This window comes from Euphorbia lathyris, chromosome 1 (assembly GCF_963576675.1).
Source record: "Euphorbia lathyris chromosome 1, ddEupLath1.1, whole genome shotgun sequence".
Lineage (NCBI taxonomy): Eukaryota > Viridiplantae > Streptophyta > Magnoliopsida > Malpighiales > Euphorbiaceae > Euphorbia > Euphorbia lathyris.
In genome coordinates, this window is record NC_088910.1 from 41,375,632 (window position 1) to 41,447,720 (window position 72,089).

The window sequence follows — 72,089 nt, forward strand, 5'->3', positions numbered from 1 at the left end:
TTGGTGAAATGGTCTACTGCCACTATTACGTACCTCTTTTGCCGGCGAGTTGGGGGAAATGGGCCAACGATGTCTATTCCCCAGAGGGCGAATGGACGTCCCTCAATGATTGGCTTTTGGATATGTTTGATAGTATGTGACTCATTTGCGTGAATCTGACAATTGTGACAAGATTCTACCAAACTCTGGGCATCTAATTCAGCTGTGGGCCAGTAGAAACCTGCTAACCTGGATTTCTTCAAGATCGTGGCGGAAGCTTCATGTGACCCACAGGATCCCTCGTGTAGCTCCTTGAGGATATGCTGCCCTTCTTCTGGTAGAATGCATTTCAGCCAAGGATGACTAAAGGATTTTCTGTAAAGACCATCATTGATCAAGGAGAAATAGGCTGATCTCCTAACTATCCTCCATGCCTCTTCCTTGTCTTCAGGTAATGATCCATTCAGCAGATATTGGCGGATGACCGATCTCCAATCACCCTCCACCGTTGTGAGTAGGGACACTTCTTTAGAGGCAAATGCTGGAGCCATTTTTACTTCAAAGGGACAATCCGGGTCCGCCCATTTTTCCTCACAGGAAGCCATTTTGGCCAATTGATCAGCCTCTGTATTGGATTCCCTTGGTATGTGAATCAATTCCCACTTAGTTTCTTTAACTTCAAGGTGATCCAGCAACTTTTTGACTTCTGCTACATATTTGGCCAGAACTTCGTCTTTCACCTCGTAATTCTTGATTACTTGGTTGACCATTAGTTTTGAATCGCTATATATCACGATCCGCTCTGGGGTGATTTCTTAAAGTAGACGTTTTCCCAGTATCAGAGCTTCGTACTCAGCAGCATTATTAGTGGCATGGAAATTTAATTTTGCTGCATATCGCAATCTTATGTAGTGGGGACCTTTGATCACAACTCCCACACCTGCTCCATCCGCCGAGGAAGCTCCATCAGTGTACATCGACCATTCTTCTAACGGAGGCTTGGGATGAGATATCCCTTCGTCAGTGAATTCATTCACGAAGTCCGCCAGGACCTGACTTTTCAAAGATGATCTGCTTTCATATCTTACATCAAATTCGCCCAGGCGAATCGCCCATTCCATCAACCTTCCTGAAGTGTCCGCAAATATCTTGTTCATCATCCTCTGATAGGTAGCACCTGCGTTCTTAAGCCCGAAGGGCATGACTTTAAAACAATAAGTAGCTTGATGCGTCACGGACGAGGTCTTAATTCTATCTGAGGGCTCCATGGGGATTTGATGATAGCTTGACTTCACGTCAGTAAAGGATAATTATCCTTGGGGCAAGCTTTATTGAGATCTGTAAAGTCAATGCACATGCGGTAAGATCCGCCAGCTTTCTTGACTAGCACGACGTTCGCCAACCACTGTGTGTAGAGTACCTCCTCAATGGCATCCGTCTTCTGGAGCTTGGCGATCTCTTCCTCTATCACCTTTTGCCTTTCCGGACCATGGTTTCTCCGCTTCTGAGCCACAGGAACTGCATCTTTATCGATGTTGAGCTTATGGGTGATCACATCTGGGCTAATTCCTGGGAGAACTTCGTCCTTCCATGCAAAGACATCTTCAGCTTCACAAAGTACTTTGGTGATTGCATCTCTGATCTTGCCCCGTAGCCCCTTAGCTATTCGTACCTGCTTCTCCTCTGCCATAAAGTACATTTCGGTTTCGCCTAAGGCCATTGTGACACGCTCCTCTTCATCTTCTTCCTTAGATTGAGGGAGAATCATTAAGGATGCCGAATATGTTTCTTGGGCCACCTTTTGACAACCTTTGACCATCACACCTCCCTTGACCGTGGGAATGTAAAGTGTCAAATGGCGAATAGAGATAAGAGCTGCAACTTCGGAGATAAAAGGTCGTCCGAGGATAATGTTATAAGCTAATTGTCCATCCAAGATCGAGAACTCCAAATCTCCTCTCCAAACTTGATCATTATCAACAAGCTCACAATCCAAAGTAACTTGGCCTTTCGTCTGAATGGTATGACCTGTCACTCCCAAAATGTCAACCACCGTCGGCTCCACCTGGACGGGATCAATCCGGAGTCTGGCGAATGCTCCTCGGGTAATGACATTACATGAACTTCCCGTATCAATCATTACCCTCTTCATTTCCCAACCTTCAACCATCATGGTGACGACCAGTGCATCCGCATGGGGTGGAATCTCAGGACCTGCGTCTGAGAAAGGGCGATTTAATGATGTCCTATCAAGGGCGGTCGTCTTCGCCTTTTTCGATGCTGGCTGATAACCAGGTCCTCCTGCTATGACATTGATGGTACCCTTTCCTTTCTTCTTTGGGTCCTCCTTGGATCTATCCTCTTCTTTTCCTTCAGCTTGGATGAACCGATCCAATTTACCTCTTTCAATGAGTCGTTCAATTTCTCGAGCTAACTCCCAGCAAGCATCCGTATCATGGCCATTTTTCCTGTGAAACTTACAATAATTTTTAGGATTTTTACCTTTATTGGTGTACTCCCCCCCCTTTTGGCTCGGGGTATGAAATGCTCCGCTTGTGCTGGCTGTTCTCAATCCACATAAGAACTTCACTTTTAGAGGCATTGAGAGGTGTGAAGGAGGTGACAAACGTTGATTTATTCCGAGAATCCCTTCGTTTGTTCCGAGAAGAAGAATCCTGACGTTTGTCCTTGTCCCGGTCCTGAGGACGAGATTCGCCTCTGTCCTTTTTTGGTGATGATGGCGAACCTCGACGAATGTCATCCACTTCTATAAAGTCTTTACAACGCTCCATTAACTCTGCCATGCTGGTGGGCTTTTTACGAATGCGATCCTCTTGCAAACTTTTACAAGTAGTGTTTCTCACAAAACACTCCACAGCTACGGAGATATCTACATCAACGATTTGTATACACAATTGGTTGAAAGTGTCCACATAGTCTCGGAGGGGTTCATTCGCCTTCTGCTTTAATTCAAAAAGCTTTCCAGATTTCACCACTGCAGGAATACAACCAGCAAATTTAGCACAAAATTCCCTGCTTAATTGATCAAAGCTGTTTATGGATCCTGGAGGTAGAGATTGAAACCACAAATAAACTGGACCTCCCAGCGTGGTGACAAACATTTTGCAGAGCACGGGTTCGGTGGCTCGATTGAGCCTGGACAAGATTCGATACTTTCGAACATGAGCTTCCGGATTATCTTTGCCTGTGTATATTGCAAGATTAGGAATCTTGAAAGCTCTGTCGGTTTCCTCTGCCTCGATCCAGGCTGCAAAAGGCGAATCCCTATTGGCGAATGGATTGTGCCTAGCATTTTCTTCGTTCATTTGGAGTACTAGGGCCCTCACTCTATCATCAAAATTCTCTGGATCCGCCCTGGGGCGACCCCTTCGTGGCGATCTACTTGGAGAAGAAGAAGAAGAAGAACTTGAATCAGACGATGGATCTGATGGCGAATGTCTTCCTGCATTACCACGTCCGCTCCCTCCTCTTCCTCCACCATCTCCTCCACCACTTCCTCTGCCTGGGGGAGTTGGACCATTTCCTCCTTGCTGGCCTCCAGACGAGGTGCGTCCAACAGTTCCTGAAGATGGATGTGGCGGTGGTCCACCTATATGAGATGTTTTTTCTGGCCTTTTACTTCTTCTACGACCAGTAGATGGAGGTGATCTGCCACGGCGTGAGGATCCTGCTTGCTTATTTTTATCCTTTTTATGCTTTTTACGAATGGGCTCCTTAAATCCGCCAAGAGACGAATTTGTCCGCGGGCGCCTAGGTACATTTGGTCCATCAAGATTAAACCTTGGAATCTCCGATCCGCCAGGAGGGACCGTATCATTCCTTCGACTTCCCTCGCCAGGAAATAACTCCCTGATAACCGGTCATCCGCCACCCGATGCCGTAGTAGTTATCATGGAATCAATGTTGTGAGCTTGAAGGAATGAAGAGCTATGGGCACCTGGTCCCAGACCAAAGTTTATTGGAGGTAAAGATGAGACAACTGACGTAGATACCATACTCCAACGAGGAGGAAGAGTCATGAACGCCCGGAGGCAGTTCCCAATTTCAAGCTCATATCGTGCCTCGATATCCCGAGCACACATATCGATGAAAGAAGCAGTGGGCATGTTTCCATCGATATTTGTTACAGGAGCAGTTGTGTTAGTGCGATCAGCACTAGATGGTGTAATTATCGGTGATTCAATCCCAGAGGAGGGATTTTGTCCTCCATCGGTCATGATGTTTCAGTGTGAACGAAAAACCCTTTATTTGATCAAGGATTCCACCTTCACCGCACCAATTGATAACAAGGGAGAAACTTCTGATCGGAGCTCATCACTCTGGGGGGCGTCGTTGGGTTCGACGGGGGAAACTCCGATGCCAAAGTCAGTAGAGAATATGAAGAATAAACTGTATTGATAAAGCTTAGAGAATATAGAAAAGTCTGAGTACCTTGATAGCCTAGAATGGTAGGCTATATATAGTTGAGAAGTTCGTAACCTCTAGGTAACTAGAAAGTCCCCATTAATGCTCATTTAATGGCGGTTACAAGTTACTCTTAACCTGGCGGGTAAGACAGTTAATGGTCCATTTAATGATCCTTTATGGCCGAGCCGGCGGCCAGCCATTACCAAGGTGAATGGAGAGATTCGCCTTAGAGATCCGCCAGCGGATCTCCTAGAGCTAGTCCAGGGAGATCCGCCAGCTGACTTCCTTTGCTACGTGGCATACTTAAAGGCAGATATCTCTTTTGGTCCTCATGATAATATCTCGATGTTATCAGGGGGGGTATTTATATTCTCTTGTATCTAAACCCTAGTTAGATAGAATTAGGTTACTGAATAAGAATTTAATTCGGAATATAATTCTTATTTATTATCTATAATTATATCTTAAATATAAAGATAATAATAGTAACCTTATAGGATAATAATAGGAGCAATTTAATCTAATTAAAACTCCTAACTTATTTATCCTTTAATTAATTTAATTCACAATTATAATCTAATTAGAATTGTTTAAGAATCAAATTAATTATTCATGTATTTTCTTACATGAAAATCACCCCTATATATTGGGCCTTAGTGGACTCGGTTGGGCTTCCATTAATTAATTAACATCTGTTTCTCTTTTGGGCTCCAAGTCTTATGTGTGACCCATTAGGTTCTTATTGCTTCTAGCCGTATGCAACTATTAAATTAATTTTCACAGAATTATATTTAATCTTTGCATAACGGAATGAGTACGCGAAATGTGATTAGCAAATCCGAAACATTCTCCCAGAGCTATAAGAAGACAGGTTGATTCTGTCGTTGACCTTTTCGTATTAGTTACAGTATAATTCGATCATTTATCAACTACATCCTTGAACTGAATCTTATGACTATGGATAATGTCAAGTCACATATAGCGATACGTTCGTTTTACTTGTACATGCCGAGTCAACTCCAATTAGATAGGTTAAGTGAAATCTGTATTTCAAGTCTTAAGCTATCACCTTGCAAGGATTTAGAGTCGAGTCTTCCACAAGCGATCCATGGACGTATCTCCCATTTATCGGGAGTGACAAATGCTCAATCCAATGTATAATTATCCTGCAATTACTTTCTGTGATACCCAACGTCTGCTGTTCACACCCTAGAGTCATCTCTGTTATGGATCGTGTTACAACAAGATCAAAGCATCACATTCCGTAATCTAGAATCACCAATTAACATTCCTTTGAGTCTGAGGATTACTTATACCTATTAATACCAATGAGATGAACATGTGACAAGGATGAATCTACCCATCCTGTTATCTCAAGTCGGGTCCCCAATCCTAATGAACTTCTTTTCATTGGATCCATGTAACTGCCCAGATATCTGTATATATGAAACTTGTGAGATCAGCTTTCTGTCTCGATAGAAGACATTGTTACATGCAAGTCTCAGCAGTGATATGTCAATCCTAAACATATTACTTGACTTGGGGTGGTTTTAAGTTTATTAGTTTATCGTAAAGGCGAAAAGGTCATCCAAAGGAGACCAGCTAATCAAGTTCTACTTATCTGTGTTTACCATTGGTAACCTTATACTTTAAAGTAAGAACAGAGGGGCATTCTCTTTCTGTTTCAGAAAGAACGTCTCACTTCATGCTTGTATGAACACTTTATAATCACTTTAAACAAACTTATGGATTTCCTTTTATTAGACTTTATTTAGTTCTTAAAAAGGGATTGCCTTTATACAGTTATGAAACGATATCTCATTAAAACAAACGGTATAAAGAACCCTTCATTTACATTAAGTTTGTATCCTAGAACAATTGTCTATAGGACAGTAAACCCCAACATACTCCCACTTGGACTAAAGCCACTTGTTTCTACAACTTATCCCAGTAGAACTAAGATGACGATCATGTACTTTCTGGGTTAAGGGCTTTGTCAACGGATCTGCAACATTGTCCTCAGTAGGTACTCTTTCTATTCTCACATCTCCTCTTGCCACAATTTCTCTTACAATGTGGTATCGCTTCAGGTAATGCTTGGATGCATTATGAGACCATGGTTCATTTGCTTGCGCAATGGCTCCATTGTTATCATAGTATAGTGTAATGGGATTTACAATGTCAGGCACCACACCAAGTTCAGTAATGAACTTCTTAATCCAAACCACTTCCTTTGCTGCTTCCGCAGCAGCGATATACTCTGACTCGGTCGTAGAGAAAGCTACGCTTCCTTCCTTGGAACTCTTCCAGCTGACCGCGCCCCCATTCAAGATAAACAGGTATCCTGATTGGGATTTAAAATCATTCTCATCTGTGAGATGAATGACATCTGAAAATCCTTCTATTTTCAGATCCCCTTCTCCGTACACTAGGAACATGTCTTTAGTCCTTCTCAAGTACTTAAGAATGTTCTTGACGGCATTCTAGTGCTCGTCTCCCGGATTACCTTGGTAACGACTCGTTATACTTAACGCGAATGCTACGTCAGGTCTAGTGCAAAGCATAGCATACATAATCGAACTGATTGCGCTGGCGTACGGGATTACAGCCATGCACTTCTTATCATCTTCGATTTTAGGACATTGATGATTGTTTAACTTTACTCCATGTACCATGGGTAAGTTACCTCGTTTCGATTCAAGCATGCTAAACCGCTTTAGCACCTTTTCGATGTATGTAGCCTGTGAAAGACCAAACAGTCTTCTTGATCTATCTCTGTAGATCTTTATACCAAGTATATAAGCTGCTTCACCAAGGTCTTTCATGGAGAAGTTACCAGATAACCATACTTTTACCGACTGTAGTAGAGCTATGTCATTTCCCATTAATAATATGTCGTCCACATATAATATCAGAAATGCAACTGAGCTCCCACTTGCTTTCTTGTAAATGCAAGCTTCTTCGCAATTTTGTTCGAAACCAAATTGTTTTATGGTTTCGTCAAAACACTTGTTCCAGCTTCTTGATGCTTGCTTGAGTCCATAAATGGATCTCTGAAGTTTGCAAACCTTGTTTGCATCCTTTGATGTGAAACCTTCAGGTTGCATCATATATACATCCTCAAGCAGGTTTCCGTTTAGGAAAGTTGTTTTCACATCCATTTGCCAAATCTCATAATCGTAGTGAGCGACAATTGCGAGCATTATTCTGATTGATTTGGACATAGCCACAGGAGAGAAAGTTTCGTCGTAATCAATTCCTTGTTTCTAACGATATCCTTTCGCTACTAACCTAGCTTTGTAGGTGCTAACCTTTCCATCCATGTCAGTCTTCTTTTTGAAGATCCACCTGCACCCAATGGGTTTTATCCCTTCGGGTGGATCAACCAAAGTCCACACTTGGTTGGTGTACATGGAATCCATCTCAGAATCTATGGCTTCGAGCCATGCTTTAGAATCTGGACTGTTAAGAGCCTCTTCGTAGTTTTCGGGTTCGTCGTCTAACACGGGAACCTCATCATCATCTCCCACTAGAAAACCATATCTAATTGGGAGTTCATGAACTCTTTGTGATCTACGAATGAGTGGCACTTGAGTCTCATCTAATGGGACTGCTTCGGGTTCCTCAACCGCCTCTGTTGTTTCAGCCGGTGTTTCTTGTTCTTGAACTTCATCAAGTTCAATCATGCTTCCCTTTTCTGTTTCTTCGAGAAACTCTTTCTCCAAGAAGGTTGCGTGCTTGGATACTATTACTTTCTGATCATCTGGATGATAGAAGTAATACCCCACAGTTTCCTTAGGGTATCCAATGAAGAAACACTTATCAGATTTAGAATCTAGTTTGTCTGATGCTATGCGTTTGACAAATGCTGAACAACCCCATACTCTCATGAATGAGAATGTGGGTTTCCTACCAACGAACAATTCATATGGTGTGGAACTAGCGGATTTAGTTGGTACTCGATTTAGGGTGAAGAGGGCAGTTTCTAAGGCATAGCCCCAGAATGTCTTTGGAAGTAATGCCATGCTCATCATGGATCGTACCATATCTAGTAAGGTACGGTTCCTCCTCTCGGATACACCATTGTGTTGTGGTGTATAGGAAGGTGTCCATTGTGAGCATATCCCACATTCAGTTAGATAATTCAGAAAATCATCTGAAAGATATTCGCCACCTCGATTGGATCGAAGTATCTTTATTTTCTTTCCTAATTGATTTTCTACTTCATTTTTGAAGCATTTGAATTTCTCAAAAGCTTCGGACTTGTGCTTCATCAAGTAGATATAACCATATCGGGTATGGTCGTCTATGAAGCTTATGAAGTATCTGAATCCTCCTCTTGCTTGGACTGACATAGGACCGCATACATCGGAATGTATTAATCCTAGAGTATTTTCTTTCCTAATTGGACTTGTGCTTCATCAAGTAGATATAAACCATATCGGGTATGGTCGTCTATGAAGCTTATGAAGTATCTGAATCCTCAACTTGCTTGGACTGACATAGGACCGCATACATCGGAATGTATTATTTTCTTTCCTAATTGATTTTCTACTTCATTTTTGAAGCATTTAAATTTCTCAAAAGCTTCGGACTTGTGCTTCATCAAGTAGATATAACCATATCGGGTATGGTCGTCTATGAAGCTTATGAAGTATCTGAATCCTCCTCTTGCTTGGACTGACATAGGACCGCATACATCGGAATGTATTAATTCTAGAGTGTCTGATACACGCTCACCTTTATTGCTAAAGGGTGTCTTTGTCATTTTACCTTTTAAACATGCTTCGCATGTTTCCAATGATTTAGGATCAATTGAATTTATAAGCCCATCTTGATGTAGCTTAAGCATGCGTCTTTTGTTTATATGGCCTAAACGACAATGCCACAAGTAAGTTGAATTATCTAGCTTATGTCTTTTGGTATCAATTGCGAAAACAGAAATTTTGTCATCTAGCACATAAATCCCATTTTGTGATATTCCTGAAAAATAGAAAATCTCATCTCTATAAAAATCGCAATGTTTGTCTTTTATTGAAATATGAAAACCGTCGTCAACAAGACGACTAATAGAAATAATGTTACGAGACATTTCTGGAACATACAAACAGTTCCCTAATTCTATTACAAGCCCAGAGGGCAAGCTCAAAGCATAATCTCCAATGGCGAGGGCGGCAACTCTTGCTCCATTTCCTACTCGCAAGTTTATGCTTCCTTTCTTCAATTCCCTAGTCCGATTTAGTTCCTGCATATTTGTACAAATATGAGATCCACATCCGGTATCAAGTACCCAAGATTCAGACTGTGAAACTGTATTTATTTCAATATAAAACATACCAGATATTGAAGTCCCGGCTTCTCCCTTTTTGAGGGTAGCTAGGTACACCAAACAGTTTCTTTTCCAATGCCCTTCTTCACCACAAAAGTGGCACTCTCCTTTGGGCTTCTTCACTTCCTTTCCCTTTGTTTCGGTGAGCATAGCCCCATTGCCCTTCTTAGGATGGTTTGGATTGGGAGAGTTCCCTTTCCTCTTCTTTGATCCTTCAATAGCAAGGGCCGGTATCCCCTCGTTTTCTTTCATATTGGGCTCGACTGTCTCGAGCATATTTGCAAGCTCTTCAAGAGAGGTTTGCAAGCCACTCACTTGGTAGTTCATGATGAACTGTGAGTAACTCTCGGGGAGGGACTAAAGAAGTAAGTTTACACTTAGTTCATGATCCATCGCATCTCCAATTCTAGAAAACTTGGTGATAAGGCTAATCATCTTGACACAATGTGCCATTACAGATGTGCCCACCTGCATCTTGCATCTATATAACTGCTTTGTTATCTCGTAGCATTCGCACCGAGTTTGATTCACAAACAACTCTTTCAAGTGCTCGACCATGGAATAGGCATCCATTTCTACATGTTGCCTTTTCAATTCCGGTATCATTGATGCAAGTATGATGTCTCTCGCATGATCATCATCAGCCTTATGCTTCAAGTAAGCATAAAATTCTTGGTAGGGAGCACCATCCACCGGGTAAGGGGGTATCGGTGTATCAAGTACATACCCTTTCTTCTCGAACTTCAAAACGATTTTGAGGTTGCGATACCAGTCGGTGAAGTTTGAACCGTTCAACTTGTTATCGGTAAGTATATTTTGCAGATTGGTGTTAGTCATGATTTTAAGAGTGTTTTAATATAACCTGAGAGTGAGAAAGAGTAAACGTACGTTATTCATTTGCTTTAAAATACATCAATCTAAAATTATAGGCCTTTTGTTTATTTTAGATTGCTCCCACTATTTTACCAAATTAATAGCCTTCCATATTAATTCGAAGAATTTCGCAAATCCTTTAGTGAGCTAGGATCCTAACTCTTGAGATTTCACCTTGAGTTTGCTCAACAAGCTAGTCTCATTTGTTAGGTAGATTCTTGTAATCAATCACATCTTTGATGTGATTCCTAGGTTATTGGGTTACTAACCACATTAGTAACTAATATGCTATTCATATTAATCCCAACTATATTGCCCATTAGTTTATGACAACATGAGTTTGCTTATCCAATTATCATAATCTAATTTAAGTATTACCCCATATTCATGAAAGAACGATTTTCGATAATTCAGGTGTTACCATAAGACCCCGATCTTGAGTTTGCTCAATAATCCAAAGGCCCCCAGTACTGCCGGCTGAATTATAATATTAGGGAGGGGCAACCGATTTTAATAACTTGCTTATTTACTTAACTTTTAATTAGTGAGGGATTTTTATTTTAAGTCTCATAATCTAACTTAGTCTTGATTTGCTTTAGCATACATCAGACACATACATTGGCGTTATGGACATATCATCTAAATTATTCCATCGAGCCAGAGACGGAATAAAGGGCCAAACCTAGGGAAATACTAACTATTACATATTTCTCTTTAGGTCCTCCGTCTTCTCCATGGCGCCTTGAAATTACATATTAATTTCTTTTCTACTAAAGAAAACTTCAATTAACTTGAAGGGAATTAGATGAGAGGAGAAATTACAATAGATAGTAGAAAGGCAGGACTCGCAGGCCCTATTTCAAAAATACCAAAAGACTAAAAGAGGGTCCAAATATGTCCATAACTCCAAACATGCACAGACTCAATTAAATAAATTTAATTGGTTGATTACATAAATACTTTATGTAATATTTAGGTTAATCATATTAACACATCAAATTAACTTTCATCCAATTTTAATTCTAACAGTTTCGTATCTTTTATATTAACCTTTTAGATTAATACAACTATACAAAACTTTAATTATGCATGTCCCAATTATTTTGATTTCAATTCATTTAATACTTTTGATTTACAAATAGGTAAAACAAACTTTTAAATAAACTTTTCATTCGATAATCAAAACATAAAACTATTAATTTCGGAAACATATATATATATATATATATATAATATATATATATACACAAATATATTTAAAACTCAGTTTTATTTAAAAACAATTTTTAAAAATAAATAGAGGTCCTCTCGTGTCGGGCCCGTAAAGGGGGCCCGAGACTCACGGTGCCGCCGCCGTTTGGCAGCAGCGCCGCGGCTGGCCGCCGCTGCCTTACGGCAGCGGTGCCCAGCCGCCCACGGTTGCTGCCGCGAGGCAGCAACCGTGGGCGGCAGTTTGGGTTGATGCCTCGCGACGCAACCCGGACTGCTGTCCGTTTTTTTTTACAATTATATATATATATCAGTTCTAAAACGATTTTCAGAAAATAAGAAAACCTATTTTAGATTTTCCATTTTATCTTTAGAATCAATAAAATTAACTTTTATCAATCTAACTATAAAACTAATAGATTTTGTTATAATGATTATCAACCGACATAATTAGGAACATATGCATAAACTATTTTAATTAACAATTAATTAAAACTTATTTATCTTTAGAACTAATTAATCAAAATATATTTGTTAATTAACCTAACTATAAATATTTATTCAATCTGACTGAAAAACTTCTAAATTTTCATATATGAAATAACGGATTTAACGCAGTCTCTGATACCACTGATGGAAAATAAGGCTAACGTACGGCAGCGGAAATATAAATTTTTTAACCTATTTCCATTAACCCAAGATTCGTTAATCGTTATTTCATATAAAGAGGGATAGAAGGAAATACCTTTATAAAGTTCTATCTACCGTTGCAATCGAAGTGCCCACAACTCTTACTCCGAGTTTCCGAGCATAAGACAAAACACAACCCAAATCAAGTTAGATATCAACCGTATTAAAACAATCAAGAATAGATTGTCTCTAATAAATCAACACAAGATCAAGGATAAAGAGAAAGAGATGAAATCAATTGAATCGGTAGGAAGCGGTGGATTATTTCTTCCTCGACTAGGGGGGTCGAAATTCTTTCTCTCAGTTGCACTGTGTGTTTCAAAAATCACAGGTAGGGGGGTATTTATATTCTCTTGTATCTAAACCCTAGTTAGATAGAATTAGGTTACTGAATAAGAATTTAATTCGAAATATAATTCTTATTTATTATCTATAATTATATCTTAAATATAAAGATAATAATAGTAACCTTGTAGGATAATAATAGGAGCAATTTAATCTAATTAAAACTCCTAACTTATTTATCCTTTAATTAATTTAATTCACAATTATAATCTAATTAGAATTGTTTAAGAATCAAATTAATTATTCATGTATTTTCTTACATGAAAATCGCCCCCTATATACTGGGCCTTAGTGGACTCAGTTGTGCTTCCATTAATTAATTAACATCTGTTTCTCTTTTGGGCTCCAAGTCTTATGTGTGACCCATTAGGTTCTTATTGCTTCTAGCCGTATGCAACTATTAAATTAATTTTCACAAAAGTATATTTAATCTTTGCATAACGGAATGAGTACGCAAAATGTGATTAGCAAATCCGAAACATTCCCCCAGAGCTATAAGAAGACAGGTTGATTCTGTCGTTGACCTTTTCGTATTAGTTACAGTATAATTCGATCCTTTATCAACTACATCCTTTGAACTGAATCTTATGACTATGGATAATGTCAAGTCACATATAGCGAGACGTTCGTTTTACTTGTACAGGTCGAGTCAACTCCAATTAGATAGGTTAAGTGAAATCTGTATTTCAAGTCTTAAGCTATCACCTTGCAAGGATTTAGAGTCGAGTCTTCCACAAGCGATCCATCGACGTATCTCCCATTTATCGGGAGTGACAAATGCTCAATCCAATGTATAATTATCCTGTAATTACTTTCTGTGATACCCAACGTCTGCCGTTCACACCCCAGAGTCATCTCTGTTATGGATCGTGTTACAACAAGATCAAAGCATCACATTCCGTAATCCAGAATCACCAATTAACATTCCTTTGAGTCTGAGGATTACTTATACCTATTAATACCAATGAGATGAACAGATGATAAGGATGAATCTACCCATCCTGTTATCTCAAGTCGGGTCCCCAATCCTAATGAACTTCTTTTCATTGGATCCATGTAACTGTCCAGATATCTGTATATATGAAGCTTGTGAGATCAGCTTTCTGTCTCGACAGAAGACATTGTTACATGCAAGTCTTAGCAGTGATATGTCAATCCTAAACATATTACTTGACTTGGGGTGGTTTTAAGTTTATTAGTTTATCATAAAGTTTCGTCTCACTTCATGCTTGTATGAACACTTTATAATCACTTTAAACAAACTTATGGATTTCCTTTTATTAGACTTTATTTAGTTCTTAAAAAGGGATTGCCTTTATACAGTTATGAAACCATATCTCATTAAAACAAATGGTATAAAGAACACTTCATTTACATTAAGTTTGTATCCTAGAACAATTGTCTATAGGACACTAAACCCCAACAACCCAACGTCTGCCGTTCACACCCCAGAGTCATCTCTGTTATGGACCGTGTTACAACATGATCAAAGCATCACATTCCATAATCCAGAATCACTAATTAACATTCCTTTGAGTCTGAGGATTATTTATACCTATTAATACCAATGAGATGAACAAGTGACAAGGATAAATCTACCCATCCTGTTATCTCAAGTCGGGTCCCCAATCCTAATGAACTCCCTTTCATTGGATCCATGTAACTGTCCAGATATCTGCATATCTGAAGCTTGTGAGATCAGCTCTCTAAGACATTGTTACATGCAAGTCTCAACAGTGATATGTCAATCTTATTTCTAAACATATTACTTGACTTGGGGTGGTTTTAAGTTTATTAGTTTATTATGAAGTTTCGTCTCACTTCATGCTTGTATGAACACTTTATAATCACTTTAAACAAACTTAGGGATTTCCTTTTATTAGACTTATTTAGTTCTTAAAAGAGGTTGCCTTTATATAGTTATGAAACCATATCTTATTAAAACAAATGATGTAAAGAACACTTCATTTACTTTAAGTTTATATCCTAGAACAATTGTCTATAGGACACTGAACCCCAACAGCTCTTAGTTATTCTTATTTTTCTAGCAGCACCAATGCCACTTCAATGACCATTTGGGGCATCAAACGGATGAAATTTTTCACGAGGACGGAAGTTTCAAAAACTAAAATTAGACATCTCAAAAAATTTGGAGTATGTTTATGGGCCCGATTCGATTTCGTATGGATGGAGAAACAGTTTTTGAAAGTTAAAACACATGTTTAAAATATTTACAATTTTTAGTTAAGTTAGTTCTACTCTAACTCTAACTAACTTAACTCACATTATTTTAGCAACTATAACCTGAAATTAAGCGAAGTTGCAGTTAGTTTAGTGAAATTTAGAGTTAGTTGCAACTAATTATTTGTCCAACAAGCTCCTTCAACTATAAATAATGGTCATTTCTCCTCATTTTAAAAATATAACACATCAAACACATTCTACATTTAACAATTTCTTGAGGTTTTTTCTTTGGTTTCTTGTCTTGTATTTTCGAGTTCTCAAATCTAAGTGAGTAGTTTTTAGCTTTTTTTTCATTAGTTTATCCATTACGAGTCCGATTTTTAGAGTTTTCATTGCTCAAAGTTTCTGTATTTTGTTCCTCTTTGATACATTCTGTCTAGCCGTATTCATGGCCCCATTTCGACCTTATAGAGTTTGTTTTAGTCCAAAAATTTTCTTTATTATTGTTCTCAATATCCTAAATTTAATTATAGGCTTTGGTTTTGCTCAATTTCGTGTCCGGAAACTCATTTATAGCCCTTTTTATCTCGATTTTCTCTGTTTTCAACAAACCGAAAGTTTGATTGCTTTGGGATATTTTACCAAGCTAATCAATCTCAAGATGTTTTTCTTGCCTCCCTAAACGTTGCTTCAAACTTTTTAACCTCGTTATTAAACTCGAAATTAATCGTTGTGAATTGTTCCTAATTTCAAGTTTTAATTCTCCAAATATTTAATTCGCTCAAGTTCATTCATCATCAAATTGCTATTGAAATTTCACACTCAAATTGTTTATACCTTCGATCATTCGTTCAAGTCGCTCTCGCGCTCGTGGAACCCAGGTCGATTTCAGCCCAAGACTCGTCAAAGCTAGCCATTTATTTGCTTCATGTTTGTCATTTCAATTTCTTCCAATTCTATTATTAGCATTTCAATTTCGTTGTTTCAATTCTGCATTGCAGTTTCCATTTTGTTTCCATTTTTTGTTTTAGATTCAATCCACACTTGATTTTGCTACTTTTGTGATAGATGTAAGTTTGATTGTAATTGCTCAAATTTCATCAACACCTATGTAATTAACACATTATATATATGTTAAAAATAGACTTTTCACAAATTGTCGTATCAATATTTTTTTTATTTAACTTGCGATAGCTATTAATTATTTAGTAAAACTTTTATAACGACATTAAAAACCCAGGATAGTTTTTCAATCAGTGTGTCGACCACCAATTGTTTCGTTTAGAATTTAAGTTTTTCGCGTGTATTTTTCATCACTTTAACCATATATATTAATTGAAATTAATTTCTCTGACATGTCTGCACTCAATCCACATGTAAAAAAGTTGAAATTAGTATGTTGTGAAAATATCGCTAACACATGTGAATACAATTAAAGTTACATTAAAAAAAATAGATTTAATACATTAAGGGACCTTTATACTTATCAATCTGATTATTCTCCGAATGGTAAAAAAATCTCTAAAATTTATACTAACTTTTAACTAATGCTTTTTCAATTGTATAAACCCTGAACTAAAAATATAGAGAGATGAACAGAAACCCACGATATACGCGATTAGCGATAACCGCACCTGTGACCTCCGTTAACCGCACCACCGCCGACGCGTCTGTTTGACCTCCGACGTCGAAGCCGCCCTTCTCTCCGCCGCCGCCGGTGTCGTGGGAGCTTGCATGTCCCTCCGGCGCCATTGAGTGTCTTGTGAGCGGTTGATTTCGCATCTCTTGTGCGAGTTTGGGTCTTTCTTGCTGCGAGTCGGCCTCTGCTTCCCTTTTCCGATGCCGACTGTAATCGGACCTCTGCTGTTCTCTGCCGTCGGGGCCCGGGCTGCTTGGCTAGCGACTTGGACTGTCGTCGTTTTTCTCCTTCGCGGACTCAACGCTACCATTACGGTAGTTGGTTAGTAATCCCTATCTCCCTTTCTTTGTTTCCCTGTTTTGGCTTGCCTGTCTTCTTGTTTTGCCTTGGTAGCATTGGCTGTGTGGATTGTTTTGGTTTGGAGTTGTGTGTTGTTTTGGCTATTTGTGTGAATTGGCTCTGATATTGAGTACTGCATTGCTCTCTTGATCTTCTCTGCTTCTGGCTTGGCATTCTTCTTGTTTTTCTTGGGCTCCACTATTATCTGGGGTTTGGAGTTTCGGGTTGGGTGCTTTGGATCTTTGCTAGGGAGATTGTGGTTGAATTGGCTGTGTGTGGCTTTTGTTGGCCGTTGTCTTAACTGTCTGATATAATCTGTTTCTTGGTTTCTATGGCTGGAGTGGAGAATGCCATAAGCAATCTGTCCCTATTGGACGGAGAGGAGGAAGCTTTAGACCTTAGTGGACCATCCTCTAACCCTGTTGCTAAAAATGGAGGCCTAACCCTGATTGGTCGCTTCCTCACAGAGCGCACCATCAATACTGTAGCCATGAAGGCTAGGATGGCCACGATTTGGAGGCCTGGTAGGGGAGTGGCTATATCAGAGCTTTCAAACAATAAATATGTTTTTGAATTCTACCATGCTATTGATCTGGCCCGATTAGTGGAAGGGGGCCCTTGGTCCTTTGACAATCACTTGCTCATGGTTTCTCTCTGGAAAGATGAACCGTCACCTGACTTGGTTGATCTGTTTATTGCTGATTTTTGGGTTCAGATTTATGACTTGCCTATTGGGTCTATGTCGGAGGGGGTGGGTAGACAGATTGGGGACTTTATTGGTAAATTCCAGGCTTACGATATCAACAATAACACTGGTTTATGTAGACAATTTATGAGGCTAAGAGTCTCCATTGATGTGAGGAAACCGCTGAAAAGGATGAAGAAAATCCGAAAGGGGAAGGAAGAATGGGCTTATATCTCGTTCAAATATGAGAGATTGGGATCGTTCTGCTATATATGTGGGTTGTTGGGGCATACTGACAGATTTTGTGACAAAATCTTTACCTTGAAACCTGAGGAGATCACTAGGGAGTGGGGGGATTGGCTGAAGGCCCCTGTACGTAGGGGTGGGGATGTGTTGAGTGTGAAGTGGCTGAGAGAGCCAGGTAGTCAGGCTATGACTTTTAATTCTGGGGGTGGGCCTACTTTGGAGAACACTGGTAAAGCCCTAAAAGTAGGGCAGTCGAGTGGTGGTAAGGAAGCCGGGAAGGAGAATGTTCCTAGGGGACAGGAGGGGGCAAAGCTGAATGGTAAAATGGTAGTAGGAAAAGGGAACCCAATTATACAGCCAGTGCAGGAGGGGGAGATAGTGAATATGGCTGTGGATAGTGATGATGAGGGTCTTGAATTGGCGGATGATCGCAAGCGTAGGCGTGGAGGCCCGGATTCGATATTAGTCCAGGCTATTATGAATAAGCTGCAGGGGAATGGGTCTGATCAGGTTCTTAATACTCCGAAGGGGACAGTTTCTACGAGCCAAGTAGATTCTTCTTCTTCTAATGATACAGAAACGACGCGGTCTGCGGAGCAGGCCCGCCGAGGATTATGAATTGCCTAAGCTGGAACTACCGGGGGTTGGGGAACGCCCGGGCAGTTCGATCTCTCGGTGAGCTTGTTAAGATAAGTAAGCCGGATTTGGTCTTCCTGATTGAAACTTTGGTTACTAATTCCTGTATTGATGGGTTGAGGAGGAAGTTTGGCTTTGAAGGTTCGTTTGCAGTTGATTGTAGAGGTGGGAGTGGGGGTGTTGCCCTACTTTAGAGGAAGTCTGATATGGCTTCGGTAGTTTCTTTCTCTGATCGCCATATTGAAGTTCAGATGCATGACGCTGAGAAGGGGGATTGGAGGTTGGTAGGCTTCTATGGACATTCTAACCGAGCCAATCATGTGTGGTCCTGGAGTCTCTTGACTCAATTGTGTTCCTGCTCGATTCTCCCTTTACTGGTTATTGGGGATTTTAACTTCATTCTTTCTGATTCAGAAAAGGTTGGGGGCCCAGGCTACCCTCAAGGGTTGATGCACCGGTTCCAGGAGGCGGTGGAAGAGAATCTTTTAATTGATCTCCCTATACAGGGCAGTTAATTTACGTGGGAGAGGAGTCGGGGTTCTAGACTGTGGGTCAGGGAGAGGTTAGATAGTGCTATGGTCACTAGTGCCTGGGCGGACAGATTCCCAACACATCGGCTCCGTACTCTGATCTCAGCTTATTCTGATCATGCACCCATCTTTTTAGAGTTCGATAACCCGGTTAGTAATGTGAGGCGCAGTCATTTTCGCTTTGAACAATAGTGGCTTTTAGATCCTGAGTTTAAGGTGTTGGTGAGGACTTGTTGGCTAAGTAGTAGTTATCATAACCTTGCTGCAAAGCTGGCTGCCTGTGCCAGCAGCATAAAACAATGGGGAAAGAAGTATCGGCTGAGGTTTAGAAAGCAAATTGAGGGATGCAAGAAGAAGTTGGATAGGCTTGTGGATAGCAGTGCTCCGGCTGATGTGGTCAGTTTCCTGCAGGCCAAGAGTGAGCTGAATTCCCTACTTGATTCTGAAGCTATACATTGGCAACAAAGGGCTAAGAATTTCTGGCTACAGGAGGGGGACCAAAATACTAAGTTTTTCCATGCCTGTGTCAACGCTAGAAAGCAGAGAAACACCATTCGCCACCTTAAGGATAGGAACGGTCTGATAGTAGAAGGAGTATATGATATGGGGGATTATTGTCAATGCTTATTTCTCTGATCTGTTTGCTGGTCCTACTAGCCCATGCTATGATGCTGTGGATACCCTTGTCCCTCTTGTTACGCCTGAAATGTAGGCTGACCTGTGCGCCCTTTTTACTTTTGAAGAATTCAAAACTACCATGTTTTCAAATGCACCCTGATAAATCCTCTGGTCCTGATGGGTTAAATCCGGGTTTCTTTCAACATTTTTGGGATCTCATTGGTCCCGAGATTGTTAATGCATGTAAGGGTTATTTGGCCCGCAAGGAATTTCCTCCACACCTAAATGACACAATAATTGTCCTTATCCCCAAAATTGATAGGCCTGAATGTATGAAGGATTTTCGCCCTATTTCCCTGTGCAATGTGCTTTATAAATTGATAGCCAAGGTCCTAGCCAATAGGCTCAAGATTGTGTTACCTTTCTTGGTATCAGAGTCTCAATCAGCTTTTGTCCCTGGTAGGTCTATCTCTGACAGCATTATGGTGGCCTTTGAGTCTTTACACTTTATGAAGAGAAAGAATAGGGGTAGAATTGGTGAGGTGTCTTTAAAATTGGATATTAGCAAGGCCTATGATAGGGTTGATTGGACCTTCCTGAGACTTGTTATGCAAAAATTAGGCTTTCCTGGGCTGTGGATTGATTGGATCATGTTATGCATTTCTACCGTGGAGTACTCTGTATCGATTAATGGTACATTTGTGGGCCCGATTAAACCTGGCAGGGGCCTGAGACAAGGCGATCCCCTGTCGTCGTACCTATTTATACTGTGTGCCGAAGTCTTATCTAGCCTAATTACAAGGGCGGCGAATGAGGGTTCCCTCCATAGGTGCCTCATTGCTAGGGGTGCGCCAATTATTACACACTTGTTTTTTGCAGATGACAACTTCTTGTTCTTCAGGGCTTCTATGGATGAGTGTAACAAAATTGGGATGATTCTATCTAAGTATGAGGCAGCTTCTGGTCAGGCTATCAACCTGCAAAAATCTGGAATTTTCTTTAGTCCGAATGTTGGTCTGGAACTGCGAAATGAGGTATGTAACTCTCTTCAGGTCTTTCATCCTCTGGATACTGGTCGCTACTTGGGTCTCCCTTCACTAATTGGGAAGTCCAAAGTGGCAATTTTTAGTTTCCTCAAAGATAGACTCAGGAAGAGGTTGAGTGTGTGGTCTTTTAGATTCCTTTCTGCTGCGGGTAAGGAAGTGCTAATTAAGGCAGTTGCTCAGGCTCTGCCAACTTTTTGTATGAGTGTCTTTAAACTGCCTAAATCCCTTTGCCTGGATTTGGAGAAGATAATGAATTCATTTTGGTAGGGTATGAAACTAGGGGGTAGGAGATCGATTCATTGGCAGAGTTGGGACAGGCTTAGCAGGGATAAGAAAGAGGGAGGTTTGGGTTTTAGGAGCCTCCAAAAATTCAATCTTGCCTTATTAGGCAAATAGGCCTGGAAGTTGATGGTTACTCCAAATTCTTTAGTGGGTAAAATGTTCAAAGCTAAATATTTCCCTAGAGACCCTTTTCTTTCCTCCAAATTGGGCAATAATCCTAGTTTTGTTTGGGGGAGTGTTTGGAGAGCCATTGAGGTATTGAGACTGGGAGTTAGATGGAGAATTGGGGATGGGAAGTCAATTTATGTGTGGAAAGACCCATGAGTGAATACTGTGGCACCTTTTAGGACCCAGGGTGATGCTGTTATGCAGTAGGATGATACAAAAGTGGCTGACCTGTTTGTTCATGGTAGGAAAATCTGGGATAGAGGGAAGGTGGAAGAGTTGTTGACCGAGGCAGATGCCAGAATTGTTTGTAGGATGGTATTACCAACCAGAGAAGTAGAAGATGGACCAATGTGGAATTTTACCAAAAATGGCATGTACACAAGTAAATCTGGGTATAGAGCGCTTTGTGATGGATATGGTGGTGAGAATCAGGATGATGGGTGGAGTAGAATTTGGAAGATGCATGTCCCTCCAAAAGTTAGAATGTTTGTTTGGAAGTTGGCATCGGGTTGTGTGGCCACTAGACATAGATTGGCAGGGAGGGGGTTGTCAATCCCAACGCAGTGTCCCTTCTGTCATTCTGATACTGAGCACGACCATCACCTCTTTGTGGATTGTGTTTATGCCCAAGAATGTTGGAACCTATCCGGGATCAATACGGATGTATTCCAACCTGATTATCTAACGGGTTCTATTTTGCAGGTACTTTTGTCCAATGATCAGAAAACCATAACCAAGATGGCAATGACGCTTTGGGTCATCTGGAATCAAAGGAATCAGATAGTCTGGGAGAGCAAAATCCAATTACCAGAAATGGCAATCTCTCTAGCGGGTAACTACCTTGCTGCCTGGCGCCAGTCCCAACTGAAGAACCTCCCCGTGGCTGTCTGTCATCTTTCCACGCCCTCAGTGGTCTAAGCCGAGGCAGGCATCGCACAGAATCGTCCAAGTCCAGCACCTCAGGCGGGCCTACCAGTCCCCATCCGCCCTGCTGCGCATCGAAGGCCGCCCACGTCCATCACCGTCGACACCAACGCCAATGTTAACACTGTTGCCCATCATCTTGAGTATACATCGCGGGCGACAATGATACAGGTACGACATATTAGCTGGTCTCGCCCCCCTTCTGGCTTTGTCAAATGCAATTGTGATGCGGCTACCTTTAAAGCTGAGTCTCGAAGTGGGGTGGGAGCTTTACTTAGATCCTCTGATGGATCCTTCATGGCTTGTCGTAGTCGCTTAATCCCAATTGTTGATGATATTAGGGAAGCTGAAGCATTAGGTCTACGTGAGGCATTGCATTGGTGTGTTTATCTTAATTGTATTAATGTCTTATTTGAAAGTGACTCGTTGATTGTGGTTAATAGTGTCAAATCGTCTGATCCAAACTTGTCTGTTTATGGGTCAATTATTCAGGATTGTAAGTCTTTGTTAAATTATCGACACGATTATAAAGTGTCTTTCTCTCCACTCCTAGCGAACAGGGGAACCCATGTTGTTGCACGACATGCCATGTCCAATGCTAGCGAGTTTGTGTCTTTTTCTGCCCCGGTTTGGTTGCAGGAGACTATTGTTGCTGATTCGGTTTAAGGAATGAATATCATCTTTGTTTCAAAAAAAAAATCTGATTATTCTCCTAAATTTTAAAAATTTCTCATCAGTATTCTTTGCTTTATCATCTAGAACTTACGAATTAATCATCTTAAAAAAATTGGAAAATTCGATATCATAATCTAAGTGGTTACTTTAAGCTTTAAAAATGTCACATTAACCTCATGAACCTACTTATTAAATAATACGTGTTTAAACTTATCCAAATCTCTACTTTGCTCTATCATCTAAAAGCTAGGAATTAATCATATCATATTAAAAAAGAAAATACAAAAACTAATGAGTTCAGATATCAATTGAATTATTTAGCCAATTACAATAACTCTTAACATATTAAGAGTTCGTTTGGTTTATATGTTTCTATTTGTTATTATTGTTGATATTAGTTGTTTGCAATCGTTAGTTGTTTACTGATATGTAGATATTAGTTGATTTTTCTAATAAAAGCAGTTGTTTCGAAATTTTATTAAGCACTTATTATTTTCTATTTAGAATTAAAAGGCAAAAGTCAGTTCCAAACAATTTCCAAAAATGGAAACAAAGTGACTTCATTTTGCCTTTTATTTCTAAACAGAGAATAAAAAATGTTTGGTAAAATTTCGAAACAACTGTTTTTAATTTCGAGTCTGAACCTATTTTAAACTAGTCTAAACCAAAAGAGTCTAACTCTAGTTTAAACTAGAAGTTCAATTTGACTCAGTCTGTAAGCGCAATTATTGTGTACCCACCACTTACCAAAGGGAAAGTGAGATGAAAGGCTTAAATCTCAATTTGGGTCGGGACCTATTATTTGATCATATTTAGTACTTGGTTGCTTTTTTTATGTAGCAAAGAAACTTTAAAACGCGTCACATGTCAATTTTATATATTAAAATATCACTATATATCAAGAGGATAACGGGTTTGTCAAATCCTTATTCAAATTGGATGAAATTTCAGCAATTAGAATGGTTTAAAGTCTAAATATAACTAAATAAACGATAAAATTTTCGATAAGTTAAGGGCTTAAAATATTAATTCTGAAATGAAACAATCAAATCCTAATATTTTCATCTCCCTTCTAACGGTTAGAATTGTCAACAGCTGTTCTCACAGGGAATCAATCTAGACCGCATAAAATAAAATAAAATAAAAAATTCCTATTTAACAAAAATTAAAATGTTTTTACTTAAAATTGAGGATGGAAAATGCATTCCAGGAATCCTTTTCTCCATCCTGAGAAGATCCTCGAAATAATTAATAATATTATATATATTTTTTCAATATTAATAATAATTTTAACATTTAACAAATTTAACTTAACACTAATTAATTAAAAAAAAGTTATGAATATTATTTGTGTTTAATTATTATAACTATCATTTTACTGATTCAATATTTTATTTATATAAATTTCATAATGTTTAAAATAAATAAATCTCTATATATTATTTGTCTGTAATTATTATAATTATTTTTTTCTTGATTCATATTTTATTTTATATAATTTTAATTTTATTATAATATTTAAAATATGAGGACAAGCAAATCTATATATTATATAATATAAAACAGTAATGATGGAGCTGAGATGTCACTTCCTCCTTTTTTACTGATAAAAAATATAATATAAAATATAATATATTAACTTTAGTTATATTATTATATTTATTTATAAAAAGATTATTTTATCCGTACTATATATAAGAGTTCTATAAAATTTAAATTAATCCCTAAAATCTCTCTGATTCTCTGCATATCTATATATTCTATATATAATATAAAACAGTAACGAATGAGCTGAGGTGTCACTTCTTCTTTTTTACTGATAAAAATATAATATAAAATATAGTATATTAACTTTAGTTATATTATTATATTTATTTATAAAAAGATTATTTTATTCGTACTATATCTAAGAGTTCTATAGAATTTAAATAAATCTCTAAAATCTCTCTAATTCTCTATATATCTATATCTAAAAGTTCTACATAATTTAAATTAATCCCTAAAATCTTTCTAATTCTCTGCATATCTATATATAATATAAAACAGTAACGATGGAGCTGGGGTGTCACTTCCTCCTTTTTTACTGATAAAAAACATAATATAATATATAATATATTAATTTTAATTTTAATTATTATTATATTTATTTATAAAAATGTTATTTTATCCCTACTATATCTAAAAGTTCTACAGAATTTAAATTAATCCCTAAAATCTCTCTAATTCTCTGCATATCTATATCTAAAATTTCTAAATAATTTAAATTAATCCCTAAAATCTCTCTAATTCTCTGCATATCTATATATTATATTTATATAATATAAAACAGTAACGATGGAGCTGAGGTGTCACTTCCTCCTTTTTTACTGATAAAAAACATAATATAATATATAATATATTAATTTTAATTATATTATTATATTTATTTATAAAAAGATTATTTTATCCGTACTATATCTAAGAGTTCTACAGAATTTAAATTAATCCCTAAAATCTCTCTCATTCTCTGCATATATCTAAAAGTTCTACATAATTTAAATTAATCCTTAAAATCTCTCTAATTCTCTACATATCTATATATAATATATAATATAAAACAGTAACGATGGAGCTGAGATGTCACTTCCTCCTTTTTTACTGATAAAAAAATATAATACAAAATATAATATATTAACTTTAGTTATATTATTATATTTATTTATAAAAAGATTATTTTATCCGTACTATATATATCTATGAGTTCTACAGAATTTAAATTAATCCCTAAAATCTCTCTAATTCTCTGTAAATCTATATCTAAAAGTTCTACATAATTTAAATTAATATCTAAAATTTCTCTAATTCTCTACATATCTATATATAATATAAAACAGTAATGATGGAGCTGGGGTGTCACTTCCTCCTTTTTTACTGATAAAAAATATAATATAAAATATAATATATTAATTTTAGTTATACTATTATATTTATTTATAAAAGATTATTTTATGCGTACTATATCTAAGAGTTCTACAGAATTTAAATTAATCCCTAAAATCTCTCTAATTCTCTGCATATCTATATCTAAAAGTTCTACATAATTTAAATTAATCCCTAAAATCTCTCTAATTCTCTGCATATCTATATATAATATAAAACAGTAACGATGGAGCTGAGGTGTCACTTCCTCCTTTTTTACTGATAAAAAATATAATATAAAATATAATATATTAACTTTAGTTATATTATTATATTTATTTATAAAAGATTATTTTATGCGTACTATATCTAAGAGTTCTACAGAATTTAAATTAATCCCTAAAATCTCTCTAATTCTCTGCATATCTATATCTAAAAGTTCTACATAATTTAAATTAATCCCTAAAATCTCTCTAATTCTCTGCATATCTATATATAATATAAAACAGTAACGATGGAGCTGAGGTGTCACTTCCTCCTTTTTTACTGATAAAAAATATAATATAAAATATAATATATTAACTTTAGTTATATTATTATATTTATTTATAAAAAGATTATTTTATCCGTACTATATATTATATAATATAAAACAGTAACGATGGAGCTGAGGTGTCACTTCCTCCTTTTTTACTGATAAAAAATATAATAAAAAATATAATATATTAACTTTAGTTATATTATTATATTTATTTATAAAAAGATTATTTTATCCGTACTATATATAAGAGTTCTATAGAATTTAAATTAATCCCTAAAATCTCTCTAATTCTCTGCATATCTATATATTCTATATATAATATAAAACAGTAACGAATGAGCTGAGATGTCACTTCTTCTTTTTTTACTGATAAAAATATAATATAAAATATAGTATATTAACTTTAGTTATATTATTATATTTATTTATAAAAAGATTATTTTATTCGTACTATATCTAAGAGTTCTATAGAATTTAAATGAATCCCTAAAATCTCTCTAATTCTCTGTATATCTATATCTAAAAGTTCTACATAATTTAAATTAATCCCTAAAATCTTTCTAATTCTCTGCATATCTATATATAATATAAATAGTAACGATGGAGCTGATGTGTCACTTCCTCATTTTTTACTGATAAAAAACATAATATAATATATAGGGAAAAGTACAAAAATAAACCTTGTAGTTACACCTGTTTTCGATTGCAGTCTTGTGGTTTAAAAGTTTGCAAAATGGTACCATGAGGTTCATTCCGTTAGCAAACACATACCAAATTGACTAACGGTGTTAAAAATCAAAGAGAAAAGAGTTAATTTGGTCCTTATATTTATTTATTTTATAAATTAACCCCCATTATTATCTAATTATTACAAATAAACCCCAAAATAAAAAATAAAAATCAATCATACCATCTTCTCCATCTCTTTAATTTTTTATTTTTTTCTTCTTTCTCCCTCCTCTCTCTTAATTTTTCTCTCTCTAACCAAACAAACACTCCCATTATTCCATCCCATTATCCCCTCTAACAAACTCAGTACCTCTCTTACCCGAGAAATGAATCAACCGTGGCCTCATTTTCTCTACCTCTAAAATTTGGATTTGATATATGTTTTAGTCTATTCAATTTTAAATTATTTCAATAACTTGCTGTAGTGTGCATACTGGAAATCTCAAATATGGGAGAGGTAGAGGTTGATCCATCTTTTATTCAAGTACCGAATCAGAGGCCTGAACTCAAATCTATGAATATCAAAGAAGAAATCCCCATGATCGATCTCTCTTCTGAAACCACACAAGCAGTTTTCAAGATCAGAAAAGCATGCCAGAAGTATGGGTTTTTTCAAGTGATCAGTCATGGAGTTTCAACGGAGCTTCAACAAAAAATGGAGAAGTAGCCAAACAATTAATCGATCAACCTCTCGATCAGAAACGGAAAGTTCAGAGAAGCGAAGTTGATCCTATGGGTATTTATGATAGTGAGCACACTAAAAATGTTAGAAATTGGAAAGAAGTTTTCGATTATTTAGCTTTGGATCCAACTCTGATTCCTGCATTCGATGATCAAGTTGATCATCAGCTCTGAACTTTGACTAATCAATGGCCTCAATTTACTTTGCAATTCAGGTATCCCATTATACTTTTTCTTTTCGGGTAAGGTTTTTTTGAAATTTGTAGATATAAATTAATGTAAGAAATGAGTTTGTTAGAGGGGATGATGAGGTGGACAATGAGGGCATTTTTTTGGTTAGAGAGAGAAAAATGAAGAGAGAAGAAGGAGAAAGAAGAAAAGAAAAGAAAAGAAAAAATTAGAGAGACGAAGAAGATGGTATAATTGATTTTTATTTTTTATTTTGGGGTTTGTTTGTGATAATTAGATAATAATGGGGAGTTAATTTATAAAATAAACAAATATAAGGATCAAATTAACTCTTTTCCCTTTGACTTTTAACACCGTTAGTCAATTTGGTATGTGTTTGCTAACGGAATTAACCTCAAGGTACCATTTTGCAAACTTTTAAACCACAAGACTGCAATCGAAAACAGGTGTAACCACAAGGTTTATTTTTGTACTTTTCCCTAATATATAATATATTAATTATATTATTATATTTATCTATAAAAAAGATTATTTAAGGTAAATGTGAAAATAAAATAATAATATTTAATTTATATAGCACCTTTATATCATTAATTGTAATTATTAGATTATATTTTTGTTAATATTTATATGGTAAGATGAATCCGTGCATCGCACGGGTCAAAAACTAGTCATTTCCTATATCTGCTCCACCTCATTTACAATCCTATCCACGATATAAGAGTAAAATACATTTATGATCTCAGAACTATAGCATTATTACTATTATAACTTTTAACTCTTCAAATAAAAAATCTGTTTAAAAAATTAATGAAATGGTAGTCTGAACAAATTTGACTAGATCAATGATTTTTTTTATTTATATTACCATAATTGACGATGAAATACTAATTTTCAAATCATCATTTCACTAATTTTTTTAATAGGCGTTAATTTCAACTTTAATATTAATATAAAGTAAAATTCAAAAACTTATGAAATGAAATTTAGAAACCAAGTAGAGTTCAAAAAATTTTAAATTATGAAATGAAATTTAGAAATCATAATAACGTGAGAGTTATAATTTATAGATCGTAGATATAATTTACCACCACCATCTATCAAGATACTTCTCCAAGTAACAAATAATTTGTCAAGGAAAAAGACATCAAAACGATTTGATCTTGAATTGTCTTGAGATGTAACAAATTGAGTTAAAAGCTCAATAAAAATAAGATTCCATGTTCGAAGTCTCGATGCATATTTTCCTCCGCAAAGAGCTCAATAAAAATAAGATTCCATGTTTTATGTTCACGAATCTGGGCCAGTAAAAGAAGCATTGTAGACAAAAATGGAATAGTTTTTCTCTAAGAAGCCTGCAATACACGGCATCTGTATTCCCCCAATGCCCAAATGGGAAAAACATTTCTGTAGGCTGCATATGATACCAAACAATGCTTACCGAAAATTCCCCTTGTCTCCTGATAATAACAAAAGTAAGAGAGTTGAATCAACGCCCATCTAGAAATTAAATGTGCTAAATTTATATGCATCATATATACATAAATAACATTGTTTTGATATATTATGCAGAGAAGTAGCATTAGACAGCAAATACATGACATCCAAAATGTTGCAGCTTACCTCCTCTGGAAAATCTCCATTCTCCATTTGAGAATTTATCACGTATCTTGCTGCACGGTGCAACGGCGTTGGGTCTCTCTCAGCCTGTTGACCGTTTAAAAGCATATAGTGAAAATCCCTTTTTTATAAGGAAAATTTCAGGATATTTCAAAATTAAGCATTCTATACATATGCATATATGTTATATACTTGACATATACTTAACATATGCAATGCAACAGAGTGTAACAGCATATATGTGTTTCCAGCAATCAACATATTCCCAGTCAGGGAAAGAGAAATCAATTGCAACAATCAGCTTATCTTAAATAAACTAAGAAAGTAGTTTTGACTAATATAGAGACCAGTAAAACTGAACATCTACCTGGCCAGCCTCAATAAGACCCATCATAGCCCAACAAGTATTTAGTAAATTACACTTGTTATCTTCAAGATTTGTATAAACCTGCATCAACACATTTTATAAATTAGCATACAAAGAAGTAAAATAAGGAGCACTAGCAAAAAAATCAGTGCTATCTCCGACTATTGCTACCCAGGGATAAAGTAAACTGGATAAATGTACTTGTCTGATAAAATGGCATGTCATTGTCTAGAACTTAAGATAAAATATAAATGGTTCAATTTGAGTCAAATTAGAAGTTTAAGAGGTCAATGTGATCAAAAATTAAAGTTAAAATCTAATAGCTTAAAAATACTCAAAACTTAAGTCTGATGGCTTGATATAATACAATACAAATTGCAGTACTTGATAGAACAAATAGAAATGCGAAACTCAAGAAAAGAAACCAGATAATCCAAAGACTTTTTTTATATATAATAATAATCCAAAGACTTAATAATCAATTTTTCCAACAAAACCCATCTTCTCAATATTGAAAGAACATGGGTGCACTCAGGATTGTAAGACAAACAAAATTTATTTTTATTGCTGTCAACTAGATTCCGAGTTTATTCAAATTTTCTGACATGTCCAACATCATCTACTCCATAGCTTATCCTTTGTAAAAAGTTATTGCTCAAGTTTAAGGACAGTGTTTTCACAGGTTGGCAACTTCCATTATGACTCTTTGGCTTCCTATTCTCCTATTTGGGTTTAAGTATGTTATTTCTTTCCCTCATTGCCGATATAAACCTCTTGCAGTTCTAAGTTTCTCATACCTATTCCTGCCAATGGCCCAGGTTGAAACCAGAACTGACACAAACAATCCACCTCGAACCAGTCAAGCCATATAATCATGGCAAAACCAGAGGGAAATCGTTCACTTTTGGTGCCTCCTTTCCAGAGAAACACTTAATATAATATAAATATAATATAATAAATAGGGTCTGTAATTGGGTAATTAGTATCGATGGTCACAAAAGTTTGGATAATGTCCCAAAAGGTCACAAAAGTTTAATTTGTCTCAATAAAATCATTTCAGTTTGCTTTTGTTCCAATAAACACTTTGAACGTTTTTCACTTATCTTTTCACCGAAATTGTTGACGTGGCATCTCAACGTCACGTCAGGACCACCTGTCATATAAAAATATGCAACTACACATTTTAATTGACAATCGTTATGCCATGTGGGTTAGTTTGTGGTTAAAATTTTAATTGACAATTTACTAGGGTTAATTTGTGGTTAAACTTTTTTTTATTGTGCCACATAGCGTTGAGATATCTGATTAGATATCACGTACTCAATTCCGGCGGAAAAATGATCCGTAAATATCCAAAGTGATTTTATTAGGACAAAAACAAATTTAAGTGACTTTATTGACACAAATTAAACTTTTGTGACCTTTTGGAGACATTGTCCGAACTTTTGTGACCATCAGTGCTAAATACCCGTCTGTAATTTCATAGAAGTTTAAAAACGAAAAGAAACACGAATTTAATTCCTGTAAACCTTGAGAGGATAGATGAGTAGCTTAAATTAAGTCCAAATTCTTTTGAAGAAAAAAACATTATTTTTTCAATTTCAAACATGTGAAAGATGAGAACCAAAGGTAAATGGCATGATCTTGGACCGTAGCCAGGCTTACTCGTGACAAACATCCAAAGCAAATCTATTAGGAAGTATACAAGCAGTTCAGTTTTTGAAGAGAATGCTAGATAATAATAATAAGTATGACCATTTTACCTGATTTTGACATGAAAGGTAACTCTCACCCCAGCCACCAGAAGGGCGCTGTTTAGACAGCAGAAATTCACAAGCTTTGGGGATATTGGAGCAGTTGTGGAAGTTCTTTCCAGCATCCACCAAGCCTTTTATGCCAAGCAATGTACCATAGGTGAAGCAAACACCCCATGAGCCATACCTGTCCAGCAATTTTGCATTTTCAGGAAGTTATCTGACAATGACCAGAATGCTAAGTTGCAGCAAATGGAATCATAGGGAAATTTAAAAACCATCAAGAGGTGAGGATTGATATTTGTAACCAGACAATAGGAAATCCAGAAGTTAGTTTATTGACCCAATCAATGAGTGATCCAAATAATAGTTCTTTAGCAAACAGGAACAAACCATGAGCCATCTGCTCCCTGAGTACTTTCAAGGAACTTAGTAGCCTTTGTGATGCAAGATTCTATTTCTTCCCGCCGATGATCAGGATATAATTTATTGAATGATGACAGAGCTTGAATCACAGATGAAGTACACTCAACATAACTTCAGAGATTGGCGTAAGTCAGCATTTGATATTAATATTGAAAAAGAACAAAAATAGTGAATCGTTGGAAAAAAAAAAAGGTTAGACAACTTACGAAGAGTCAATAAATAGATCACCAAAAGTTTCAGCACGGTTTATAAACTGAAAAATCAAAAATTAATCAAACTATAATCATAATCATACAAGGCATGTCTATATGTAATTGATTCATATTTAATATGTTTCAAAGCAAAGAATAAATAATTTTATATCTCTTGATAATAGTCAAATTTCTATCATAGAAGCTCTTTCTTATTTATTAATTTTAGAAAAAAGCACAAGCTTATAAACTTTATTCTTGCTTAAATAGACTCGAACAGAAACAAAGGTACGCAAGCTCACTACATCATGCCTATAATAAGCTTGTTTAACATAGCCAAGCTCCACTCAGTTATTTTCTATGTTCAACTATTATATATTTTTGTAGTTCAACATAGGGAAGCTCCACTCCCTTATGCCTATTACTAAGTTACTATAACCTGTAAGCAATAGTGAGAAGATAGCTTGACCCATAAATCATGCATGCTCATATGATAGCAATATGTCTAGTGTCTGCTAGATATCATTTGAGAAGATGGATTTCATTGAACCATGCCTATACAATTTCATGAAAAGTGCAGAATCAAGAAAATAAATTAAGGAAAAAATAAAGGCAAGTAACATTTCATAAATATTACCTCTACCCATTTGTAGGATCTTATACGCTCATACGTAGAATAGCCACCATCATCATTCTGCAAATTGCAGGAAAAAGATATTTGAATCTTAACGTTTTTTATGGGAAATCACAATCAAACAGTAAACAATCCAACACAAAGCACAAGCAAGTAGCACGATTACGAAAAAGGAATGGACAAATTAGGAGAGAGCTTTATTGAATGAGATGGAAAGGCAAACAGTAATGAACAACAATGAAAAGGGAAAAGCAAGAAAGAGTATTTCCCAGGGACCAAACATTCACAATAACAGAATTATGCACCTCCCCTAATCAACCGGTAAATAGTACTATATAACTAACAGCACTCCATCCAACGCATAACTAACTTCCCCCTTCTATTTTCCATATAACCCCTTCTCTGTTCTATAATACACATTGAGATTGATGGGCCATGGGTCGTCAGATGGGCCAACACAGGCTTCTTAGTTGTCTATGGCAGATTCTCTATCTGGTTCTCTGTCTGTAGCAGATTCTCAATCAGGTTCTCTTGACCTGCTAATGTAAAGATTTACAGTACAACAGAACAATCATGACTAGCTAGCACATCAAATTTTCCAAAAATAACTGGTTCACAAGAAGTTGGCTGCACTAGAACTGAATATAGTTAAATTATGTATAGAATTGGATTTATCATTTGTATAAAGAATGTCATACGTTAGTGTAGCAGAGAGAATGAGAAAAAGAGTATGATATATATTCTATTAGAGAGACCCAAGTATTTATACAGGAGCCTAGTAGCTAAAGTAGGAAAGCTAACGAATAGGGATCCTTACTATGATTATGCCAAGAAATCTAACATATCCCTTCATCTAAAAGCTCTTCTGATTGTTACATGCTACTTGCTAAAATACGACCATTATAACTTTTGCAATATAATCAAGTCTTCTGCTCAATAAGTTAAAATTCACACAATTGCATAAGGTTTACAAACAAACCCTCATAGTGAACCAATTAGAAAGAACACATAAAAGAAAACAGAAAATAGCCATCATAAGTTACCTGAAAAAGAGTATAATATCTAAAAATCTGAAAAAGGAAAAAGTTTAAACCCAATATTTGTGTTCTTCAAACTCAAGTATCGTTCAGAGATACTTCTATCAGCAAACAACTAAAGATTGTCAAATTTAGAATACCAGAGCATAAGTTACCTGCAATGAGAGAAGAAAATTGACAGCATCATATAACCGGTTTGCATCTATGGGATCCCCAACAATATTGGATGGAATTTTGGATAATAGAAGAGCAGCCTGTAAAAACTATGTGTGAGTTTTCTAACAAAATAAGTGAAGGTAACAATTCTAGTTTAAAAATCATTACTTTAAATCCTTCTGATGTACAATCTGGGAGAACCCAACTCTGATCTGCAGTTGAGTAAGTCCATCCACCTTTTGATATGTGACGGTACCAAAAATTATGATCAGGATAATTTTCCAATATCTTCGAAGCAAAGAAAGTGGTTAATTGGGGCGAAATATTTAACAGTTAAAAGATTAAATAATTCCTAATCATAAATAAAAAGGTCCACAGAGTTTAGAAGAGAGAAACGAACCTGTGAATTCTTAATGTATGTATGTGCTTTTCTTAAAGCCAGGCCATATTCTTCAACAAGATTAGTTGACACAACGGCCTGAACTGAAAATGATGTGTCCCACAGTTGACTTCCATTATAACCCTGCAACAAAGTAATAAATCTATTAATCATGATAATCTTCACAGAACATTGCATTGTAAAACTGAACAAAACATGTTCAAGTAACAACACAGATTTGAACGTCCTAGCAGCTACAGATCATGTTGGTGGTACATATTGGAAGGTAGATACACCCACAACAGACATCTTATCAACTACTGTCCCTGAAATCCCTGCAAACTCTCCGTAACACAGTGCTTATAAGTTATACCACAAATGATTCATCTGCTAAATGGTACATATATAGATACCTTCATTTTCATTCCATCTTCTGCAATCCAAAGGTAATCATATATTCTTGGAATATGCATCTTGAAAGATTCAGAGTTTGGGTCTTCCACCCAACAGCAGAGCATATTTAGCATCTGTACACCAGAGAGAAAAAGAGAGATAAAACACTGATTAAAATCAGAAAAGGGAACTTATTCTAACCTAAATGACATATCAATATGGACAGGGCTGAATACTGTCCAATAAAATCACATTTACTGGATGATGTTACCAAAGAATAGGAAGTGTAAGAAAAGAAGAACCAGTATAAAAAGATATTACTTAGAGAATCTAGTTAAATCGAATTCAGAGTGAACAGGCAATCTTCAACAGAATTTATATACATTATTACATCTGAAATCCACACCTTGTTTATAGGTCCAAGGCATACATAATAAGAAGTTTCATCTTCATAATGTATGTGCCGCATCACAGTCTGAAGAGCCTTTTCTCTCAACCCTTTTCCCGGCCAACACATAAAAATGGGTTCAACAAACTTATCAAGCATTGCTGAAAGTACATCTTGCAACAGAGTATGTGGGTAGTTCAAATCTTCCTGCAAAAACCAAAAGAAATTAAGCTCTAGCCATTATTGAGAGTTTTACAGACCAGATGAAACAAGCATGGATTTATATATTTTATCAGAAGAAACATGTATAACAATTTATTCTGTTGATAATTTCTTGACTTCTTTTATTAAGTCATTCCAAGCAAAAGAGAAGATACATAATAGAAGACAACATATCCTGTAAGAGAACAGAGCTCCAATAAACCAATGACCTATAAAACCCAAAATTGAAAACACAATAGAAGAAAAGAGAGCTAAGGACAAGAACAAAACAAATAAATCAATGAGCTCCAATCAACACACAAAAGCAACACATCTGAAAGCTTATCCCAAAGAAGAACTAAAGTAAAGACACATGCAAAGCTCCAAATACAGGGATTTCTTTGCATCCATGTACTCCATATCAGAGCAAAGCAAACGCAACGCACTCTTAACCACTATGAAGTCCTATTTGTCACGTCTCAATAAACAAAATTAATCAAGTAAATAATAAATTAAATAAATTCACGGTCTATAGGACAATCAAGGGCTGAGTCCTTCCTTTGTCCTGCTCTTCTCTCCAGTACTTGTAGTGTGCTTAAACATCAAAACAAAACATAAATCAGTCAACAATGAGCAATGAGCATGCCCAGACCATCAGTATCAGTTCGCAACTAATTTATATTTTTAGTTGCTAATGAATCTTTCTTTTAGGCCAGTTCTTATGCACTTAAACTTCATCAAATAATGCATTGGCAAACTTTTTCTTATGCGCGTAACTAGTATCATTCAGACTTTAAACACTTCTATTTTCCTTAACTCACTTAGCACAAACCAGAGGAAGATGAATTAGAGAGAGAAAGAGAGAGCAATGGTAATTATAGGTTAATTAAACATGCAATAAATGTTCTAAAATTTAGAAAAGGGTAAGTTGAGGTGCGTAAACATGTATGATAGATAATAATAATAATAATACTGGGTTCAACAAAAGTTTTGGGGTTCAGTAAACCATTTCAATCAAGTTTTGGGGTTCAATAAACCATTTCAATCAATAATTATATAAAAATGGTGAAATAACAATTACCATTATTTGCTCTTTCGCCAATCACTGGAATAAAGGAACTCAGGAAAAATAGTTGAATAACAAAATAATCATGTGTTCATTCTTAACCTATATCAAACTATAACCAAAACAAACAATTCCAAACATGGAGGATAGGATATCAAATATAAAAAGATTCAGTATTTTAAATTGAAATATTAGAAATGATAACACAGAGGGCGAGCCTTGGCGCAACGGTAAACGTTGTTGTCGTGTGACCAAGAGGTCACGGGTTCGAGTCTTAGGAGCGGCCTCTTGCCAAATAAATTGGAAGAGGAAGGCTTGCCCCCAGTACACCCTTGTGGTGGGACCCCTCCCCGGACCCTCGCTCAGCGGGGACGCGTAGTGCACCGGGCCGTCCCATTAGAAATGATAACACAAAATATAAACAGAAGACATTTTCGACAACTGACAAGACACATTGCAATTACAATTGAAAAATAGACTATGTTCATAGAAACAATTCGAAAAATCATAAATTTTAATTACATAAAGAAGAGCTTCACTCATGGGATCTAAATCCGGTTAAAGAGAATCCCACTGCTAGAGCATTGAAAGTTTATGTGAGGAAGAATAAGGGCAAAGGGAAACAGGGGTAGTTTGGTAATTAGTGTTTTGTACTGTGTGTGCGTCTTTAGTTGTCGGGTTGTGAGGATGAAATAAGAGAGGAGGCTTGTCTGTCTGTTGAGGCAGTCTGGCATATTAGCTATTTGGGATATCTCCTTGGGATATAAGGAAAAGGGGGCTGGTCCCTGGGAGGGTAATGCTTAGTGTAGTGGCTTACCTTTTGTATACCAGACTTCACTGTTCCATTGATAAAGATAGTTCTAAGTTCTGAGTTCTTGCCATTATCATTCTTGTTTGTTCTTGTGAGCATTTTGTATCATCTCCTCATATGAAAAGTGGTTCCATAATTTTTTATACTTGTCACATGCGAGTCTCTATCGTTGTCCGTCTTAAGAGAAAAAAGTACAATAGAGAAAAAAATAATAATAATAATAAAACGCATAGCATTTCACTCACATGACATGTAGGTCATCTAAACAGGCATTCTATGTGAATAATAAACAGCAAAACAATTAAAAATAGATCTAAGCATGATAAGAATTGCATACACAATAGACTAGTACCCTGGTAGGACTGAGATACTAATTACCAACCTTTGCACATTCATTACGTGCTTGATTCCAGTCTATTGTATGATATGGGACAGTAAATAGCTCCTTTCTCAAAGACAACACTATTGGTGTGATTGGACCAACAAATCTCTTTCCATATAAATATGACATGGGCAGATAAACCAAACGGCTGATGCACCACATCTTCCCTGCAGAACAGGCAAAATTCCATTTTATCTCCTATCAAGGACACCTGAAGAGGATTTTTCCCACTTTATAAGAAGGATTTTGCTAAAGAGTAAAGAAAGAAATATACTTCAGCACATAGTATATCCTTCTCTCAATATGAAATAAAAACTAGTTTATTCTGCAATGATGCTTAAAATTGAAGAACCTATCTTATGCCATGTAATTCTCTTTAATTACATATACCAAATAACTGGAAAAAACTGTAGAACACCAAAATTTCTGAACATCATTTCTCCAGCCAAAAGCCTCAACATTCAATTCCCCACGTGTTCCCTAACAACTTTCTTCCAAAAACCAAACAAACAATTCCAAATCTTACACCTAGTAAGGGCCCTCGAGATCAAGAAAGCTACTTGCTTCTCATGATATAACTAGCTCCTGAGTAAAAAAAATAGTTTTGCTTTTGTAATAAAGATTCACTTCAACTTGAGCAGCAGCTCAGTAGAACAACATTTTTTTTATAAAACATTAGAACGACATTCGACTTTGCACATGTTAAGATACAAATGCTGCACCTCCCAAGAGGACTGAAGGTTTGAACTACAATCTGCAGAAACAGGGAGCAAATGAATTTATTCTACTATCTACCTTTTGAACCTTGCTTCTCTTACAATTCTTGCAACTTCCTTTCATTGATACAAAGCATTTTAGATCACATTTTAATGGTTCCTTAGTATGCCTCTGCTGGATATTTTCTTTTTCCATATTTTTTCTTTCTGCTTTACTTGAATCCAGCAGAATTTCAGGTCTCAATCTTTTGACACAAAAACAAAATGTAGAAACTAGTTTATTCCTAGTTTCTTGAATTTGCACGAACTATCCAAACTCTAGAATCCTGGTGGGAAAATAGTCCTATGTTATAATCTTAATTTTGACCACCAAAACCTAAGAGATTACACTGCATAGCATCTCAATAGCACTGTCAACATTATACTTCAAACTAACTACTTGCCAGTAAAACAGCGAAAATTAAAGCACATCAGAACTCTGAGGACACATGATGGCATAATCAAGCATGTATATTCCCTTTATCGATAAATTGATGCATGTTCACACGAATGCTTGTTCACATTGATATTCAGCTACATATATTTTAACCATAACCAGGAATTTAAATGCATAAGTACCTGGATGGAATGGGACAATATAAGGAAGAAGCCATAACTCAGGAGGAAGGGGATTATTTCCAGACCAATCAAACACTCCAAGCACCTGCTCAGACTCAGCAAAGAATCAACAAAAATGAAAAATTCCAACAACAAATTAAAACTTAAAAACACCGCTTAACCATCAAGACTGAGTTTAAAACTGAACTGCAAGCCACACTTTTCCCCATGATGTAATTAAAGTAGCACCACCATGGTCCAGAATCCAGTTCCGTCCTCTCTCCATTGCCCCTTCTCCATCATTGACCCCTTCACCGAGTAACCTTAAAGTAACATAGTTCAAGACAGTACCAAACATCGTACTCGGGCTCATTATATGTAAGCCCCATCCACCATCACTGTTCTGAAATTGTGATTACATTAATAAATTGAAAAAGGAACAAAAGAGAAACAGAGAAAGATGTAAACCATAAAGTAACCATGCCTGATGGTTGAATAGGTACCGACACATCTCCAGCTTATGTTCCTCGGATAAAACGGTATCCATTTCTCCGGTGATAGACAGAACTATAATCTGCAATCATTTTCCAAGGCAAAAAAAAAATTAGTAATCCGTTATTTCGGTTAATTTTACTGTTAATACCTGCAACTCGAGAATCAAAGGCTAAAGCTTGTTTGGGAGTTGGAGCTAAGAGTTAAAGGAGGTAATAGAAGTAAAAGGGAAGTGATAGAAATGAAAGTTAAAAATTAACCGAGTTTATAGAATGTAAAAGAGATTTGTTTGGGAGTTTAAATACGAAGGGAAAGGAAAATTAAATTTTATTCCGCATAAACAATTTTACCATGTCCATTACTATTTATACATATGATTAAATGATATTTCATTCATACAATTTAACACAAATATATAAAATTATAATAGCAACATTCAAAATAATATCCTCGACGCCCAAAATAACCTTAGAGAATCAAGCACATAAATAATATATGAGAATCAAGGAAGAAAATCCAATAGGATTTCTTTTTGCTCCTCCAGATCGGGACATCCTAGCACAGCACTCAACATGTTAGGGTTCTTGTTGAGGAAGACATATATCTTTCTTCGTGGTGAACCTTGAATTCCGAAGTCCCCAATCAACTTCCAAATATCACTTTAAGGAATTGGAAAGTGAGATGAAGCTGTCTCCCTAAGTGCTTTTGCAATTTCTTCAAAACCTTTTTTATAAGGATTGCATCACTCTCTTCCTCATTTTTAGGCGCTTTACTTTGACCTTTTTTCCTCTTTTCTGATCCAATATTTTGAGGAGGTGCTTTTTCCGAAATAGGAATTACATTTAATGGTTGTGTCTCGTTATCAATTCATCGAATGGAATCAAACTCGTCATCAACACACATAGATTTTCTTTTGCGCATTTCTCTCGGAGTTTCAGAATTTTCTCTTGTTGCCTTGTCCATAGCATATAACTGAAGCGTTTTTTTTTCGTAATCAGTTTATTCATCCACTCCTCAACTGCCAGTTTATCCTATTAAAAGAATGCAATAAAGCTTAACAAAAGCATAATAAATGAGATGGAGATTAACAAATTCAATGTATATATACATTTAATCATCTTGTGCACCTCACCCTCGTTCTGCCCATGATTCTGGAATATTTCAATTTCTAAACTTCAACCCCTTCCAAAAATTTATCCATCTTATTACTCCTAACTCTAGTTTCCAAAATCCCCAATGCACATAATTTATGCACTTTAATCATCTTGTGCACCTCACCCTATTTAAGATTAATCTCAGGATACACATACCCTCATTTTGCCCATGATTCTGCAATAATTTCAATTTCTAAACTTCAATCCCTTCCAAAATTTATTCATCTTATTACTCCTAACTCTAGTTTCCAAAATCCCCAATGCAGATGATTCATGCACTTTAATCATCTTGTGCACCTCGCCCTATTTAGGATTAATCTTACCCCTAAAAATTGTCATCCACTCATTATCAGTATTATCTCTGCCATTAGTGAGATATGGAGTTTTTATTTCTTGTTTGTACAACACTTTAACAATACATCTGCTATCAGAATCTCCTACGACTATTCATTTACAAATAGAACACACAACAAGCCTCCATTCATATATGATCTCCCATCTCATGTAATTATCATAAAATCAAGAACAACAGAGACTATTACTGCTCATGTAATCAGAAAATCTAAACTATTCCTGCAAAATATCTAACAGTTGAACTTACCTGAACTGCTTAGCTTTAGCTTGCTTTTGAGAGTCCGACAAAACAAGAAGAAGGAGAAGAAGATTCGTCCAAAATAAAAGAACAGAGACACTTCATATAGGTTTACTGGTTTACATGTTGTATTATGTTTAGGTCAAAAAATTTAATGTGATTTCCTTTACTCCCATTAAACACAATTTGAATTTGAAGAGTTTGGAAGTTTAAGGCCATGTTTGATAGAGTGTAATTAAAGTATGGTAAAGTAAGCCAGGCGTATTTTGTTGCCAGTAAACATTAGGTAAACCAATAGGACCATATCTCTCGCTAACATTCATATGTAACCTTGATTTAGTCTAAAAAAATCCCAAACAATATTAATTGCATTCGCTTGGACAGAATGGGGAAAAGCACCAGATAGCATAGGTGGCTAGGACATCACATTATTTAAGACTTCAAAAATTACCTTTGGTGAATTTAGGATTTCTGTCTCCTCCTTTGAAAATCATTTTATCTCTTCTAATTACAATCTCCATCGCTGTTGCAGGACTCATTTCGATCCAACATGCCCAAACAACTCCAGTGTCGATTATAAAACCCATGCTGGCAAGAGAGGCACCAGAAAAACCCAGCTACCAGGCAAATTGACGGATTACGTACAGGTCATTAAAGCGGTGATGTACCGGATTAGCAACTTGGCATGATGAGCTGTATCATTGCTAACACGATAGACAAGAGAATACCCCTTTAATATCTTCAATTTGGTTGGTAGCTGTGTTCTTCTACGAGTTGTTTGGGCCTTGGATCAACGAGTTCTGCAACTATCTCTTTCACTCTTTCTTCAATTCCATTTTTCCTCTTTCCTCCTTCACATTTCTCTGCAAACCCTAAATTCGTGCTCCACACAATGGAAGAATCCCAAAAGTAAACCAATATTTATTCTGTCTCAAGAAGAAGAGCTTAAAACCACTTCATTAGTAATCTCTTCGCACTTCAGTTTGATTCTTATCAGGAGTCATCCTCTTGTTCGTCGAAATATCACTATAAGCCAAACTTTCTGAAAAGCCACCATTCTCTTTCGCGGGGAACGTTCTTGATATTTTTGCGGCAAAGAACGGAATAAAAATAAATAAAGGACAAATTCTGTAATGATCGAAGCATCCCAGAAACAGAAAAAACCATATATAATTTAGTAGGCTCATTCAATTTTATTCCATGCCTCGAAAAATACTGTATTTTCCACAAAAGAGTCAAACACTCATGAAATCGCAATTTTGGCAAATTGTAAACACAATCAAAACTCGGATATTTATTTATATAATTTTATTTTTTCTGAAGAAACTAAAACAGAGAAAAACCAGGAGGCAATAAATGGAAGAAACAGTGTGAGTAAAGTTGAAATATTAAAAGAAGAGAAAGTACCAAACCAGGAAGCACAAACATAGGTCCCCCATAATCCCCAGCCCAGTGACCATCTTCTGTCTGCAGCGTTGAATAGTAATTCATAGCCCTTCTCAAAGTAGTCGCCACTGCCTCTTCCGTCACTTGTTCTGTATCTTTCACTTTCACTTGACCCAACACTTCCCCCAATCCATTTTCCTTCTCAAACTACAATCCATATATATAACAGCAAATTAGTATCCATTTTCCTCAACAAAAGAAAGAAAATAATGACTTAAAAATCAACCTGAATTCTCATCAGAAGATCTGAACTATGTTTCACTTGGAAACGATTCCTGTGGAAATCCTGACGAGCTTTTTCAATCTGTAAATGCTCTTCAGGAGACCCATATTCTGGATCGAACTCCCACACTTGTCTTCCAGCGAAATTGTTAACACTTTTCAGCAATGGATTTTCTGCTCCTTCAGAAACCTTTAACCTCCACATTCTGATCGACACTCACTTGCCTAAAACCAGAAAGGTAAGCAGCTTAAATTGATTCTAGCAACACTTGCCTAAAACCAGAAAGGTAAGCAGCTTAAATTGATTCTAGCAACAGTGTAAACAAAGGAGGGTCAAAGTTATTCCCGCTCAGAATATTGTAGTACCGATCAAAACTGACGTTTTTTTTTTTTTTTTTGATAATGATCAAAACTGACGTTTTGAAGCTAGCAATGTGATTAAATTAAGTTGCACAGCTTCCAATTTTGACGACTTAATTGGATTTTAGTATAGTATACATATCATATGGATAACGATTATCGAGGAACACATTCAACTACTGAGTAATGACATGCAATGACTTTTTTTATTGTTATTCTGAGAAAAGAAGAGAGAAGAAAAAACAAATTAAAACAGCAAGAAAACAAATTAAAAACACCAACTAGCCAACAGCACTTTTAATTAAACATCTTGTTAAAAGGAAAAGTTGTCGCTTTGTGATAAAAGAATAAGATCTGTCGGCCGGTAAAGGAGGACGGATTCCCCTCCGCTAAAGTAAGTTGCATTCCCCGCCGATCAATCAAGCAACCATATTTACATATTGTCTAAAAAAAATAGAAATAAATCCTCAAAACAGGGTACACACTCAAAAACCTTTTTAGATGAGGAACTTTCAATCACCCCTAGACTTTCAATCGGTATATTACTAACTACCTAAAATATATCCACCGACCACAAGCTAACATCTTATCTTTGAGCTCCCTTTAAATAGAATGTGGTTTCATTGTCAAGTTACATAGACACCTTTATTGCAATTTGCTCTCGAGTGCTTAGTGCTCTAATCATATTTTTTTTTACCTAACTTAGACATTAGAGTGGGATCGTTTGTCAACGACATCACCTTGATCATTTTTCTGTCTTACTTCAAGCATCGGAGAAACTCAAGCATAGGAACACTATCTTACAGATTTTATCATATCAAATTGGTGCGGTGAGCATTGAACCAAACAAAGGACCATGACTATCGATAAAACATCACGGACTCATCGTTCTCACGAGGCACCTCAGGGTCTCCAAACACCCATGACTGTCAATAAAACATCACGGACTCATGACGCACCCAAGGTCTCTAAACACTCATCGATGCTAGTGGAAATCCATTGGGTCTTCTCCAAATCACCCCAACCTGAAAAATGTATCGAAGAATGCTTGGATTCCTCGAGTCTTTCAGTACGAAATTCATGAACCACAACTAAACAACTCATTTACAACGTTAGCACAGTGTAGCAGGCTATTAATGAAAATGCAACAACGACGGCTGAGACACATGAAAAGTTTGATGATGTCGAAGAAGCTATTAGATTTAGTCAAATAGGAATCTATCGTATGTTCAACAAAACAGCACACTGCCTATAGCTATCCTCGGAGGAGGAATGCATCCCTCGGATACCAAAGAGAGAACATACGGAAGAAGGTTGCAAGCAAATAGCGAACTCCTCACATGGGTCGGCACAATCACTCTCTATCACTCTCTTACTCCTGCAGCGAGAGAAGTTGGAAGGATTCCTAAGGGCAAGATCACTCCCCTCCCCAACGCTTTCCATGGGAGGATGTGGCAAGATTTAACTCCCCATAGAACTAAATTAGGCTGGACGAAGAGCCCGAATTTCCCCCAGACCTTTGTAAATCACATAAACATCCAGACACATCAAGCTCCCTAGTGCACAAACGCAAAACCTAAAGATATTTGGAGGAATCAGAATCCCCTCATAGAAAGAATAAAGCATTAAAAAGATATGTTGGATCTAAATCTCGGGAAAGGCATCAATGAGGGAGATAAACAATTATATAAATATCTCATAAAGATCGACAGACAAAGCACTAAGACATCTCGTCCTATAGCGAAAACAGTTTTGAGCTTGTTGATACGGGTGAAAACCCCGTATCTTTTAGTACGATTTTGGGGTGTTTTTATGCTACTTCTAATAAATTAATGTCAATTTCACATTCTTTATTTCACTTTTATCAAATATTTAGTTTTTAATTCGCTTTTAGCACTTTCATCACTTTTATATAGTTTTTATATCACTTTGAATAAAATAATGCCAAGTTAAGCACTCACCTAAATTTTCCTTTAATCTTTTAGGCTAATTGATTCACCAAATATCACTATAAATTAATTCGGTACTTGAAGCCTAAGTTTAGTAAGTCAATTTAGCCTTATAACTAATGTTTTTGGAGTTTTAGTGTGATGTTGCAGGTCAAATGCGGAAAGGGAAAGATTGTCCAGCACATAAAAGAGGAAGAATCACGTTTGGGGACCTCAAGGGGCCAACCCTGCAGGTCTAGCTCGACGAGTTGGACCTATGAATCAGTCTTTAAAGACTGATTCCAACCCCTTATTTAGTGGGATTTCAACCTGTGTCTTTCAATTTTGAATTGTAACATTAACTTAGGTATTTAGGGTCTATTTTGGCCAATAAATAGGCTTGTATTTCAACTTTTAGATCATCCACTATCAATTGCAAAAGCTCTGTACCCCTTGAGAAATCATCCTCCAATCTCAGAAAGACGGCTGCTTGAGTCGACAGGTTACAAAAAAAAGGATTTCTACACTCTTAGTATCTATTAGCTTTAACATCCTTCCTATGAATTCTGAGTTGGTTGTATTTGTCACATATTGATTTCCATCTTTAATATAATTTCAGTATTTCTTTCAATTGAATTTTCACCTATCTATTTATGTTTCTGCTTGAATTGAATTAAATCATTTGAAAGTCCAAATATATACTTGGTTCATATTGCAAGTCTAAATTCGGCTGTCTATACTGAAGCTTGTAGATATTGACAACATCCACAGTAAAATGACCTAAGTTCATGAACCTTAGAGCTAGCTACGGCCTATAACAAAGGAATTGCGTGTTAGGGACCCTAAAAGGATAAGTCGGTTAATTGCTTTAAGTTTGTGCAAATTCAGATTAAGGTATTAATTAGATTGTTCATCATATTGAATCTTGTATTATCGTACCATTCCATAACATTCTAGGAGTCTATGCTTTGCTTTGGATCAACTTAGGAGTAGAATAACTTGGAATAAAACCCAAAATCAACTTTTCCACCGCCTAAATAACAAGCTAAAATGGAGTAGTCCGGTACTTGCGGTATAAATCATGTGGATTCGATATCTGGACTTGTCCAAATTATTAGTTGATAACGACGGGGTACACTTATCCCTTAGTGAGCCTTTGAGCGTCAGCTCGGGGAGATCAAGTTTTTGGCGCCGTTGTCGGGGATTTATCTTCCAGCAATATCGAACCAAATGTCGAAATTGTTAGTTTAGACATTTAATTGTAAATATTATATTTATTAAATTGAAACTATAGCTTTGATTTGTTTTGGGTATATTCATTAAACCCTATAGCTGAATTTTTTTATTACATTGGTTGAAACTATAGTTGTGAATTCTGCATATAACCATTGAACTTTATAGTTGTAGCTTTCCGTATATATTTGTTAATTATAGCTGAAACATATAGTTGAATTTCAAACATATTTATAGCTGTAAATTTCTGATTGTGTTTATAGCTTTGATTTGCCTTATATATTTATAAACTTAAGCTCATACATGTTAATTTCATAGTTGTTATTTTTTTTGTGGCTGATAGGGGCGTTTTATCCTTATCTTTTGGGATAATTTACGGTTTATTTTTGACCTAAATTATTAGGTTTAGTGTTAGTTTTATGCATACTAGTCGAAAACTCGTGCGATGCACGGGGTATGAAACTTTTATATAATTTAGATAAATAAATAAATTGACATATTTACTTTTAAATAATTTTATATCATGCTCTGAAAAAAATTTATATTATGTATATTTGAAATTAATATATATTTTTTAATGATAATTCAAATTAAATTAATTTAAAAATAATTGACTACTTTTTTATTGAATTTTAACTAAAGATGAATGATTTATTTATTTTTACAAAATTCAATGATTTGTACTTTTTAGAAATTTTAATACATTTTCATATTCCAAATATTCTGTGAAACAATAATAATAAAATAGCAGATTAATTAAGAAATATATTAGAATATAATAAAAAAACCAAAAATTGAATTAAACTATAATTAAAATTAAATATTATATTTACGATACAAAATAATTACAATATAGGTCAAATAAAAATTGAATTAAACTATAATTAAAATTAAATATTATATCTACGATACAAAAGAATTGCAATCTATGTTAAAATGGAAGCAACATCAATATATTATTCTATAAACTATTACAATCAATACTTTTCTAATGTTGCATATGAAGAAACTTTATCAATTCAATATGTTACATATAAAAAAAAATAAAATTCGTAAGAATTAGTCACAAATTCATCTTGTTGATAATTATTTTGGTTGATGGAATTTCATGATCACCAAGTATTCGAATTCAATTATTCATTCTGCTACAATAACCCAATATATCTAATTGAATCAGTTTAAGATGATGATTTCTCCTATTTTCATCTCGTAATATTTCATCAAGACATTCGATCAATTTGTTCTTCATTCTTTCACTATATAGAATATCAGCCATACTCGCAAATATCACTTATTTGACTTTATTAATATTTTCTAATAATTATATATTCTTTAATTTTGTAAGTAAGAAAAACAAACAAAAGAATTGAAAAAAAAATGAAGGGACGAAAAAAATAATTAGGAGAGAACCATCTTCCTCTCGGGTTTTTTTTTTGAAAATAAGAGAGAATGTCGAGACATAAGCGTATAAAGAGGAGAGTGAAAATATTTTTTGCCCATTAATTAAACATTTTATTTTTTTTAATGAAGTATTAAGTCCATAAATTAATTTTAGTTAAATAGAATTAAATCGCAATTGTAACCACTCAGTACAAAAAAAACGTTTTATAATTAATATGTGAAATTAATTATATTAATTAGAATCATTATACTCAACATTTGAGAATTTGAAGAGATTCAAATAATAATATTTTCTTAATTAATATTTTTCAATAATTTGTCCTATGATCATATTTCATTTTCATCTGTTAAAAACTCTTAAAATACTAATAATTTTGTACGAACCATAATATAATAGTTAAAAATTATATAAGCTAATGTTGCAAAAACAATTATCTCAATATCCATAATTAATGTACATTTTTAGGATTTTGAGCATCAAAATTTATTTTTATTTACCTTGATTTTGAATTCGTATCTAGCATAATCCATATTCTTCAAGAATAAACATCTTATCAAGCGTATTAGACGCTTACAATCTCCTTGTCTAGAAAATTGGAAAAAAATAACTTCTTGATAATAATAATATAACATAATTTATATTGAAATAAACTTCATTGTAAGTATAATATTCCAATATCTCTTTAATATTTTATTTAATATGTCTCAAATTTTAATGAACAACTATCGTGTGAAACTTTATATCTATTTGTACCAAAATGCATAAGAATAAAAAAATACAATCCATATCAATTAGCTAAACTCAAACTAAAAAAATGAGTGGATTTCAACATGTTCCGAATTAGAAAAATTAATCTAACTTCAATTAAAACTAAAAATTGAGTTCATAAAAAGCCGAAATTCTAAATTTTAGTTAGAGTTAACAATCAAAACGATAACACCTAGGAACATATACTAAAAAAGAATGCAAATATACAAAATCTTTATTTTAGTCATTTTGAAAAATAAATAAATAAAAAAGAAAACATGGATAAGGTAGCGATAGGTATGAAATCTGGATAACGACAGAAATGGAATTTCATCTCTGAAAGATGAAACTATAACAACAATTGTTTAATAAAAATAAAACAACAGCACAATTGAGAAAGCCAAAAATTGAGTTCATATAAAGCCGAAAATCTAAATTTTAGTTAAGAGTTAGCAATCGAAACGATAACACCTAGCAACATATACTAAAAAAGAATACAAATTTACAAAATCTTTATTTTAGTCATTTTGAAAAAAAAAGACAAATAAAAAAGAAAACATGGATAAGGTAGCGAGAGGTATGGAACTTGGGTAACGACAAAAATGGAATTTCATCTCTGAAAAATGAAACTATAACAACTATTGTGTTTTCCTTGAGAAATATAAGAATTTCTTGTAATTTTTGACACTTTTGTGTTTTCCGGTTTTAGTTGTTCATGCATCTTCTATTTCTGTCGGATTTCTTCAATTGAAGCTATCAATTTGGAAGAAAAAAAAGACAAATAAAAAAGAAAACATGGATAAGATAGCGAGAGGTATAGAACTTGGATAAAAACACAAATGAATCTGAAAGATGAAACTATAACAACTATTGTTTAATAAAAATAAAACAACAACATAATTGAGAACAAAATAACTACAACATATGAAAAAAATCGAATATTTACCTTCAGAAATATAATACTATCTATCGTGACCAATGAATATAATGGTGGAATATTATCTATCATGCTTTATATAGAAGTTTATTGAATATAATGGTGGAATACTATCTATCATGCTTTATATAGAAGTTTATTTGTGACTTTTGGATTTCCTTTGCTTTGTGTTTTTTCATCTTCCCGTAACTCTTGTTTTCTTTTATTATTTTAATTAATAGGCTAGTAATTATTTAATATATTATAAATATAAATTTGTTATTTTTAATTAATTAAATATTTTTAATCTGATTTTTTACTGCATTGACAACTCATCAAAAAGACCTCTAAAACACTTCTTCTCATTTCTCTCAGCTTCCGTAATTATATATCGTATAGATTTCAATAAATCAATAAGAAATAAATAAATTATTGTTATTAAATAAAATTAAATAAATAAATAAGTAATGACATGCAATGACTTTTTTTTTATTGTTATTTTGAGAAAAGAAGAGACAAATTAAAACAGCAAGAAAACAAATTAAAAACACCAACTAGCCAACAGCACTTTTAATTAAGTGGGTTACTAAACCCAACCCCATATTCACACTTACAGCCCCGAAAAAAGACCTAACCGCCCTTTGAACAAAAACTGAAAATTTGAATCCCTCCCAAACTCTCTCAAAGTCATTTTCATCTGAATCAAAGACAACACGTTTGATGGAAGACAATCCGTTATCACCGAGAGTAGACGGGAGTGATGCTACGTCCGAATTCGAGGTATTTTTCCGATTTAACTTCCTTGCATTTCTGTAATTTGAATTGGAAAAAAAATCTGGTTCGGCACTCGGGCGTGTGAGCATCACGCCCCACCTCATGGTGGGACGTATGAGTATCACGTCCCACCATGTGGTGGGGCGTGATAGCCACACGCCTCACCATGAGGTGGGGCGTGATGTTCATACGCCCCACCATGAGGTGGGGCGTGATGCTCACACGCCCGAGCATATTTGTGGCTGTTTTTCGAGTTTAGACACGGAAACGCTGTAGAAATGTCACGTTTTGGAATGAAATGTTCGTTATTAATCATTTACAAGAGGTTTCGTGGGAAGAATTTGACGGAAACGGCATAGATTACAGCTCGCAGTTTTTTCCCAAACAAACATTTCAAACATATCATGAAGCTGTTAACTGGGCAAAACAGACGGCAATTGGGATCGGGTTTGAGTTAACCACAGCATCGCACAAGACGGGGCGCAAGTCAAAGTGGATATTGGTTAAATGTGTTCGTGGTGTTAAGAATTATAAAAGGAAAAAGGATGTGGATATGGATGTTATACTACGGAAGAATACAAAAATAAAGTACTGTGGTTGCAAATTCCAGATAAAGGTTATGGAAATCGGTGAATTGGGCGGTTGAGTGGTGAATGGGATTCCTGGAGATAGAGGACAACACTGTCATCAGTTGGCTGTATATCGTCAGGGCTACAGACAGATGAGCGGACTAAGCCCGACTTCCAAAAAACTTGTTCGTGAAATGAGTTCAGCTCAAGCTAAGCCTTGTGCTATTTTTGCTACAATCAAAGAAAAACATTCGGAGGATTGCCCGACACAAAGACATATCTATAACTACAGGGAGAAAATCAGGACTGAGAGCTTTGAGGGTCGGGATGTAATCGGTCAGTTTTATCGGCTTGCTATAGATAAGGACTATATACATTGGACGCAAGCGGTGTCGGGCAGCAATGTCGTGACTCACTTATTTATGGCACATCCAACATCGATCCACTACAAGAAATTCACCATTTCTTGACGCACAAATATTGTCACTGAAAGGTGGTATTTCGTCACAATAAATAATAGATGACAAAATTTCATCGTCGCAACGATTGTCATAGTATGAGCGTGGTATTTTATATATGTAACAATTTTTAGTTTTGTCACTAATAATTTGTCTTTATGTGACGAAAAAGCAAATATGTTACATTATATTTTAGTTTTCGTGACGCTTATTTCGTCATCATTAGTGAATATTTCTTGTCACTAAAGATTGTTTATCGTCATTATATGTTAAACCTTAAATGACGATTTTATATTTTGTCATTAAAAATATAAGTTATAGTGACAATATTATTATAATACAGAAAGTTATATATAATTTAGTGACGTTATGATTATCATGAAAAATTCAAAGTTTCTGTCATATTAAAATTTAACTCAGTGTGTGACAAATAATAGTGTTGCCTTTGTATCCATTTTATGACGTATAATAATGTTACCATTGTATACCATTTTATCCTGGACAATAATATTTTTAATAATAATTAAGTGTTCAATGTTTTATATATATATATTTATTTATTTTTAAGTTTATTATAATTTATTTAAATTATTTTTTTGAAAATTAATTTATTTAAATTATAAAAAGTGGATTATTTATTTTTTGGCTTGGCTAATCAAATTAAAGAAGTGATATCTAAAAGAAATAAAAAGAAACTGTAATAATGGATATAAAAAGTAATAAACTTAATATTACCTTACATCGTAATAAACTTATTTCCAAAAATGAAGTACTAATAAACTTGTAATTTTACATTTCAGCTCAACATACAATAAAATTTTAATTACAACAGTCAATAACAAAAAAAAATTAATAAAACAAAAGAAATTCTCACAAAAAAAACAAAAGAAATTATATACTATTCTTCACTTTCTTTTTTGTCCTCCGCTGCTAGCTTTCCTGTTTTTCAATATTTCTTCAAAAAAGACAGAAACACAATATGGTTTCCTTTCTAAGGTTATTTATATACTCGAGAATTATCAAATTCCTTCTGCCAAAAGAAAATCACAGTAAGTAAAATATGCTTATAATATAATTCTTTAATAAAAATCTAGAAAACCCAAATTGTTATCATCAACAGAAACTTAGTAAAATCAACTCATTGAGTAGAAATTTATGCTACTAATCATCAAGAAGCTCTCAATTATCATATATACTCTCACCTTTTAAACCTAGAAACTCCACACACCAAAATCGAGAGTCAAGTCCCAATTTTAACATGCTAATATACCAATTCCCATATAGAAATCAATGCATATCATTCAATTTAAGTATATTACTACCTGAATCTAAGTATCAACTCTCTGAATTTCAGAATCCACTGAACAAACAAATTTTCAGCCATTTCACTTGGAGGCTGAGAAAAAGAAAAAAAATAGTTTAAAATTAAGAAATTAAAGAAAATGGCAAACAAGAAAAAGAAAGGGAGAAAGATCTATTACCTTTCGAATTTGATTTCCATTCAAACAAACCCAACTACAAGCCAGAAAGGTTCAAATCAATTGGGAGAAAGAATAAGTGATCGACATATAAAAAGGAATAAAAAAAATCCAAGGTCAAAGATGTAAGGCGAAAAGAAATAGGAGCGAAAAATCAGAGAAAAGCGATTCTGATCTGGAGTTTATACTAGCACCTCTGGTGACCAGGAAACTAATATTTAGGCGCAGAGATGGAGGTGATTGGCGATCTTCGCTAAAGAGAGAAAAAGGGGCACTTACAGACAACAAAATGTTGAAGAAACCGCCATAACACGATAGAGTTAGTGGGAAATAGGTTCAACAGTCTTGGATATGGATAAGTGGATTTGGGTTAATATTTTTGTTGGGCCCAATTTAATGGAGCTTAAATGGTATTACCCTTTTAAGGAAGTTTATAATTATAAATAAAAATCATAAAAATATTTATACATCATAATTTACTTTATTAAATTATTTTGATAATATGGTAATTTTTTTTATAATAATACTAATCTTATTAAATATTTTAAAATAAATATGAAATATACTTTGTTTTAAGATGTTAAATATTTGAATACATACATATTGAAGAAATTATGTTTTTTTTAACCAGATATATATATATATATATATATATATATATATATATATATATATATATATATATATATATATATATATATAGTTTAATAAATTTCTACTATATCCTTAAGAGTACCAAGGTTAAGGTTAAAGATTGAGTTGAAAAATATATAAAAATAATATATTTTACATTATGTAATAATTTCAATATAAATAAATTAGTATTTATAAAATTAAAAATGAATGTCAATTTAAGATAATGTCAATAGATACGTATAATATAGTAGCTTAAATGAAATCATAAAAAATTATATTATAATCATATTAAATTGGCTTAATACATTATTTATCCTATGAATTTATTTAAAAAGTTTGATTAATCCCAGAACTTTTAAAGTGTCTCGAAAGCCCCTGCAACTTGGATAAAATGTCCAGTTCGCCCACTAAACTTGCGTAAAATATAACCAATTAATCACTCAGTTGCGAAATAGTAAGTGAAACGTGAAAAATGTATTGCACGCGTCTTAAAAAAAAGTAAAACAACTAAAGTCAGGGCATACGATTCTAATATTAGAGAAGACAAGTTTTACAGTTGAGTAAAGAAGAACTTCTTTTTTAATCTATTATGTGAATTATGTAATAACATTCTAAGGCGCATGCAACACATCTTCTACATGCGGCTTACTTTTTTACAACCGTTGGGGAGCATCGAGACACTTTAAAAGTTCAGGGGACCAATCAAACTTTTTAGACAAGTTCAAGAAGCAAATGATGTATTAAACCTATTAATTTTTTAACTTTTATTGAGTTTAAGCTCTAAAAACTTATCTTAAATAAAAACTTATATAAAATATATAATAAATGTAACTATATTGGTAAAATATATGACATTAATATTAGATGGAATTATATGACTGAAATCTAAATGGTCATGATCATTTATATTAAACTATTAAGAATCAAAATCCTCGTAGAAACTAATAATATGATGACAATATAAAATCTCATGAATTGACTTTCTAATAGCATTAAAATACATGATAATATCTGAATAACGTCAATGTAAATAATATATATATGAGACGTAATCTAAGTTGTCAAATTATTATGATGCAAAAATCAACATACAAATTACTATTTATAATGACGATATAAAAACAGCATCAATTCACATAATGATGACAATTAGTATATAATGTCATAAAAACACGTTAAATGGATGATAATATTTAAATAATAATAATAAAATTATATGATAAAGTCTAATTTTCACATTAGTTTCTATTAAATTTGAAAAAACAACAATTGTCATAAAAAGTAGTGTATGCGATGACGAATATAAAATCGTCATCAATTAATATAATGGTGACAATTGTTATATATCGTCATGGAAACACATTAAAATAGATGATAATATATCAGAAACGTCACTGTAAAATTAAATATATAACGAAATCTAAATTGTCACGTTTGTTTTTATTAAATTATAACGAATAAGGCATGTCATTAAAAATGAGCATTTACCATGACGATATAGTTGTCATCGATTAAATTAATTTTGTCAAGAAAAATATTTCTCTCCAAAATTTTAATATTATTTTTTGCCTCCAAAACTATAAGTGACGATATTTATTTTATCGTCATGGAATGAATTGAATAGTGACAAAAACATATATTAATGGAGACACATATTAAATTTGTGATATAAAAATAGAAATTGTGACGAGCTTTAAATTTTGTCATGGTAAGGCAGTCATTAATGACAAAATTTTGTGCGTAGCAAGAAAAATTGTCATAAAAGGGCAAATTTTTTGTAGTGATCACACTGTTCCGATCTTATTACTTGTTTGTTGGTAGGGATTCAACATATAAAACAAACAAGTATAAGATGCCATTCTTTGAAATCATTGGAATGACGCCTTCAAACAAAAACTTCTTGATCACCTATGCAATCATGAAGGATGAAACCGAGGGTAGTTACATGTGGGTGTTACAAAAATTGAAGCTTTTGCTCCAACCTGATGTGCATCCGACAGCCATTGCTACAGACCGGGAGTTAGGACTGATACGGCCAGTTCGTGAGGTATTTCCTCATTCTCATCATTTATTATGCACATGGCATATTAATAAAGATGTAGAGGATAGAGTTGGCAAGTTGAGTGGAATGAAGAAGTTTGGTGAAATTTTTAAGAATTCCAAATGGAAACGTATAATTAGGATGTTGCACTATACTGCCGATGCGTTCGGACGATGGAAGACCACCAGAGCGGGAGATTGTGATTTGTCATTTGGGGAGTTATCGTCACTACATACGTCTTTATTTACATCATGCGTTTCCAATGCCTCCCATTGCCACCCAATGGCGATTATTTTGTCATCAGAGTGTTCGTCACTTGGAGAATCTATACGCTGAAAGGAGAGAGGCTTGGACTAGATTATATTAGTTTTATATGTTGTGATTAATAATATTTATTAATTAACTTATATTATTTTTTGGTTTTAAGTACAATTCTGTAGTTACGAGTTTAACGGACTATTTACGGGTTTAACGGCCTATTTACGGGTTTAACGAACTATTTACGGGATAAAAAAGCTATTTTTTTGCCAATCCGACACGCGGTCGGACGTGATAGCCTCACGCCTCACCGCGTGGTCGGATGTGACAGCCACATGCCCGACCTTGCGGTCAGGCGTGAGGATATCACGTCCTACCACACGGTGAGGCGTGCGGCTATCACGTCCGACCGCGAGGTGAGGCATGATGGCCACACACCCGCGTGTCGGATTGGCAAAAAAAATAGCAATTCCCCTCCCAAAACCCATGAAAGGGCATTTTCGTCCTTTCACGGGGCTAGGGGTAGGAAAATGGGGCTGGGTTTAACAACACCCTTAATTAAACATCTTGTTAAAAGGAAAAGTTGTCGCTTTGTGATAAAGGAATAAGATCTGTCATCCGGTAAAGGATGACTGATTCCCCTCCGTTAAAGTAAGTTGCAATCCCCGTCGATCAATGAAGCAACCGTATTTACATATTGTCTAAAAAAAATAGAAATAAATCCTCAAAACAGGTAGACCAATGGAAACTCTCAAGATGAGGAACTTTCAATCACCCCTAGAATTAAAGACTTTATATTACTAACTACCTAAAATATATCCACCGACCACAAGCTAACAATCTATACCGACTACGGTTTTACCTTTGAGTTCCCTGTAAATAGAATGTGACTTCATTGTCAAGTTACATTGACACTTTTATTACAATTTACTTTCAAGTGCTTAGTGCTCTAATTATAAATTTTTTCCTAACTTAGACGTCAGAGTGGGATCGTTTGTCAACGACATCACCTTTATCATTTTTCTGTCTTACTTCACGCATCGGAGAAACTCGAGCATAGTGCATAGGAACACTATCTTACAGATTTTAGGGTAAATTCCAAAAAAAAACCCTGTGGTTTCATCGATTTCCAAAAAAACCCCTATGGTTTGTTTTTACAAAAAAAAGGACCGTGTTATACGCCGTTACCCGAAAAACGAAAAATGGCTTAACAGTGTTAAAAGTGATGACGTGGCAAAGGGCAAAATGGTCCGAATTAAAATAAAAAAATAAAAAATATAAAATAATAAAAAGAAAACTAAAATATATATAAAACCCTACCATTTTCTTCTTCTTCTTCTCTCTTCCTTCTTGGGCTGCTTCTTCGTCGTCTTCTTCTTCCTCTTCTTGTTCTCTCTTTTTCTTCTTCTTCTTTATTCTCTCATCTTCTTCTTCTTTATAGAAAAAAAAAGAACAGAAAGAAGGCTAAGGGAATAGGATTCTTCGAAAAATAATAAAATTAATAATTAATAATAGTTGAAGAGAATAGGATTCAAATGAGTAAACTAACCTGACCAAGGATCACGTCTGGAAACCGTTGCCAGAACTGTTGAATAATACAGAATTGCTGCAGGATCTGATTGGTTTACCTTACTAGAACCTCCTCGCAATTCTTCTCCAATTGGAGACGACGTTGTGAGAGATTCAAATTCCGGCGAGTTAAGTACAACAGTCTTGAGATTGGGGATTTTAGAAGCAACATTCGCCGTGGAAAACGCGATTACAGGTTTCGAAAGCTGAATTTGGTGAAAAATCTCCTGTTTCGAGCTGATTGGATTTCCGGTGGAGACGACGACATCGAGAGATAAGAGAGAGAAGCAGAGGATTGTAATATCGACGGAGTTAGGAGATAGAATGAAAGCTATATCTCCTTTTCTGAGGCCGAGATGGTGGTAGAGAGAAGAGGACAAGTTTTTAGTTCGAAGGATAAATTCCTGGAAGGAAATGCGGCGGCCAGTAACTGCGTCGATGAGAGCATCGGTGGTTGGCGGTGGAGGAAAGGATTGGAGAAGAGAAAATGCATAATCAGAGATGGAAATGGAAGCGGAAAGTGGCGGAAGTGGAGCTTGAGGCCTGAGACTATGGAGAAGAACATCCATGGAAGAAGAAGGAGATAGAAGGGAGAGAGAAAGAAAAATAAATAAAAAATTAATTTTCCAATTTTACCCCTCTGCCACCTCATCAAATTAACGGTGTTAAGCCATTTTCCGCTTTTCGGGTAACGGCGTATAACACGGTCCTTTTTTTTGGTAAAAACAAACCACATGGGTTTTTTTGGAAATCGATGAAACCACTGAGGTTTTTTTTGGAATTTACCCCAGATTTTATCATATCAAATTGGTGCGGTGAGTATTGAACCAAACAAAGGACCATGACTATCGATAAAACATCAAGGACTCATGACGCACCCAAGGTCTCTAAACACTCATCGATGCTAGTGGAAATCCATTGGGTCTTCTCCAAATCACCCCAACCTCGAAAAATGTATCGAAGAATGCTTGGGATTCCTCGAGCCTTCCAGTAGGAAATTCATGAACCACAACCAAACAACTCATTTACAACGTTAGGACATTGTAGTAGGCTACTAATGAAAATGCAGCAGCGACACCTGAGATGCATGAAAAGTTTGATGATGTCGAAGAAGCTATTAGATTACTCAAATAGGAATCTATCGTAGGTTCAACAAAACAGCACACTGTCTATAGCTATCCTCGGAGGAGGAATGCATCCCTCGAATACCAGAGAGAGAACTTACGGAGGAAGGTTGCAAACAAACAGCGAACTCCTCACATGGGTCGGCACAATCACTCTCTATCACTCGCTTACTCCTGCAGCGAGAGAAGTTGGAAGGATTCCAACGGGGAAGATCACTCCCCTCCCCAATGCTTTCCATATGAGGATGTGGCAAGATTTAACTCCCCATAGAACTGAATTAGGCTGGACGAAGAGCCCGAATTTCCTCCGGACCTTTGTAAATCACATAAACATCCAGACATGTCAAGCTCCCTAGTGCGCAAACGCAAAACCTAAAGATATTTGGAGGAATCAGAATCCCCTCGTAGAAAGAATAAAGCATAAAAAAGATATGTTGGATCTAGATCTCGGGAAAGGCATCAATGAGGGAAAAAAAAAATTATATCAATATCTCATAAAGATCGATAGACAAAGCACTAAGATGCCTCGTCCTATAGCGAAAACAGTTTTGGGCTTGTTGATACGGGTGAAAATCCCGTATCTTTTAGTACAATTTTGGGGTGTTTTCATGCTACTTAATAAATTAATGTCAATTTCACATGCTATATTTCACTTTTATCAAATATTTAGTTTTTAGTTCGCTTTTAGCACTTTTATATAGCTTTTATATCATTTTAAATAAAATAATACCAAGTTAAGCACTCACCTAAATTTTCCTTTAATCTTTTGGCCTAATTGATTCACCAAATATCACTATAAATTAATTCGGTACTTGAAGCCTAAGTTTAGTAAGTCAATTTAGCCTTATAACTAATGTTTTTGGAGTTTTAGTGTGATGTTGCAGGTCAAATGCGGAAAGGGGAAGATTGTCCAACACAGAAAAGAGGAAAAATCACGTTTAGGGACCTCTAGGGGCCAGCCTTGTAGGTCCAGCTCGACGAGTTGGACCTACGAATTAGTCTTTAAAGACTAATTCCAACCCCTTATTTAGTGGGATTTCAACCTGTATCTTTCAATTTTGAATTGTAACGTTAACTTAGGCATTTAGGGTCTATTTTGGCCTATAAATAGGCTTGTATTTCAACTTGTAGAGCATCCACTTGTAACAGTTTGAATCATTGAGTATTGTTATTGATGTATTATTCAATATATATACAGAGTACAGTCCTTGTTGTAGTGAATGACTAATACTATAATCTGGGCTAGAGATGAGTAGCTAACTGTATAGATAAGATATAATCTACAAGTAAAAACAATATAATCTCTAATACACCCCCGTAGCCGAACATTGAGACTATCCCTGAAGTCGTCAAAGAGCGGGGAGGGTAGGCCTTTGGTGAATATGTCAGCAATCTAATATCGAGATGGGACATGTAGAACTCGGACCTCGCCTTTAGCGACTCTTTCACGGATAAAATGAATATCCATTTCTACATGTTTGGTGCGGTGATGCTGAACTGGATTGCTGGCGAGATAGACAGCGCTGACATTATCACAATAGACAATGGTAGATTTTTGAACCGGGCAGCCAAGTTCAAGTAGAAGGTTTCAGATCCAACATGTTTCTGACACAACATTCGCCACCCCGTGATACTCGGCTTCGGTGCTTGAACGGGATAGAGTGGGCTACCGTTTTACGGACCAAGAAATGAGGTTATCACCAAGAAAAACACAGTATCCTGAAGTGGAACGGCGCGTATCAGGGCAGCCTGCCCAATCGGCATCGATGTAGGAAGTTAATTGAGTGGGAGATGATGCAATTAAACTAAGGCCGAGATCAAGAGTACCATGAACATACCGAAGAATTCTTTTGAGTGCAGCCATGTGTGTAGTCTTCGGATCATGCATAAACAGACAAACCTACTGAATAGCATACGAAATGTCAAGCTGGGTGAGTGTCAGATACTGAAGGGCACCAGCCAATTGTCTGTATTCTGTGGGATTATGATAAGCTGAGCCAGATGATATAATGAGCTTTTGTTTGGTGTTGACAGGAGTGGCAGCTGCATTGTAGGATCCAAGTCCTGCTTTCTCAATAATTTCCAAAGCATATTTTCATTTTGATAAGAATATGGAACCATGTGATTGAGTGACAGATATCCCCAAGAAGTAATGTAAAGGACCCAAGTCTTTCATTGCAAATTAAAAGCTAAGTTTGGAGATTATGGAGTCCTGAAGTCTGTTAGATGAAGTAACTAAAACAATATCATCGACATACAGAAGAATGTAAGCCGTGTCTGTGCCTTGTTGATAAACGAACAGAGAATGATCTGACACACTGTTGGTGAATCCCACTTTAGTGACATATGCTACAAAATGCTAGTCCCAGGCTCTAGGAGCTTGCTTTAATCCGTAAAGCGATTTCTGAAGCAGGCATACATGGTCAGGATAGGTTGCATCATGGAAACCCAAAGGTTGGTGCATGTATACCGTTTCATGAAGATCCCCATGTAGGAATGCATTTTTGACATCTAACTGACAAAGATTCCAATTTCTGGATAGTGCAATACTGAGAACAGCACGAATAGTTGCCGGTTTAACCACAGGGCTGAATGTTTCACCACAGTATACACCAGCCAATTGTCCTGATCCGTTGCCAACTAGCCTTGCTTTGTATCTTTCAAAGGATCCATCCGATTTTGTTTTGTGCCTGAAAATCCACCAACTACGAATAACATTAGCATTTTTAGGACGGGGTACGAGTACCCACGTCTTATTTTGAATAAGAGCCTCAAATTCGTCAATCATGGCTTGTGTCCAATTTGGATCACATAATGCAAGGGCTGGTGTTTTGGGTAAATGGGAGATGACATGTGATGCAGAAGTGGATAAATTGAGCATACAACGAGGTTTGTAAATCCCGTGTTGTGCTCGTGTGGTCATAGGGTGAGTGTTTTGATCATGATTTATAGACGGAGTGTTTAATAGGGGAGCAACAGCAGTAGTTGTGCGATTGGAGGAATTGGAGGCGAAATGTGTGTGAGAAGGAGACTAGGAGGTCGATTTCGGTGATGAGGAAAGGGGGGTTAAAGGCGGTCGACTCGATAAAGATACGGAGGACACGGAAGGAGACAGAGACATGAAAGAGGACGGCGACGGACGGGAAGAGACAGACGCGGGAGACACAGACGTAGATGCGGGAGATGTAGACTCAAGAGACGCAGACGGGATGAAAGGTGACGGAGAGGAAGAATTGTGATCAGACGACGGGGACAGAAGGGAAGAAGGAAGGGATGAGGACGATGGGCAGATGGGAACGTGAGGGACAGGAATTGAAAGTCCATCGATTGTTGTTTGAACAGCAGGAGTAGAAGTGGAATTTTCGCTTTTAATGGCAAAAGGAAAAACAGACTCGTTAAATACTACATGACGGGAAATAATCATTTTAGTTTTGGATAAATCATAGCACTTATATCCTCTACGATTAGATGGATATCCTAGGAAGACGCACGGACGTGAACGAGCTTCCAGTTTGTGACGAGAGGAAGACGGAATAAGAGGAAAACATAGACACCCAAAAATACGCAAGTGAGAATAAGTGGGATCCCGGTGATATAGTATTTTAGTTGGTGAATTGTAACCCAAGATTTTGTGAGGATAGATGTTCAGAAGATATGTTGCGAGTTCAAGAGCATGGTGCCAAAAATGAAAAGGAATGGATGCATGGTTCATGATGGTGCGAATGATATTTTTAATGGTCTGAATGGTGCATTCAGATTTTCCATTTTGAGGTGATGTGTATGGACACGAGAATCGGAATTGCATTCCGTGATTATTACAAAATTGGCGGAATGAATTGTTATTGAATTCACCACCATTGTTACATTGAAATGTTTTAATGTCGCGTTCAAATTGGGTTCGAACGAACGTGCGAAAATTAAGAAATACATAATAGAGTTGTGATTTATGGGCTAGAGGAAAGGTCCACAAAAAATTGGTATAATTGTCGAGAAATAACACATAATAACGGTGACCACTAGAACTTAAAGTAGGGGACATCCATATATCACTGTGAATTAAATCAAAAGGCATGCAAGCAGAATTATAAGAGGATTGAAACGGTAATTTGACTTGTTTTCCATTAACACAAGAAGAGCAAACAAAAACATTCCTAATCCTATTACAAGAAATCAAATTTTTATTCATCAGGGTGTTCAAAATTAGAGGTCCTGGATGTCCCAAGCGATGATGCCAAACATCAGAAGATAGTGCAGTGAGAGCGGAATGAGATGGAAATGAAGGAAGAGAGCTAGACACGACTAGATAGAGATCCCACGTACTATTACATCTCATGATATGCGTTCCCGTCTGTAAATCCTTCACAGAGAAACCCAAAGGATCAAATTCCACAGAAACTTGGTTATCAGTAGTAAATTGATGGACAGAAATAAGATTTTTAATCAGTTGCAGGGCATGTAGAACATTATTCAATTTGAGAGGATGATGTTTAGTAGCTAAAGATCCATTACCAGAACCACAAATAGGTACACAATTACCATTACCGACAATAATATTTCCATTGAGGCCCGAATTAAAATAAGATGTGAGTGTACCTTTGTGAGCTGTCATGTGGGATGTAGCTCTAGTGTCCATGTGCCATTGATCAGGTGGTGTGATAGTCATGGTGTGCATGGCTTGTTCAATGTCTGTTGGGGCATAGGATGAACTTGCCACATTTAGATGTGCCTGTGGCATGGTGGGGCGCGGGCCAAGGATGCCAGAGTGTGGCTGTTGGCGGCCAGACGGGAGCTGATTATTCCATGACGCCATCGGGAAGGGACATAGTGGGGTGGCCTATGTCTGCTGCGGCACCCAGGGGTAGTAGGGAGCCCAAGGCGGGTTGAATGGTTGACGGTAGGAGGAGCCTGCCGAGTGTCGATAATTGGATCGGCCCCCTCTGCCGCGGAAGTGTCGGCCACTAATAGGGGTCAAAAACCCCTATCTTTGGGTACGGTTTTAGGACGGTTTTTAGTGTTATTTCATGAATAAGCGAGCAATTCTCGCATTTATATGCTTTTGTGTGAGTTAGTTAGAAATTGGAAATGTTTTATTTACTTTTCGTTGTTTAGGCTCGTTTTCTGGTTATTTTAGGCAAATATGGCCAAAATAGCATGTACGTTAAAATTCCATTATCTTTTATAGCTAATTGATCCGTCAAAAGTCGCACCAAACAGAGTGTTTACTCAAAATGAGCGATTGGCGGGTCAATTTAGCCTTGGAACTAATGTTATTTGGAGTTTTCATGCATGTGCAGGCTAAAGCAGGAACGAGTTCGGGTGAACGTTGCGTTTCGGGACATCCGGCAGTCGCGCAAGGCGTTCTGGGCATTCCCGGTCGTCGAAATGGCCTTTTTTAGGGCTAGATCGGCGAGCTGGCATTGCCAGCCCGTCGAGCAGGCCTTTAAGGGGCCAGCTCCACGAGCTGGCTATGTCAACTCGGCCGAGCTGGCATGGCCAGCTCGCGTCGAGGTTGCCTTCGTAGGCCAGCTCGCCGAGCTGGAGGCCAGCTCGTCATAAGGCCAGCTCACCGAGCTGACGAGCTGCCATGCGGGAATCAGTCAAAAGACTGATTCCCGGCCCCACGATTGACCCACGACTTCCCACCTGCAAAAGGATACGAATTAGGTCAGTAAGAGGGTCCGAACCGCATCTATAAATAGGACTTTCCAATTGTAAATTAGATATCTTTCATTCTTGTAAATTACCTTAGCTTTTCACCCTTGAAGAATTCTCTCCACCTTCTCCATCTCCTTCAACCTCCATTGAAGAAGCTCCGAAGCTCCATCCACCGAGGATTATTCAAGGTCTTTCCTTAAGACCTAGGAAGCCGGCTGCAGGGTAGACAGGTTCCCTGAAATGGATTTTCGTATCACCTTTTATCTTACTATGTTTGTACCCTTTGATACAGTCTATGAATCCTAGGCTAATTGTATCCCGTGACAATATTCTTCGCCTTTAATGATATTTTAGCTCTTATTTTGTTCTATGATTATTTGTTTAATCTTTGTCTTACGCTTTATTCAATTGGTTTAACTCATTCAAAAGCCCCAAAATCTAGTAGGCACATATTGCGAGTTGAATCTGACCTAGTCAGAGCCTAGGAGATTGATGGCCTCTTAGTTGATTAAGCCCAAATTGTTGAGCCTTAGACCTAGTTTCGGCCTTACAAGGGAATCACGCACTAGGGACTTCAGGAGGGTAAGTAGGGTTAATCGCCTTGAATACAAGTGACTTAGATTAGGTTTTTAATCTATTGACCTAACAATCTATCTTCACCATTATTGTTCATACCATGTTCCTTCGGGTAATTGCATTAGTGAAAGATCACCTAGGAGTAGTTTAACTTAATTAGGAGTAGAATAACTTAATTAGGAGTAGAATAACTAAGTTCGAATTAGTATAACTTAGCTAGAGGTAGCATAATTCAACTAGGAGTAGGTTAACTTAATCAAAACAAACTCAAAACCCACACAGCCTAGATAACACCTGAGACCAAGTAGCTCGATACTTGTGGTAAATAAATCCTGTGGATTCGATACCTAGACTTTCCAGATTTTATTACTTGATAACGACGGGGTACACTTATCCCTTAGTCAGCCTCAGCGGTGACCGAACGCCGCTGAGGCGCGTCAAGTTTTTGGTGCCGTGGCTGGTCGGCCGAGCTGGCCATCTCAGCCGACACAGGCACAAGTTCGGGATTTTTAAATCCCGAACGGAAAAATATATATATATATATACTTATCTTTTTAAGGGGATGAATACTCATCCCCTTCTTCAGCATCTTTTTCTTTTCCTTCTTTCTTCTTTCTTTCTTTCTTTTTTTTTCCTTTTTCCTATTCACAACCCTAACTCCCAACTCTTCATTTCTAACCCGAAATCAACGAACAAGGTATGGATTCTTACCTATTTTTGATTTCGCACATGATTCTAGGATTAGATTTGAGCTTAGAAGATTATTTTTGAATATTTGGTAACCCTAGGTTTTGGGGATTTTTACCTCTTTTTCAAATAATCACTTGTTTACTTGTTTTTCTTGATCTTCTTGCAATTTATGACATTATTATGATCAATTTATGCTTTGGGTATGATTTGAGTTCTCAATTTGTGAGTTTTGGAGAAATTGCTCAAAATGGGTAAAACCTCCATTTTAGCTCAAAATTCAACTATGCAGTTTATAGTTGAAAACTTGTCAATAGGACCCCTTTTCACATTCTTAACACATTTTGGTCACTGGGCCTCGTTGATTTTGCACGGATTAAGAGTTTCGGGTAAAATTACTTCATTTTAGGGACCAACACCTTATGTTTTGGTCCCTAAAGGTTTTAAACTTCGATCACGTCTATGGGTTGGATATTTTGGACATTTAGGTATGATTATGTGAACATGTTCTAACCAGTCCGTTTTGGTCTCCCTGGCAGGTACTATGGGCAGAAAAGGCAAAACCAAGGTCGTTGTTGAAAATGAGGTCGACTCCGACATCGATTTCAGTGACGCGTTACAAGCTAAGTATAATCCTCCTTTTGGGTTAATCGATGAACGTGAGGGGCTATTATATGATCGTTTCTCCAAACAAAACCATTCCCCCCGCGTCATTATTGACCAGAAATACTTAGCATCTCTAGGGTTGGAAAAGGATTTCAAGGAAATCCTAAAGTTCCAAGGCTGGTATCACCTGGCCACAAAAAGAACTATCGCCTATAACGACTACACTGTAGAGTTTCTGACCACCCTGAAAAAGGAGACGCCCATAGGCACTGATAAATACTCCTTCCGGCTAAACGGTAAACCCTATCGCCTAAGTGATACAGTAATAGCAGCTTGCATGGGAGTTTATAGCCCAAAGGATGCAGTCTCGGGTTTTGATAAACCCATGATGTTAAGCGACGCCTGGTACCAATTGACAGGGTCGTCAGATTATGACCCCAGCACTGCTAGCCCAATCTCTCTGTTAGACCCACTCTTGAATCTTACACACAAATTTATATCGCATAATTTGTTAGGCAAGAACGAGAGTAACAAAGTCTCTAGCACAGAAGTGCTCATATTGTGGTGCGTGGCAAATAATAAACCTGTTCACAATGTTAAAGCTGTCTTTGAGGTTTTTCGGAGCCAAACAAGTAAGAAACGCGGCTCCATTGGGCTTGGTTATTTGGTAACCCACTTTTTTGAGGACTAGTTCAAGGACTTGGTCATTAACGACGAGGGTTTCCACCCTACATTGCTTAACGAACATTTTTTGGGGAGATCTACTTTTCATGTAGTTTTGCATAGAGATCCATCCGCAGGGGCAAGCTCAAGCAGCCAGACACGGAAACGGGCACGGAGGCCACCACGGTAAGAAGAGGAAGAACAAACAGAAGTTGAGGAAGAAGGAGCCGCAGCCGCAGCAGAGGGGCACCAGACGGAGTACCAAGAGCCGGGGGTACAGGCTCAATTCTAAGCTATAAACATGATGATGGCAGAAATGCGGGATCTCAACCTCCGGACCTTCAACACCGTTCAGCAAATGGACCAACGGTTCACAAATTTTGAGTAGAACATGGATCGGAGGCTTACGGGTCTCGAGTACGTAGCGGCAGACTACTGCGAGCGCTACAACATGCCATGGCAATATCCCCCGGCCGATCAGTAAGTTGTCTTCTCCACCCTAACTCTTTGCACTCGTGTTTTATGATTTTAGATGCAATTTTGGAACTTATTGCATATTTTAAGTGTGAGGAGGAGGGGTAGACAAACTTACAAAAATTTGTATAATTTTTAAATTTTTGTTGCGTCGTGTCTAGTTTAGTTTAACGTTTTCGGGTTTTATTTATGTTTTTGCATGTTTAGGACCTAAAACCGTGAACCTCCTTCGAATCTAAACTTCGTTATTTGTCCTTGAGGGCTGAGAACCGAATCTAAGATTGCATGACAACTAGTTTAGGTGTAGGACACAATCCTTGTATCTGTAAAAGCATGAGCTAAAGTTTGCATTTAGACCCTACTTTTGAAGAAATGTTAAAATCATTACTTAGGTAGATAACTTAAGAATTGAAGGCATGTGATATTAAACTTGAGCTTGGGGAGAACTAGTAAGCACAAATTTGAAACCCAAGAACTGTGAGTTGAATTTGAGCCCAAGAGCGAACATCAAAAAGCTATTTTTCTTGACATTTTTGTGTGAATGCTTTGACTTGTGGAAAGATTACAGATTTTGCACCTAATACTGAATTGAACCTACATGTGATGATTTGAGATGTTAAACGATGAATCAGCCTCACTAGAATTAACCTTTTTCTTTACCTTATTTTCTCTTTTTCATCCACTTTAGGAAGCCCCTTTGAGCCTGTATTTTTGTAGTTTGTAGATTTTTCTTTCGTTCTAAACCAATTTTTCGCAAACCATCACTTGGTTTGTTACTTAACCCGAGTTTTTGCAAGGCTCACATTGAGCCTTTGTTTCCTTCTAGCGTTTTATCTTTGTTTATGACATCATAGTAGCAAGCCAAAAGGCTAAGAAGTGAATGAGCATTACTATCCAAAAAGAAAAAAAACAGAAAAGAAAAGAGACGAACAAAAGAAGGAGAACCATGTCTCCCAAGTCTTAAAATTAGAACGTCTCAGAAAAAAATATATGCGAATAAAAAGCTCAATCACTTCACAATTTACTAAAGCCATTTTAAACTTTGTTTTTCTAGCGCTAGAACTCCTAACTCTTGTTGTACCTTTAACCCTCTAACCACATTACAACCCCAATTCGAGGTTGTTTTTGATATCATCGGAGTCATATAGCATAGTAGAGGTGTTGGTCCCTTATAACGTTACAAGTATAGTTCCAAGGGGGGGTTAGGAACTATTTAAAATTTTTCTTTAGGGCAGACTTCTTTTACTTCAGGAAAAAGGTTTTAACAGCGACGCTGAGTGAATAGCAAGACACTGGCTTAGTCAACTGGTGACTAAGTCAGTTTCTTTACTTGAGTCAGGAGATAGCACTTAGGGTCTATTCCTAAGCTCAGATATTCAATGCGCACAACTCAGCTTGACCTCTTTACTTGGTTAGTTTTGTTTAAGCAAGCAATATATATATTAAGGAGTTTAAGGTTAGAAAGATATTACTCAGCAGATTTATCCAGGTTCGGCCTCCAAGCCTACGTCCTGTCCCCGGAACACGTTCCGAGATTTCGAATTCTCTACTGAGCTCTTTAACGGTAGAGCATCAAACCTTTTACAACTTAGAAGCTGAGTATAACAAGAGTACCTTCCTCTATACCTCTACTCACTCCTAATCTCTCGCTGAGTACTATAACCGAGTACTCAGCCTCTCCTTTCTAATCTCTAGAAATGATAAGTGTTTGTCCTAAACAACAATTGCTAAGACACCTTAGATGATTGAATAATCACTCTAGACTTTTACACGAAAGATATGAAATTTGGTGTAAGATTGCTTTGCTTTTTCTTGCAGAACTTTGAGTAGAATTTTGGTCAGAGTAATGGCTTGTTCAAGTTCTGTCTTGAATGAAGCAACTGAAGGGCTCTATTTATAGAGATGTCTGAGACATCGGTCATTTCGAATTTCGAAATAACCGTTGGAGGGAAACGGCTTCCTGTCGTTGTCACTCAGTCTTGCTCAGAGCTCTCGGCCAATCAGATTTGAGTATCTTCTGTCCTCGGTCAGTGTTGAGCAGCTTTTAGTCAGCTTGGCAGATTGTCTCTCCATTTATGGTAAGGTCAACTAGACAGAGTTCTGTGTCTTCTGAACTTTACCCAAAGTGGAAACACTTTGTCTGGAAGTTGTTCTTGCTTAGCTGCTGTCTTGTACTCTTTGTCGATTCAACTCAGCAGCTTCGTCCCGAAGTTGTTCAACGAAGGTCTTCTAGATCCTTCTTCCGCTGAGCTGCGTTTTGTACATAACGACAGCGTTTTGACATACGCGGGCCGAGTTGTCTTGATCTGTTTGACTTGGGCCTTGACTTTCGTATGGGTCTTGGGCCTTTTAATCTTTATGTCTTATAAACAATTTAACTCAACATTGAACAAACACATTAGTAGAATAAATCAAAGCATTTAAACTTAGTGTGTTTAGAATATTTTTAATTGCACTTAAACAATTTTGTCAAATCAAAATTATGTGGAAAGGTGTTTCAACAAACTCCCCCATTTTGATGTTGGCAAAACTATTCAGCGAGGAGCTCAGTGTTGAGCTCCCCCATGATAGTTGACCTATTATTGCTTAGCAAACTCCCCCGTCATGGTTGAGCTACTGACTCAGTTTTAACTCTAAACATTCTAAGGTTTAATTGAGTAGGTCTAAGGTCAGTTTTCAGATATAGGTCAGCTCATGGAACATATTCTATTTTACTCAGTATTAAGCGGAAGGTGTATCATTCAGAGAGCACTGAGTAATCATTTTGTTCAATGGTTTTTATGAGACAGTGTTTCATAAGCATACAAGATAATGTCAAACATTTGATCAGCATGAGATACAATCAACAAGTATTTAGACAGTAAACATAGTTGATGTAATTGAAGATACATAATAACATAATACTCAGCATCATGTGAAATAACTCAAGTTAAGATAAAAGATGCAAGTATTGTACTTAAGTGAAGTAGTCAGCATACATAGCGAAAGATGAGCATAAAAGAACATATAGACTAGAGACTAAGTTAAACAAAGCTGAGCTAGCCTATTTCTACTTCTTTTTCTTTTGCTTAGACTGACTGCTTCTAGGAGCCTCCTGCTGAGTTCTAGCTTGTTCTTTCTCCCCCGTTTTGTCAGCATCGGGAGGAGCAGGAATTCCGAAAGAGTCGGTTAAGACAATGGCGGTTAGTACGGCAGATAGCTCCTTAAGTTTGTCGGCACTTTCGTTAATGCCGTCAAAGATAATAACGCCTTCATTCAACAGCTCTTTTGGAATGCCGATTTCAGCAGTGCTGAGTAAGCTCAGTATGTAAGCTTGAGACTTACCTACCCAAGTATTTGACTCTGTCAGGGCAGCAAAGACTTGATGAAAGGTCTTCAAGAATGCTGAGTCATAGTATTGGCACTGGATATTATTGTGACGCACATGTGTGAAGGTCCTTTGGGTAGTGGCCAGAATCTCAGTTTGCTTCATCTGGTCAGTGTCCATCTCTTGTTTATTTAAGTTCAGCAGACGAACTGCTTCGCTTATTTGCTCCACCGAGCATTGAGAGTAAGAGGCCAGCTGATTGTTGGTCTTGATTTGCTCAGTGTGAAGCTGGGCAAAAAGCATCTTAACTTCATCAGAAGTGGCATACTGAGTATTCGCAGCTGACAAGGTCTGGACTTGGCCTTGTAAAGTGTTAAGATGTTGAACAGTTGTCAGTTGGAGCTCAACTAGCTTAGTGATTGAGTCTTGCTTGGGCTGATGTGATTGAATTGAAATCATATCACTTAGCAGATCCTTCAGTCCTTTAACCTCATTTAGGAGTTGAGTGACCTGGGACAGCTGAGTTGATGCATTGTTACTTGACCCAGCAGTAGGTTGAGCAGATTGATGAATGTCCTGAATTAATGACTGCACCGAGTTGATGAGTTTTCTACCAGACTCGGTGGCATGGAGATAGTTGAGAGATTCATCATCATGTTGCCTGGTTTCTTCAGTATGACCAGTTTGTAGAGGAGTCAGAGTTATGATAGGGTCAGTGACTGGTAGTGTGTTGTCAATCTGCACTTGATGTTCTGGAAGAGTTGATTGATCGGCAGTAGTGATTGTTGGTGAAGTAGTAATTCTAATGCTGTCAGTGCTGACTGGGGCAGGAATATTTTGAGTCAGCACAGTGCTTGGAGCAACAGCATTGACGAGAACTTGCTCGATTTGGCTCGTTGAGTTTGCGGAAGCATTCAAGTCGGCTTGTTCCTTTGGTGAAGAAACAGAGGCTTGCTTTTCAAGAGAAGCTTGTTGAGAAGAAGGGGTTTGCTTACTGAAAAACTTCAGCTTCAGAGAAGAAGGATCTTTGGTCGGCTTTGGAACAGGGAGATCGATGACTGTTTGCTGACTTGCCTTTATCAATCTTCTTCTCCGAGGAGGAGTGGGATCAGCTTGGATAGATTCTCCTGAGTGAGAAGGAGAAGTCTCTTCTTGATCAGCATTAAGCTGATTAGCTTGTACTTGTTCTTTATCTGCACCCAACTCAGTATTAATTGGGTCAGCAGCGTCTTCTTCACTAGCTGTCTCCTCAGCGTCATCCTGACCGCTTTCTTCTTCTTCTTCTTCCTCATCATCCTGATCTGAGTTATCTAATTCTTCTTCCACCTGAGTGATGAAGTGATCATCCAATTCCACATCATCTTCTTGATGCTCAGCTTCAGTTCCTTGACACTGAGTGTAGTGAGAATCACCAGGAACGATGATGTCAGTGGGGATAGCATCAATTGGGGTCAGCTCAGAAGACTTCTGCTTCTTTTGAGGTTGCACATCAGCATCTGTTCTTTCCTCTATTTCAAGCTCATCTTGCCTGCTTCTCTTCTCAGCTGTCTTAGGTCTCTCCTGACCTTTTTCAGCAGCTGACTTAGGCTTCTTGGCCTGAGGCTCAGCCTTCTTTGAAGAAGTCCCAACAGCTTTCCTCTTTCGGGCAGCTGGAGCCTTTGTCCTTTTGCCCTGCTTTGGGACAGTTGACTCCTTATCAGCCTCATCAGTATTTTTGCCTTTCTTAATTAGCTGATTGAAC

At 36.3% G+C, this 72,089-nt stretch overlaps 1 protein-coding gene and 1 long non-coding RNA gene across 3 annotated transcripts; both read right to left on the reverse strand.

The window, feature by feature from the left end:
- Positions 1–29,042: 29,042 nt before the first annotated feature.
- Positions 29,043–43,267, reverse strand: LOC136229611 (cycloartenol synthase-like). 2 transcript variants are annotated; one of them, XM_066018513.1, is made up of 18 exons: positions 42,892–43,267; positions 42,627–42,812; positions 39,466–39,555; positions 39,190–39,384; positions 39,003–39,087; positions 37,669–37,835; positions 35,227–35,415; positions 34,841–34,954; positions 34,449–34,571; positions 34,217–34,336; positions 34,048–34,146; positions 32,859–32,915; positions 32,237–32,283; positions 31,998–32,141; positions 31,614–31,791; positions 29,851–29,931; positions 29,487–29,570; positions 29,043–29,323 (listed from the first exon to the last, which is right to left on the reverse strand). In XM_066018513.1, exons 1-18 carry the CDS (start codon positions 43,090–43,092, stop codon positions 29,210–29,212), a joined length of 2,274 nt encoding a protein of 757 aa, XP_065874585.1. In that variant the 5' UTR covers positions 43,093–43,267; the 3' UTR covers positions 29,043–29,209. The 2 variants fall into 2 exon arrangements, with proteins under 2 accessions (XP_065874585.1, XP_065874593.1); XM_066018521.1 differs by lacking the exons at positions 42,627–42,812; positions 42,892–43,267 and adding an exon at positions 41,671–42,462.
- Positions 43,268–52,019: 8,752 nt separating this feature from the next.
- On the reverse strand, positions 52,020–53,057 carry LOC136233219 (uncharacterized). The gene is made up of 3 exons (XR_010690743.1): positions 52,756–53,057; positions 52,597–52,670; positions 52,020–52,304 (listed from the first exon to the last, which is right to left on the reverse strand). It is a non-coding gene; the product is annotated as an uncharacterized lncRNA (long non-coding RNA).
- Positions 53,058–72,089: the final 19,032 nt, after the last annotated feature.

What these genes read in the sequence shown, in the direction of transcription:
- LOC136229611 (XM_066018513.1), bottom strand. Translation starts at nt 43,092, where the DNA reads ATGTGGAGGTTAAAGGTTTCTGAAGGAGCAGAAAATCCATTGCTGAAA. An exon ending in TGTTTGTGCTTCCTGGTTTG is followed by an intron (nt 39,556 to 42,626) that starts GTACTTTCTCTT and finishes AAATGATTGCAG; the next exon opens with ATTATAGTTCTGTCTATCAC. An exon ending in GGGGAAAAGTGTGGCTTGCA is followed by an intron (nt 39,088 to 39,189) that starts GTTCAGTTTTAA and finishes GAGTCTGAGCAG; the next exon opens with GTGCTTGGAGTGTTTGATTG.